This window comes from Nicotiana attenuata, unplaced genomic scaffold (genome assembly GCF_001879085.1).
Source record: "Nicotiana attenuata strain UT unplaced genomic scaffold, NIATTr2, whole genome shotgun sequence".
Lineage (NCBI taxonomy): Eukaryota > Viridiplantae > Streptophyta > Magnoliopsida > Solanales > Solanaceae > Nicotiana > Nicotiana attenuata.
Window position 1 is genome coordinate 290,604 of NW_017670984.1, and position 72,089 is coordinate 362,692.

The 72,089-nt window shown below is 41.6% G+C and overlaps 2 protein-coding genes and 2 pseudogenes across 5 annotated transcripts; 1 reads left to right on the forward strand and 3 right to left on the reverse strand.

Annotated features, from left to right (window-relative positions):
- The first annotated feature begins 19,818 nt into the window (after window positions 1–19,818).
- On the forward strand, window positions 19,819–35,130 carry LOC109245011 (tRNA-splicing endonuclease subunit Sen2-1-like). 4 transcript variants are annotated; one of them, XR_002070770.1, is made up of 6 exons: window positions 19,819–20,304; window positions 24,156–25,070; window positions 26,498–30,232; window positions 30,341–30,449; window positions 30,906–30,958; window positions 34,765–35,130. XR_002070770.1 is itself a non-coding variant. In XM_019412184.1 (3 exons), exons 2-3 carry the CDS (start codon window positions 24,164–24,166, stop codon window positions 26,705–26,707), a joined length of 528 nt encoding a protein of 175 aa, XP_019267729.1. In that variant the 5' UTR covers window positions 19,819–20,304; window positions 24,156–24,163; the 3' UTR covers window positions 26,708–26,819. The 4 variants fall into 4 exon arrangements, 2 of the variants coding, with proteins under 2 accessions (XP_019267729.1, XP_019267728.1); XR_002070769.1 differs by lacking the exon at window positions 34,765–35,130 and having other exon boundaries at window positions 30,906–31,280; XM_019412184.1 differs by lacking the exons at window positions 30,341–30,449; window positions 30,906–30,958; window positions 34,765–35,130 and having other exon boundaries at window positions 24,156–24,481; window positions 26,498–26,819.
- Window positions 27,038–27,843, reverse strand: LOC109245012 (annotated as a pseudogene).
- On the reverse strand, window positions 32,635–34,349 carry LOC109245013 (annotated as a pseudogene).
- Window positions 35,131–35,662: 532 nt separating the features above from the next.
- On the reverse strand, window positions 35,663–36,502 carry LOC109245010. Its single transcript, XM_019412182.1, has 3 exons — window positions 36,358–36,502; window positions 36,212–36,270; window positions 35,663–36,064 (listed from the first exon to the last, which is right to left on the reverse strand). Exons 1-3 carry the CDS (start codon window positions 36,500–36,502, stop codon window positions 35,663–35,665), a joined length of 606 nt encoding a protein of 201 aa, XP_019267727.1.
- Window positions 36,503–72,089: the final 35,587 nt, after the last annotated feature.

Sequence of the window (72,089 nt, forward strand, 5' to 3'; positions counted from 1 at the left end):
GCTTGAACTATTGAAAATTGTTTTTAAAAGGTTATACTAAACTGAGATGTTTTAACGAGTGTTATTGCTTTACTGCATTGTTTTAGACTTATATTGTTATGTTGTAGCATTACGTTGTGGTTTACATGTTTTTTACTGCTCAGCTATCTTTACTTTTATTACTTACTGAGTTGGCATACTCACATTACTCCCTGCACCCTGTATACAGATCCAGGAGTCTTGGGTCATGCTAGCGAGTGCTGATTTGTTATCCAGCAAGCTTTCGGAGTTGACTAGGTAGTTCCTTGGCGTCTGTAGCCCATCGCTTCTCTTTCCTATGTTTATTCCACTTTGTATTAGTTGTTTCACACTATGTTGTCTTTTCATATTTCTAGACGAGATGTAGTTGCTCATGACTGGTGACACCCCGATGTCGGGCTGTGTTTTGTTTCCACATTGTTCTATTCATACCTTACATTTTGGGATTTTTAGCTTATTAATTACTTTAAATGACTTATTATAATTGTTTTGGTTGGTTTGCGGTTTGTGTCGACTGGCCTAGTTTCACGATAGGCGTCATCATAACCGGTTCCATTTTAGGGTCATGACAAGATGTCAGTCAACAAGCATCATAGACAAACAAGTCACAAAAGTCGACTAACAGTACAAACATAGTCAAAAAGTCGACTAGTGAACTTGTTAGCAACCATAGTGAACCACAAAAAGAGTCAACTACTCATCTAGCGAAGGAATGCAAAACTAGGACAACTCTCAAGAAAAAGGCAAATACTGCACTTATCTCTCGAATCGAACCAAAAAAAGTTGATGAAGCCTTAAAATACTCCAGCTCGGTACAAGCTACCCAGGATGAACTCGATCAACTCGACAAGAATCAAGTTTGGGAATTATTACCTAAGCCAGCAAATGCTACTATCGTTGGAACCAAATGGGTGTTCAGAAACAAGTTGAATGAGGATAGACAGGTAGTCAGAAACAAATCCAGATTAGTAGCTCAAGGCTATTCACAGCAGGAAGGAGCCGACTATGATGAAACACTTGCTCCAATAGCACAGTTAGAATCAATACGTATTCGTCTTGCATATGCATCCTTTAAAGGTTTTAAACTTTTTCATGTTGATGTTAAAAGTTCTTTCTTAAATGGATTTATCGATGAGGAGGTATGTGTAAAACAACCTCCTGCTTTTGAAAACTCTCAATTCCCTTACCATGTGTATAAGTTGACTAAATCCCTGTATAGACTAAAACAATCTCCTCGAGCATGTTACGAAAGACTTAGTTCATTCCTAATTGATCATGGATTCGCAAGAGCTAAAGTAGATATTACATTATTTATCAAAAGATCATCTAAAGGTAATCTCATATTCAAGTCTATATGATGATATTATATTTAGAAGTGCTAACTCTCTCTTGTGCAAGCACTTTTCTAATCTCATGCAGAGAGAGTTCAAAATTAGTATGATGGGAGAACTCATGTTTTTCCTTGGACTTCAAATTCAACAATCTGAAGAGGGAACTTTCAACTTTCAGACCAAGTACACAAAGGAATTGATTCAAAAATTAGGCATTGGTAATGCCAAAGCAATTGGTACACCATTGAGTCCATCAACAAGTCTTGACAAAGACAAGAAGGGAAATTCAGTGGATGAAACAAAATATCATGGGATAATTGGCTCCTTACTTTATCTAGCTACTAGTAGACCAGATATCATATTCAGTGAGTATAAATGTGCCAAGTTTCAGTCAGCTCCTACAAAACCGCATCTGACAACCGTGAAGTTCATAATTCGTTATCTTATCGGAACCAGTTCTTATGGACTATGGTATCCACGATCTAACAATTTTAAACTTGAAGGTTTTTCGGATGTTGATCTTGCATGTGGTAAAGAAGACAGCAAAAGCACTAGTGGAACATGACAATTACTGGGAAAGGAATTAATTTCCCGAAACAGCAAGAAACAAGGTTCAGTTGTGTTATCCACAACTGAGGCAGAGTACATTATTATCGGATAGTGTTGTACACAATTACTTTGGATGTCTCATCAACTGGGTCACTATGAATTATATTTTAAACCTATTCAAATATTTTATGACAATTCTAGTGATATATGGCTTTCAAAGAATCATGTACATCATTCTAGAGCTATGCATATAGATATTAAGCATCATTTCATCAGAGATCATGTCATTAAGGGAGATATAGAATTGTTATTTGTTAGCACTGTTGATCAACTAGCAGACATTTTTACAAAGCCCTTGCTTGAGGATAGATTTTGCACTTTGAGAGAATTACTTGGCATTGTTTTTGCTTAATCTGAAAAATTAGGATTTATGTGTTAATTTTAATTCTTATATGGCTAATGTTTTCTTTTTGTGTGTAATAGTTGATTAATTGAGTGCCTCCATTTTCCCTCTCTTTTCCAATTAGTCACAACTCTCTAGAAAAGAAAATCAATCATCATGTCCTTTCACTGATGCCTTTTCCTTTTCTGTACTCAGCCGTCAAACCTCCTCCTTTTAACCCTCTCAATCATTCCTCTTCTTAATCAGTCCTATCGCTCATAAATCTTTCTCCAAAATCCTTCAATGGCAAAACACTCAAAAAAATCCCTCTGCTTCCACTAGAAAAAGTACTCGGTTCAGGGCAAAACCCTCTTCTCAGTGCCTAGAACAAGTAGACTTAGGCTCCTATCACTTTGAAGGGTTTGCTTCCTCTCAGGCAGAGCCGTGTGACCATACTCACTGAATGAACGAGAAAGCCCTTGGAAAGCAACGATGGAAGAACCTCCTGAATCTTTTACCCCTATGAAATCCAAAATAGACCTCACAAGCTCTCTAGAGTCAGACTCAATTTTTGGGATACTCCAAATAGAGACTCCTTCATTATCCTCAAAGAGAAGCATGTTGTCCATGGCAGAATGATCGATCTGAACGACATGGAAGCCCTCAACTGTAAGGTAAAAGAGCTTTTCGAATTTTATGGTTGGTCAAATTTCCTCTCTTTACCGCCTCTTAAAGTCTATAAATCCCTAGTGAGGATGTTTTATGCTAATCTCCGTTCTAACAAGCTTTACAAGTTGGAATCCTTAGTTTTAGGAAAGTGCATTGTTCTAGATTTGTGCCTTATTTGACTAAATTTTTCAGTGTAAGTGTTCTGGTTTTCCTATGCTTTTCAAAAATACCTGGCCTGAAGATTTTGCATTTTCCTTTGATCAAGCAAAGCGTTGCATAATCTAGTCTCCCTCTCATTCCCTTCCTAATCAGCTAGGTTCCAGTGATACTAAATTTGAAACTCTGGTTCTCGCTCCATTATAGAAACAACCTTTCTCCCTGACACTGGTTCATTCTCAACTTTCTCTAAACAAGATATTTTTCTTGTCCACTGTCTTGTGACCAAGCTTAAAATTAATAGTCCTCTTGGGTCATAAACTTTATTGTTGAAAGTGCTGATGACCCCACTAGTCTACCTTATGGTATGGTTATCACTCATCTCCTGGAAGCCCATAACATCTATTTCCAATTACCCTTTCATCTTTGTCACAAAATCTTACAACTCGAGAGCTTTTGCAAATATGGGGTATGTGTGTGTTAAGGGTACTTGAGTGAAGAAGCAGGAGGGAGAAATCAAGAATGTTCAGACTGAATCAAAGGTCAAATCTTTTGGTGCCACTTGTTTGTTAAGTAACTCATGAAGCAGAAAATCTCTCAATTGACTCAATTCCTTTTTTTCTAGGTCTCTTTTTCTCAAGAAGAGACTAAGTCAAATAGGCATAAATCAATGTATGCAACCATTAATTTCACAATTGAAGCATAAAACTAGCTAAATAACAAACACCCATTCATAAACAAGCATAAAATTAATCACCCATAAGGTTAACACACTAGAGTTGGGTCACAACCCTAGTAAAAATTCTAGCTTCTCATAGTGGGTATCGAAGAAAACAAAGAAAAACATAATAAAACTCATATTGAAAGATTAAAACATAAAAACTCTATGTTAAATCACCAAAATAAGCTAAAGTTGCCTAAGAAGTAAAAAGAAACAACTATAGCACTTTTAATATTCAAAACTTGACCTAATTTCGTGAAACTATTCTATTTATACAAAGCTAGAATTTTTGGACAAAAATGCCCTTTCAGAGGTTCTACGACCGCACAATTTCATGTGTGGTCCACACTTCGCTTCAGTTTCACAGGATTGGATCTTTGCGGCTGCACTATTTTGGATTGCGGGCGTATTTCTCAGTTTTTGTGGTCCGTACATTTCTTGGTGCGGCCGCGTAGGGCACTTTTGCGGACCACACATTTCTGAGTACGGCCGTTTAGCTGACTTATGCGACCGCACAATAATTGTGCAGTCTACACTTCTTTCAACCTTTGAAATGAACACTCTCTGAACTTCATCTCTTGGACAACTTCTGCGGCCGCACATTTCATGTGTGGACCGCACTTTGCACTTGGACTCTAATAAACTTTCCTTCACAATCTGCGGCCACAGATGGAAATCTGTGGTCCGCACTTTGAGCTTTTGTGCCTGATTTTGTCCTTGAGTTCAGACCACTCATTCTTGAGTTTGATTTCATCTTAACGGCTCATATTTCAATACTCCTGCAATTAAGCATATTTTATCAATTTTCGGGAATACAATTAAATGCGTTTTGACTAAAATGAAAGCTAAAATGCGCTAATAAGTAGTCAAAATTTCCACTTATCAATGACTTGCTCCAGCTCTTCCACCGTTACTTGGTGGCATCGAAATCATTGGGAGTGATAAAGGATCGAGGAAACCCGAAGTCATTATCTTCGTCAATCCCCTGCTTTTCCAATTGGGTCAAAGCTGGCGATAGTTGCCATTGGCTTCCTGTTTTGCCTTCGAACCTGAGTCCTTCGTCGATGAGAGTGACGATATTGGAATTACTTCATCGATGGCAAACATCTCCTTCACGGCAGGTTGTTCTTGTAAACTATCTTTATCCCCTCTAGTGTTGGAAATTTTAGTACCTGGTGAAAGGTCGAAGGTACGACCCTCATGTTGTGGATCCATGGTCTCCCGAACAGGGACGTTGTATCGAAAATCCCCCTTGATTACATAGAACTTGGTTTTTTGGGTGGTACCAGCAATGTTTACCGGCAACGTTATTTCTCCCTTCATAGTTTCAAAAGCCATGTTAAATCCGTTCAGCACTCGAGCCGCAGGTACGATCTGGTCTTGTAGGTCGAGTTGTTCTACGACCCTCGACCGAATGATGTTGGATGAGCTACCTGGATTAATTAGCACATGTTTAACTTTACTTTTATTTATAAGAACAAAATTACCAGTGCATCATTATGAGGTTGCATGATTCCTTCTGCGTCCTTGTCATTGAAAGATATTGTCCTTTCTGGTAAGTAATCCCGATTCCGTTTTTCTCTTATGATTAACACTTTGGTCTGTTTCATCACTGGACCTTGAGGAACTCAACCCCTCTAATGATCATATGGATGACTTGATGGGTTCGTCTTGTTCATTTTGTTTGTTGGAGTCCCTGATTCTGAAGTGAATCTTAGCTCGGTCACTTAGAAATTCTCGAAGATGACCGTTGTTAAAAAATTGGGCTACTTCTTCCCTCAATCATCGACAGTCCTCCATCCCATGGTCGTGCGTGCCATGGTATTTACATATTTGGTTGGGATCCCTTTGTGTTGGATTAATTTGCAAAGGTCGAGGCCACTTGATTTCTTTGATGCGTGATCGGGTCCAACCTACACCACTACAGATTGGCATGAGCGGTCGATGAAGCTTTTACCCGAGAAGGTCGGGATCGAATCCACAGGGAGCTAACATGCAAAGCAATTGTTTACACTTCTAAGCATGCGTTGATGGTTCAATAATCTAGATTATCACTAATGATGCTGAAATTAAGCTAAGTATGTGATCTTTTTGTGAGGTTTCTTAAGTTATAGTAAGGCACTAGGGAAGTGACTTTCCCCTATGTGAATACTTGACTGGTTCTAAAGCCTAAGGCAAAGTTGTTAGGTTTGGGATTGCGATATAGCCAATGCACGAAATTACTCACTCTATACCTCTCGGTAGCTTGAGTGACTTTGCCCTAATTGGCTTTCTCAAGACCAATTGGGTGTCAAAATTGTGCAAGCAATATAGGCTCAAGTTGGGTATTACTATCTCTAGGTTTAACCCTTTAATTGGGGCTATCAATCTCTTGAATACGCCCCAATACCTTATTGGCCTGATTTTCCTAGACTCAAGATCTCTTGCTCAAGAAGAGCCCAAGTCAAAAGGCACAAATTAGTGTTTGCAACCACTAATTCAACATGGAAAACACAAATCAGGCCAAATATCAACCACCCATAAATATCTAAGCCCTAAAAGAAGAGACTCATCAAATACCCACACTAGGGTTGAGCCACAACCCTAGCTAATGGTCTAGCTACTCATAATAATGGAAGAAATCACATATTGAGATGAAGAATAACCCATAAAATATAATTACAAGCTAAGATTCGAAGATTCAATGTTAAACTAGCTACAAAATTACTCAAAATAGGTTAAAACGGTGTTCACGTGCTCAGCTACATATGAGATGACCTAAAAATATGAAAAAGAAGTTTTTATACAAGGTCGGATTTTCTAGGAAAAAATGCCCCTAAAGGAGGTACAGTGGATTGCGGAAAATGGACTGCGGCCGCGGTGAGGATTTTTGGATTCAAATCTTGTTCTCTGAATCTGGCCACCGCGGTCTGCAATAAATGGACCGAGGCCGCAATGGCTTCACTGCTGCCGCATAAAATCAACCGCGGTCAGCGGTGTCTTGAAAACTTCCAAACTTCAGGCTCTCTGAATCTCTTCTCCGTAGACCGAAACAAATGGACCACAGCTGCAATGAGGCCACCACGGCCGCAATGAAGCTACCACGATCCGCGTTTCTTGAAATTCCAGGATTGCATCTTCTTTGATCTTTTCCACCGCGGACCGCAATAAATGGACCGGGACCGCGGTGGGTCTATTGTAGTCGCAGTGGATTTACTTTTATAGCGGTGCTTTGACTTGTTCTTGGCACTTGTATAGGTTTCACTCTTTTTTGAGCTGGTTTTGACTTCTTTATCACTTTTTGACCAAACACTGCAAACAAGCACAACATGTAATCTTTCGAGATTACTTGTATACATTTTTAATCCAAAACTCAAGCAAAAGACAGTATAAAATAGACTAGAATCCCTAGTTATCAATGCACCCGATAGCCGAAACGATGGCAGCCACATCAACATCAAAGTTATACTCTAATAATCGTGGTGCCTCTTTGGGTCCCATAGATCTATTGAAGCTATTCTTGCTCAAGAGTCCCCGTGAGCTTAAACTTCGATCATTTCTTCTTTCATTTTGTGCAGAATTTTGCCCAGATCTGTTGTTCCTACGATCTCTATTATATGCCTGATATCGATCTATATTCGACCTTGTTTCTCGGTCGATATCCCTATTGATTATATCGACGGGTCTGGTAGGGTAAACGGACCCAGAAGGAGCCCCTAGTTGATCATCCTCGACACTGATCTTCGACTGATATCGATACACATCAGCCCAAGTGACATCTGGTATTCGATCAAATTCGTCTTCAACTGATGTGAAGCCACTGAACTCCGAACGTTAAGACCTAGAGTGAAAGCTCGAAGAACCCAATCGCCAGCGACCGATGGCAAGTCCATCCGTTCTATTTGGGATCCGGACACGAATTCTCTAAGCATCTCGTTGTCCTTCTACCTTACCTTGAAAAGGCTCGACTTCCTGGCTTCGACCTTGATGGCCTCGGTGTGTGCCTTGACGAAAGAATCTGCAAGCATAACAAACGAGTCAACAGAATTATGTAGTAAATTATGATACCATATCATAGCATCCTTTGATAGAGTCTCCCCGAATTTCTTTAGCAAGACGGATTCGATCTCGTCATCTTCCAAGTCATTTTCTTTGATAGCACACGTGTAGGAGGTGACGTATTCATTTGGATCAGTTGTCCCATTGTACTTAGGAATATCAGGCATGTTGAGATTCTTGGATATTGGCTTTAGAGCCGCACTCGGGGGGAAAGGTTATTGTACGACTTTTTGGAATCCAGACCTTTCAATATTGGTAGTTCCCCCGGGATTTGGTCAACCCTAGAGTTATAGGTTTCCACCTTCTTGTCGTTTTCCTCGATCTTCTTTTCCCCCATCTTGATTCGCTCTGTCAGTTCTTCAAGCATATTCATGATAGAAGGATTGGTCTCTGATTCCTTCTCGTTCAATTTTCTTGAAACCGGTTCGACCCTCTGCACGATTTCTTGGGATGGCTCAAGTTTGACCATGCTTGGTGTGTCGTTCTGGTTTTGGAGTTGGGCTATTGCCGACTATTGAGCCTGCAACATTTTGAAGATCACCCGCAGGCTGATCCAGCCATCTTCACCGCCACGTACGCTTTGAGTAACTGATCTGTCATCCCCACGGATGCTGATTTCGGGATCGATGACCAAATTTCCATTTATTGCTACATGTGAACTAACGTCGATTGGATCTACAGCCAGAATTCCATCGAGGCCAACAGGGGGCACATCGTTTGTTGGTGCAATGTTCTCATTTTCGCCGTGGTGGCTGAGATCATTATCAATGTGTTGAGGTGCTGACTGGGAGTTTGATATTTTTTAATCCTATAATCAAAGATACTTCAAAGAACAAGTATAAAATAGTATGCATTGCGAAAGTTTGTACCAGATAGCCACCATTATCCTTAGCCCCACGGTGGGCACCAAACTCTTTACCCTAAAATCGGATAACAATTGAATTTATACGCGGATTTAAGGAGACGTGATATAACTTGGTACAAATTAAGAAGAATAAATTAGTATTGATATTGACAATGAAAGAAATAATGCAAACCACACGAATTGAACAGCTTTGTCCCTCGAGCTCGGTCACCCTTGAACCAAATATGTTTCAACTTGCTTATGAACATAATAACAAGATAATGAAAGCTAGAAAATGACAGTATATTGCTTAGTATTGCGTGAATATGATGCATTTACAAATGATCAGACCCCCTTTATATAATAGGGGGGTCTACTCTAGGTACAATTCTATATGAGGTAAGAAATCTCATGATTGACTAATTAATCGACCTCTTCTTGATACGTGCCGGGATACATGCCGTGATCCTCGTCCGATTACGGATATTTCGACTATTCGTTATTCGGCTCGGTAAGCTTCCCTCGATCTCTATCTTGTTCGGTCTCGATCTGGGCCGATCTCGATCTTGATCGGTCTCAGTGCCACGAGCTTGGCAATCTAACTTTGCATCATGGTTCGATGTGATATGTGGTTGAACCTTGGCTTATCGCGTTCCAGTCTCGATTAGTCATACAAAAAGGGCAAATCCAATTTCGACCGTATACATATTTTATTTTTTTCTTTTAGTTATTCAAAACGCGTGCTTCAAAAACTAAACACTTAACATTCTTATGAAATAAAAATATTATTCAAACTAATATGTGTATAAGATTTTCCTAGTATAAGAGAGCATAAGTGTTTGATTTAAAATATACTCCATGAGATATATCCTTAACTAAGTCATATTACAGGAGTGACAATATAATTTGGTATGTGGAATGAATCAAAATAAATGTTTCCAATAACTTCTAAGTTAAGAATATCCTAGTGCATCAACGCTGGTGCAGGTACATTTTTTCTGTATGACGTGCTAAAATTCAAAAGGCAATATGAGTTTTTACGCTAGCATTGTAACATAGATTAGTTGAAACTTGAAAAAAAAGAGTTTTGAAATTGTGTTTGAAAAATAATTTTGAAAGTTAAAATTGTATTTGAACATGCAGTTACATAAAAAAATATTAAAGTTTTGTGAGTCGAAGATAAATTTTCACCCAAAAACTAGTGGCCCAAACTAGTTTTTGGAACTTGAAAATTTATCTTCAGATTTTTTTCAAAAATTGAACAAATAATTTTTTTCTTATTTTATATGACACATTTTCATTTTTATTATGCATAAGATAGATTTTTTTTATATTTAGAAATACTTTATCTTTAAAGTTTTTGTTTTATTCCTGAGATAAATTATACTAATTACAAATATTTAAAGCTTGTTTTAGACCACAAATTTTAATTTGTTTTTTAAACTTCTAAAACTATTTATGTAGTCAATCTATATCACATAAATTGAGCTAGAGTGAGTACTACTTATCACTCTTTGTTTCACAAAAAGTACTAACTCTTCGAAAAATATTAATTTAGCTTCATATATTTTTTTCAGCTGGATGAAAATATGGTAAGAGACGACCATCCATGAGAATAAATTACCGAGTCAAGATTCATCATGATTAACTCTTTTGAAATCATTCATCTGTCCCATTTTATTTGATCTATTTTTAGTTTATATCTGTCTTAACAAACTTTATTAAATTGAGTGACATGAGTCAAAAACTTTCAAATAATGTAAGGGGTCGTTCGGTATGAGGTATAAAAAGGTATAGTGCTGGTCTAAAAATTAATACCATTTTAATATTTAAGTTTGGTTAGCATACTTGGTATAAGTTATCCCGAGATTAAAATTAATACTGAGATAACTTATACCTTGTAGAGGATGGGGTAATTAATACCGGAATAACTTATACCTTCTTCTTATAAATTATGCAATTGTCATTTTTAATACAACATACCAAACAATAGATAAAAAATAATATCAGGATAACTAGTCTCAGCATAACTAATCCCAGCATAACTTATCCCGGCATAAGCAGTATTCAAATCAAACGACCCCTAAGGGTTCGTTCGGTATGAGATATAAGTAGGTATAGGGGTGGTATAAAAGTTTAATATCACCTTAATACTATGTTTGGTTAGCAAACCAGGTATAAGTTATCCCAGTGATAATTTTAATACCGGGATAACTTATACCTTATAGAGGGTGAGGTAATAAGCACTGGTATAACTTATACCTTCTTCTTAGAAATTATGCAATTGTCATTCTTAATACAACATACCAAACGGTGAATAAACAACGATCCCAGTATAACTTATCCCAACATAACTTCTACTGGCATAACTTATACCGACACAATCTGTATTCCAACCAAACGACCCCTAAGTGAACACCTAATGAAGGTAAACTTTTATCAATTTATAATGCTTTCTAAATGAAAGGCTTATAGGAAATCTTTGCTCATCTAGGCTAGTGTCTCAATACTAATATATTTGAGTAGTTTAATTGATTTTATAAAGAAAACCGTACACTTTTCATACTAATTGTTTACCGTGAAAATGGTAATAACAATTAAATTTGTTGATGGGACTCTGAAAATACGTGATCTATTTTTATGCTAGTTGTTAAGCAGTTGATGTTGTATATGTGCGACTTAGAAACGAAATGACAATTAAGGGTAGAATGATAATCAAACCGATAGGCAAACAATCAGGGCCTCGAGCTTGTCGATTCGGGGGCCTCGAGGTCAATTCTAGAGCTCAGCTGTGAGCTATTCGGGGTAATCGGGGTAGGGCTAACAGTTATGATAAAATTAATGAAGGCTCTTTATAGCCAATGACAAGCAATAAATGATGAACAATAAATGGAAACAATAATATCAAGAGAGTATATTAGAGAGCAGAGAGAATGTTCTTGTATATTTTGTGTGGAGCAGCTGAAGTAACAGAACCTTACAAAATGACAGGGATCCCCCTTTATATAGGAGAGAAATTCTAACATAGTACAAAATGCATTAATGACAAAGATACGGAGATGGGACAGCCAGACGACACCCTGATTCGGGTTTAGAGTAATCCACTAGGCTATGTCAGTCTTAGTCATGTGCCTTGGGAACTACCCATTTCTATCATAGATGTGATCAACATTGTCCCAAGGTTAGGCGTCGACGAACCTCGAGGAAGGAAACTCGACCATGGTCTTGTAGCATCGAGACTTCGAGATGATGTTCTGAGGTGCCTCGATGACGAGGAATTGGACCCTCTGATTTTGCCGTATATAGATAGTCCCCGCGTTTCTTAGAGAGGAGCGACAAGAAACGATTTTGACAACCAACTCTTCGGGCTTCCTCTGATGATGTCATACCGATGATGCAAGCCTCTGTGATAGCCGAAAATGTCCCCTCGTTTCGCTTCTCCAGAATCATTCAAAGTGTTACGATTTATCGTTCATCAAAGCTATAACACCACTGCCGATTCAGCTCCCAAAGACGCATTAACTGTGCCTACCGTTACGTCTTTCGAAGATAATAATGGTGTCGTCGGTTACGCTATCGCCCTTCCTATAAATGGGAGCCTCATCGGATCAACTTTTTATCCAAATGCCTTCCCATATCTATCCATGATTCTCTTCTTACCATCCTTATCCATTATCGTTCGCCATGTTTGAGGCCCATGGCCTCACGATTGTATGGCGGCGCTTCTATCAGCCATGCCAAGGCCTATCTCCTGGACTTTCCTCAGTCGAGCGAGATTACACCATTTCGTTGTTGTTGTTGTTATTGTTATTACTGTCGTTGGATCGGGACGACGAAGTAGAAGGCCGATTTCTCCCGATTCGGGGAAATATTTGGACTCTACACCGCTGCTCAGGGGGGTGTTCAGACTCTACACCGTTGCTCACCTCCCCCAACTATCCGGTGCGGCGCCTCACTCATTTTGCTTTCCATGGAGTCAGGTGGTACTATCTACTAACTATTGTATTCCGCACCGATGTGACGTCTCAAGAAGTGGATTCGCAATAGTAGTGCTGGCGAGATCCATACTAGCCAGATTTTTCACCCAGCCACTTCTTCATTTCTTTCTGCTTCTTCTGCGTCATTTTTCTCTTCTCCACCGCTTTCCTCTTCTTTATCTCCCCTTTTGAAGATGCCATTCCTAAGGGTTGAGATAAGACTTCCGAGGGGATGGCGCTTGGAAGATATTTTCTTTGAGGACGTATGCCCGAGGAGATGATGCCCGAAGATGCTGTTGCCGAGGATGCACCTTTAAGAGTAGGCTAGGCTCTTAGGCTTTTACGATATGTATACCCTTTCGCTTCTTTGTTTCTATGTAAAGACCCCTCGTGGGCTTTTGTAATCATATGTAAGGACCCCTCGTAGGCTGTTGTAACCAAATGTTTATGAATACAAAAGATGTTCCTTCAATTTTGTCTTCGGTGCTTGCTATACTCCTTTTCATTTATGTTTATGGAGACTCCGTATGCATGACTCTGTCGGCTACTGGCTATATCGAACCCGGATGTGAGTATTTTTTCTGACCTTTGGCCTATTAAAATGACTTCTTGTGGAATCCTTTGTCGTTCCTTGGGCCAAGCCTGGATTGGTCCGATAAGGTCGGGTCGTCGGGACCCTTACTTTGAGTTGAATGGAAGTAACGCCTCGAGCCTTGAGACCGTGATTTGTCATTTGGACCTTGCGGTAATCTCTGAGGGGAAATTTGCTTAGAGGTCCAATGATAGGGATTGTTCCCGACTGAGGGTCCGTTCAAATCTGGACCACCTGGGAACCTGCTTTGAACATAGCGTAAGCAGCCCTAAGGCGTATTAGGTAGATCCCCAATAAGGTTTTACCCGAATTTAGATGGCATCCCGTGATCAAGTCTATATGGGTGGAGCTTAAATGCTTATTTCCTTGGAGCCTAACTTTCTTTTGATGGAGGTCCTCGAGGTCGGGTACCACCTCGGGACTGGTGATAATGCTGTTGGATTCTTAGAGCCTAACTTCTTTTGTTGGAGGTCCTCGAGGTCGGGTACCACCTCAAGACTGGCGACGATGCCATTGACCTCTTGAAGCCCAACTTTTTTTTTCTTTTTGAGGGGAGTCCTCGAGGTCGGGTACTACCTCGGGACTGGCGATGATGACGTTGGCTTCTCAAATCCTAACCTTCTTTTTGATAGATTTTCTCGAGGTTGGGTACCATCCTTGAGAGTTGAGACTGGCGACGATGTTGTTGGCCTCTTGGAGCCTAACTCTTTTTTCTTTTTGAGGGGAGTCCTCGAGGTCGGGTACCACCTCGGGACTGGAATTGATGCCTTTGGCTTCTCAGAGCCTAAACTTCTTTTTTATGGAGGGTCTCGAGGTCGGGTACCATCCTCGAGACTGGCGACAAAGTCGTTGGCCTCTTGGAGCCCAACTCTTTTTTTCTTTTTGAGGGGAGTCCTCGAGGTCGGGTACCACCTCGGGACTAGCGATGATGTCGTTGGCTTCTCAGAGCCTAACCTTCTTTTTGATGGAGTTTCTCGAGGTCGGGTACCACCTCGAGACTGGCAACAATGTCGTTGGCCTCTTGGAGCCCAAATATTTTTTCTTTTTTAGAAGACTCCTCGAGGTCGGGTACCACCTGGGGACTGGTGATGATTCTGTTTGCTTCTTATAACCTAACCTTCTTTTTGATGGAGGTTCTCGAGGTCGGGTACCACCTCGCGAATGGCGACAATGCCGTTAGCCTTCTGGGTAGGCGGGTAGTCGTCGTTTTTTTCCATATATAGGGTCGTTTCTGCCCCTTTGAAGATCCCATCATTTTAAGCGGTTACCTTTATTTTTAAGATTTTTGTTACTTCAGTACTAACGTACTTGCACAAATTCCTACTCTAGTTCTTTGATTTTGACACCACCATGACTACTACATCGGGGTCTGTCTGGTAGAGAAGGGAGAGTTCCGCCTCCAATATACAGGGCCAACGAGAGCGTACCTTGAAGATTGCTTCTATGATAGGAGAAGAATACCTTGGGTTAGTGAGAAAAGACTGCAGATGGGGGGAGGCAGTAGTGTTATAGATACTTTCACGATGAAGGCATCACAGATCGCGCTAATGGGTTCCTGAATGTGTACATGTATCCTTTAATAATGGGCCCCCTTGATAGGGTTGTGCTCGACTTCTGTTTAACGTATCGGGTTACCTTGGCGCAGATCCATCCGTCATTTTGGCGAATAGCGTTGAGGATGAGATTTTTTGCAAAGAGAATAGGGCTTGAATTTACGCTAAGTCACCTTATCAAGTTGTACCAGCCCTTTCACTATCGGGGTCTGCTAACCTTGGAATGATGATCGACCACGCCCTTCGTCATCGATGATCAGGAAGACGAAGATCGGGAGCGGATGGGTCGATTCGTCCGAGTTTGGACCGCTGACATTATCCCTATGGAGCTTATGCCATTCCCTGAGGAATGGAACTATACACGTAAGTGGTGCACTCCGTGCCTTCTTAGTTTTGTTTATGGCGAAGGCTAGTTTTGTGATTATGCCTCCTTTTCTTTTTCTGTAGGGGTTTCGTGGGTGTCGGGCGACATTCCTGATTTGTCGGATTGGGTTCAAAAGTTGGTGACTCACTCGACTCGTTATGAGCGCTGGTGGCGAGCTTTTTCCCGGGGCCAATGGGAAGACAAACATCATGGTGCATGTTATGCTATTTTTTCCTTTCCCTTCCTTCACATGGAGAGGCATTTTCCCTTTTTGTGTATTAATCTTGCTATTGTAGGCATCAGAGGGCCTTCTGAGGCTAGGCAACGCTCTTTTGGAGAGGGGGGAAGGGTTGCTAGCTTTCGGGCTAAAGAAAGATAATAATAAGCGGGAGATACCTTCACAGGGCGATGGCGCTCAAAGCAAGGCAAAACTGGATCGGGGCTTCGGAGCGGAAGCATCATTTGAGCCTGCCGCGCCCGTGGTTCCTGGCTCTGGGAAGGTGGTTTCTCCGTTGCCATCGCCTACGTTTTTCGTTGACAGCACTTCGAGGGATACTAGAAGCCCGGGGTCGTATACTTCGAGCGATCGTGTCTTGACTAGAGTCAATTCTTTCAGGGCTGAGGGAACTAGGTTAACAAATGTGCGCTCGGCTTTCGAGGAAGCCCGGCGGCTTCACTTCGTGGTAAGTTTTGGCATAGGCCTTTTGAGTTTCGCATTTTCCCTTCTTTATTGGTTTTTCTTTTAAAGGCCTTCGTCGAGCTTAAGTCCGGGCTGATTCGTATTGAGGCCAGGCTGCGGAAAGATCTGGATGAGGAGAGATCCCTTAAGCTCCTTTGGGATGAAAAGGAAGTGAGTCGGAGCTTGAATTATGAGAGCTACTTAAAGGAGCAGGTAATTTTCTGTCTCGGGTGAGTGTGTGTTCCGTCTTCTCATTTCTAAGGCTGATGTCTCGTTTGTCTCAGTTGTAGAAAAAGACATAGGCCCTAGAGCGCCTTCAGAATGAAGCTGGCCGAGCCAAACGCGAGCATGATGAGCTAAGAGATCAAGCGGAAGTCTAGGCTTTAGAGGGGAAGGGCGCTCTGGCCAAAGTTCCTGCCTTTGAGGCTCAACTCTGATTAGCTCGTGATAATGCTTTGGTTCAAATGGAAATGATTACAAAGCTCGAGTCCGAGCTCTCGAAGGTCAGGGCTGAGATCGTTGATGCCCGGGCTGAAGCCGTAATGAACCGAACCAAGGCTGGCCAGGATGTGGCGATCTATTTAAAGGACGCTCACGATGCCCAAGCTGAGCTGAGAATGGTCCTCGACCGTGAAGAGAGGACCAAATAATATGCTTGATGCAAGTCTCGAAGAAAGACTCTCGAGGAGATCCGTGCTAGGGGTTTTGTCCTTTCGGAAGAGTTGGCGCGAGCGAGGGCGGATGAGTGTGATGCTCAGAGACTTCTGTCCGATATTGAAGAAAGAGAAGATGAGGCCGGCAGGCCATAGCCCTGTGGGGGGAGGCGTAGATTTTGCCATCTGTATATAGCATTTTCAAAGCATGTTTGTAGATGGAGATCGCATTTTTTTGTATATGTGTATAAAAGAAAACCTTGTGGCCTTATTTCTTCTATATCGAATTTGGCCAGGTGAACTGGAATTTTATTTGGCAGGAATCCTTAGATTCGTGATATGTCCCTAAGGCTCGTTAGGCTGGCCCGTAGGTTTTTGCGCGCTTGGTCGATGTGACCTTTTTCGTTTACTATTTTGGGTTCAGTCTCTGAGTCGGGTTTTTACTCGAGCTCATTCGACCCTCAAGCTTTGCATTTGTGTGGGCTGGCGACAATGACTCTTATGCCTTGGGTTGTAGCGACCTTTAAGTGTAAGATGACGACAATGGCTCTTATTCCATGGGTCGAAGTGACCTTTTAGTGTAAGCTGGCGACAATGGCTCTTATTCCTTGGGTCGAAGAAATCTTTTTAGTGTAAGCTGGCGACACTGGCTCTTACGCCTTAGGCTAATGTGGTCTTTTAGTGTAAGCTGGCTACAATGGCTCTTAAGCTTTGGGTCAAAGCGACCTTTTGGTGTAAGCTGGTGTTTGATCTCTTATGCTTTTGTCCTGGGGCATTTTTAGTTAAATGTTTTGGGTTCAGCCTCTGAATCGGGTTTCGACTCGAGCTTATTCGACCCTCAAGTTTTCGAATTTGTATGGGCTGGCAACAATGGCTCTTACGCCTTGGGCCGATGCGGCCTTTTATGTGGGCTGGTGACAATGATTCTTACGTTTTGGGTCGAAGCGACCTTTTATTGGCTTTATTTTTCCCTCGTTAAGGACTTTTTGATATAATTTTTGCTTGACTCTTCTACAGTTCGGGAAGAACCTCGATTACGAGTCGCTTTGTGGTGATGATCGAGCACCTCGGGAGGTTTGGCTCGGAGGTTGAGTATCTCGAAGCCCGTGATTTGGAGCTGACGTGGTCGAAGCTCTTTTGCCTATGACGAGGGTAGCCTATTTAACCAATTATTTTCAAAGTTGATTCGAAGTATTTGAAGGCCTGTGATTTTGTAGCGACGGTCAGGCATCCCCGAGTCGCTTTAGTTTAGCTAGTACAGCCTTATGACCGTAGTCATTTGTGCTTGTCCGGAGCCATTTTTAATCCCAAATGAAGTAGTTTAGGCGTCTATATCGAGGGGTATGCCTTTTAGGGGTCTTACAAGTTCGATATATAGCCTTAACTTTGGGAACGGGTTTATGCCTTTAGTAAGGTCTTACAAATTTTTCATGCCTTTGAGGTTTTACAGTTTTTAGATACTTGGTACAAGTACGGTTCATGCCTTGCTTGAGGTCTTATAGATACTGTTGCTGCCTTATGTAGGTCTTACGAGACCGAGTCTGCCCGATAGGGGTCTTATAGCCTCGGGTTTTTTAATGAATGGTGATTGGCGACATTCCCCGAATCATCGAGGGTGTTCTGGCTTGGGAGCCGTTACTCACGAACTCTGTATTGCCTCATTGAGGGATTACGATTTCGGAGATTCTGACCGTGAGGTCATGCGATTTTTGAGATTTCGATGCCAGTTCCCGAGTGTTCGGGACACTTCGGCCTTGGAGATGTTTCGTGATTTTCATGTTGCCTTGTTAAGGGCTTATGAGTTTGGAGTCTCAACCCGAAGGTCATTCAGGTGTTGAATTGTAGATGTTAGTCCCCGAGTGTTCGGGTCGTTTTCGACGGAGGAGTCGTTATTGCAAGAATGCTGAGTTGCTAATAGAGCGTGAGATGTTTTGATAAAAGGTGTTCTTCGATTACTTGGCATAAGTATACAGTTTTTCCCCATCGGGGGCCCGGCTATGCGGACACGGTTCGTTCGGCCGTTTGGCCCGATACATCGTTTTCCTATTGGGACCCTATTTGGCGTTTCTTAGTTCTTCCGAGTGGATGACCTTACAGGAGGGGGGATACCCTCCAGTGTTCGGGGTTGATTGCAAAAGAAACCTTGAATAGTTGTTGAGTATTTCTCAGGTAGCATGTGGATGTTGCCTCGTTAAAAACCTTGCCGGTAAAACCCTTTTCGGGATAAAAACTCCGTCGAAGGAAAAGAGTGCAACGGATGCTTTAAAACCTTAAGGTCTTCGGGCTGGGTTAGCGCTCTGACTGCTTTGATCGAGCGCCTGCATAAGGGTTAGTACGAAATATGAAATGAAAAGGGAGATGGTTATACCTTAGCGTGGGATGTGACGATGATGTTTCGAGGTCCGATATGTCCCTATCGTTTGTAATGAGGACGCAGTACGGTCCTCTGCTATGTTTAATTGGGCTTAACCGAAGATGTAGTTTGATTACCCTTTGGCTCTTTTGTGAGTGGAGGTATTGGTGCCGGTGCCACATCGTGCATTGCGAACATTCCCCTCGCCGCATGCTGTTCCTCGTATACGGTTTTAATCTCATCCTTTGTCGGGAATTTCATCATTTGGTGGAGGGTGGATGGTACTGCTCTCCTGCAGTATATCCACGGCCGTCCGAACAAGGTGTTGTACCTCATATCTCCTTCGATGACATGAAATTTTACATTTTGGGTCATATCGGCCACGCTGACTGAGAGGGTGATTTCTCTTTTCGTTGTTTCACTTGCCATGTTGAATCCGTTGAGGACTCGAGTGGCGGGCACTATAAACATGTGATTTTTGACCATCCCCAAGGTTTTTCATATTTTAGCGGAAAATATTTAATTTAGGCCTAATATCGCCATTTCAACTAATTTTGACTCTTTTACTTTATTTTATTACAAGAAAATGAAAATTACAAAACAATAATTTCATTAATGTTTTATAATCACTTTTAGCCTTGAAAAATACCAAAAATAGTTTTGTTTTAACGATCAGTCTTATTTTTAATAATTATTTTGCTTAAGTAGGATTAATTAATAAATGAGATAGTATTTTTAGTCCCGTTTGCGAGAAAAGAATAAAAATTTGGGATCGAACAACCTATTTTTAGGCCTAGTTTTTAGACCTAACTCATAACAACTCAAGCCCAATACCCATTAAACTAACCCTAATACCCTTAAAACTCTAAAAACCGAGTCTTGAAAATAGTATCAGCCGTTTTTATAAAGAAGCTAACGCCTAAGCAGCTAAAGAGACAAAAAACAATATACTAGGGACTTAGCGCAAAAAACCAGAACAAAAAAAGACCTAGAAAAGATAGGCCGCTTCTTCTTAAAAAAAAAGAACAAAAAACGTATGGACCAAGCGAGAAGATCCTGAAGCTGCTGCACAACGCAAAACGACCCCCACCCCCTTGAAACCTCATCTCCTCCACACCACCCCAGCAGCCGGAACACAAACGACCCCCACCCCATCGACTCGCCTACTTCAACAACAACAGCCACCGGACCTCATGACTCACCCCATCGCCGGGAACTCGCATACACCACCTGCATCCATCTCCCTCGACACACACGCACAGAAACGAGAAACAGAGAGAACGAGAGTAGAAGGGAGGCAGCGAGTTTCAGTCAAAAATTGAGTGAACGTTAGCTCCGAGCTTGGGTGTCGAGTTTTTCGGTATCGTTTCGAGGTTCCGTCCGCGTCTTTGTCCGTTATTCAAGCTTCAAAACAGTGTTGTAAAGGTCCGTATCTCCCACTATCTCTCTGTTAAGATATTATTTGTGAATGTATGAATTTTATTTAGCTTCATGAAGGCTGAAACGGTTCCCTCTGTTAAAGGTTGATTTTACTGCCTTCTTCTCTTGCGCTGCCATTGAATAATTCTGGGTTCAAGTCATTGGTTTTCTCCTATATTTTGGATTTTAGCTTTTCTGAAACATCATTAGAACCTAGAGTTACCAACCTTCAAGTATGTGTTGTACTAATCATATATAAGGTTAATCATTTGAAAAATAGATAATGGACAGCATGTAAGAGTCGAGATACTTTTTTTATATCTTTGTGGATAAAACTTAAATTTGTGTATTTAGTTATTTAGTAGTAAGTGACTGAAATGGGATAGAACTTATGGGTGAGTCAAGTTCCAGTTTCAACCCAGACAGAAACATTTGGTAATTTCTTGTTGTGTAGAATTATATTTGGTAATTTAATCTTATCTACTTCTCTTAGCATATAGAATTTTGCTTCAGCCTCATGCTATCTGCTTTGTATGTAATTCTCGGCGTGAATTTTCTATGTTTACTCATTAATATGTTAAAATTATATTTATTACATACATATAGAAAAGTTGTAGTACCAGAATCGACTTCTTCTGAAATTAAAGCTATTTAAGGAGTGTTTGGAAAAGTATTACTAGTATTAATGACGAACATGTTGTAAACCGCGGGTGCATTTCATGTGACGCGATTTGCAGTATGTTCAAAACAAACATATCAAAATCCGGGTGTACATTTCATGTGACCCGATTCTAATTTCCAACGAGGTTAAATAGAACGTGTCGTAAATCGTGGGTACATTTCATATAGCGTGGCTTGCAATGTGTTTTAAATAACCTTGAACTTTTCTAAAATATTAAGAGCGGTCAGAAAGTTAAAAGGGCACGTAGGTTTAAAATGTGTAATTAAATCAGATAATTGGGCCAATGTTAATAGTTGAGCGACCGTGCTAGAACCACGGAACCCGGGAATGCCTAACACCTTCTCCCAGGTTAACAGAATTCCTTACCGGGATTTCTGTGTTCGCGGATTGTAAAACAGAGTCAATCTTTCCTCGATTCGGGATTTGAACCGGCGACTTGGGACACCATAAATTGTCCCAAGTGGCGACTCTGATTTTAATTTAAATAATCCCGTTTCGATTGTCACTTAAATTGGAAAAAACTCCCTTATACCCTTCCGGGGTAGAAAAAGGAGCTGTGACAGGCACAATTTGGTCTAGTAGTTCGAGCTGCTCTATTACCCTCGATCTGATAATGTTGGCCGAGCTACCTGGGTCCACGAGTACACGCTTTATTTGAAATGTATTCACGAAGAAAGAGATTACCAGTGTGCCATTGTGAGGTTGAGACAAGGTCTCGGTGTCCTCTTCGCTGAATGTGAGGGTATCTTTGTCATTAATGCTAACAGTAATGATAAAATTAATGAAGGCTCTTTATGACCAATGATAAGCAATAAATGATGAACAATAATATCAAAAGAGTATATTAGAGAGCAGAGAGAATGTTCTTGTATATTTTGCGTGGAGCAGGTGAAGCAACAGAACCTTACAAAATGACAAGGATCCCCTTTATGTAGGAGGGGAATCCCAACATAGTACAAAATGCATTAATGACAAAGATACGGAGATGGGACAGCCAGATAACACCCTGATTCGTGTTCAGAGTAATCCACTAGGCTCTGTCAGTCTTAGCCATGTGCCTTGAGAACTCTACATTTCTATCATATCCGTGATCAACATTGTCCTAAGGCCAGGTGTCGACGAACCTCGAGGGAGGAAACTCGACCATGGTCTTGTAGCATCGAGACGATGTTCAGAGGTGCCTCGATGACGAGGAATTGGATCCTCTGATTTTGCCGTATACACTAATATTATTTAATGAAATATAGGTGGTATATAAATATTTGACCAGACCTATAAAATAACCGACCCATCTGGATCAACCCAATCCCAAATCCTTCTTCTCCAAAGACAAGCAAGCATATTGAATGTATAAGTAAAATTAGTATAATATAAAATAATCAATCTACCTAAACAAACCATAGAAACTCAATATACATATTTTCCCATCTCTCACGATCTTCTTCTCCACTTTTTATCAAAACAATGGGAGACAACTTTGTTCCACACATTGAGTCTGATTTAGGTTTAAATTAATTAAATTTGCTTTTGCTTTCTTTTTATTCTGAGTTTCGTGTCTGGTTCTGAGAAGTTTGAGGAAGGCATAAAGAGTTCGAAAGCTGACTGTGATTATGTGTCCGAAGCCCCTTTTGTTTGATGCTTCCGTATAAAGGTATTTTATTTTTTAATGACAATAACTTTGTGATTGATGTATGTACTTTGTGCATATTGAGCTGTTGAATGTGTCTGTTGTTGCATGTCTTGCCGCCTGCGAGGTGTTTGATTTTTTGCTCAGTAGAGTGATACTTTTACTATGTTCAGTTTCACTCTTTTATCTCTAGTTTTTTTTTGCGTAATCTTTGCGTTCTTCTTGCGCAAAATTTCTCTACCTTTCCTATGTGTCAAAATGTCAAGCCTTTTACTATTATAAACGAGAAATTCAAATCCGGATGCCAAAGGATCTACATAGTACATGATTGTGTGGCTATTATATAGCTGAAATATTGCTCAGTATTTTGGAGTTGAAGAATTCTGCAAGTTAAAATTTAAGTTAGTGCATATGATAGGGAATGAGGGAATGAAGAAGAAGATATTTGCTTTATTTGACTTTGGATCCGTGGATAAACATGTTTTGATAATGGTTCCAAATTCGGATTCTGCATGATAATCTTCTAGGTGAATATTACTTTGCTGCGATATTTCAAATGGGCGTACAAGTATCAGTTAGAAAATAACCAGAATCTTCTTTTTTCTTACTTGAGAATTTGAATGGCTTAACTGGAAACTTGAAACTATGAAATCATCCGGTAAAAAAAGGGCGACAAATTCTCGTAAAAAGAAAAAAGTCATAATCCATAGAATGGTTGGAGACTTTCTCAACATTTTATTTTACCATAACTTCTTAACATGACTATACCTGTGCTGGTCAGCTACATGCGACATGAATGGTAGGTATCTGTCTAAACCTTATTTTGGGTGGTTTAGTGCTCCAAGTAAGCGTATTATCCTCCTACACTTAGATCTCCTCAGTGTATTAGATCCCCATAATGTATTCTCTCTTTTATGGATTGTTTTCATATTTAACATAAATGAACAGACCTTGAAACCCCTTAAAATTGGGTCAAAATGATTGGTAGCCATAAAAATCTCAGCAGTTTCTCTGCAATGCTCTCACTCTCGGGTGGCTCCCTTTTCCCATATTTTTTAATATACTCCTTGAAAAGCTCCATTTGGGCTTATGGAGGGATGGGTTCTTCTTTAGCTGCTATCATTTTTCTGAATTGAGTGTGCATTGTGTTTGCTTTCTTTCTCTAGGCCATGTTGTGCTTGATGGATTCTTTAATTGGATTATTACGGTTGTTTTACCACTTTGCTACTGCCAATTGTTGTATGACAAAGTGCTTTCACAGCATGACATTGGAACAACCATTTTATAGATTTAAGTTTAAGTAGGTTCGACATAATAAGACACAGCATTTCATGAATTCTATAATGTTGTAGGAAAGGACTTTATAAGCGTAGTCGCAAAATGCAATTTACTTTACACTTTGAAAATTCTCTAATTGGTGTCTATTTTTCTATGAGCATGTGTTGTATGGCTATGTAACTGATTGATTGCATTCTTTGGTCCAATGTAAGTTGTGTAAACAAGTATAAATAGGAATATCGTGAATTTAGACTTTTTTTTTGTTGTCAGCGTGAATAATGGGGCCGAGGTGGAAAGGAAAAGGGGCCGAAGTTAAAGCTCTTGCAGATCCCATTTCAGAAATAGTAATCCAGCTTCAATCTTCTCTGATCTGCTCAAACTCTCGAGGACTGCTTTCTGATACGAATGTGCTTCTTAAAGCAGACACAGAACAAACTGAGCTCCTCAATCGTGCATGTTTTGGTAGGCCCAGGGTAACGACAGAAAAGAATGAGCAATGGTTTCAGCTCTGCATGGAAGAAGCTTTTTACCTTCAGTATTCTCTAAAATGCATTAAGGTTGTTGACCACAATGACACTGAACTGAACAGTGATGAGGTATGGAGGCATATGACATCCAGGAGGGAAAATTTTCCTATCTTATTCAAAGCTTTTTCTCACCTTAGAAGTAAGAACTGGGTGGTTAGATCGGGCTCCCAGTACGGGGTAGACTTTGTTGCTTATCGTCATCATCCTGCTCTAGTACATTCTGAATATGCTGTGCTTGCTTTATCTTCACAAAGTGGTAGTGCAAATGGTCGCTTGAGGGTTTGGTCTGACTTCCATTGCACTCTTCGACTTTGTGGTAGTGTGGCGAAAACGTTACTAATTCTTGACATTGAGCAACAACAAAGTTGTGCAACTAATCCGTCGTGCTTAGATAACTATGTTGTTGAAGAGAGAACAATCACAAGATGGAGTTCGGAGCAAGGCCGCAAAACAAAACCTATGTTTGACCCAAGTAAAAAGTAGATCGTCTGGTTCAAGATTAACTCCTACTTCACATGTTGTACTAGTTTAGCAATTGTAATGTGATTTAGAAGCATTACGATTAATACTATGTATTACTATTAATACTTTGCATACTGTATTTATTCCTACAACTTTGTTGCAGGCATTTTGGCCGACTTTTATGCCCAGCAAAATGGTAAACTATGCCTTCTTATTTCACCATCGATGCTCTTTTAAGTAAAAGTCAAGCTTACATGAATGTTTTTCTCTTATAGCAAGTTGCTACATCCGGATTGAACTAACCTGCCTCCAAAACCAATTCAAAGAGAAACCCAGGCATAAAAGGAATTAATTATATATATAAAAAAAAAGAATAGAACAACTCATACGAGATTTACAGCCAATTCCCTTTGGGGGAGAAAGGGAGCATATGAAAGTATGAAGAAAGCATGTTGCTCTAATAAGATAGAAATGCCAAACATAGGGAACACATTTCAAGGTTTACTGTATTGTCATGGGGAAGCTCTTAGAAGTGTATCCTGCTAGGTTGAGATTTCTCCATCCTGGTTTCTCCAAAAGGCTCATCGTTATCGATCTACTTGTTGTGTTTAAAGGCTGCTATGGCAACAATATACATGATGACTAGAATGATCAATATGACAATGTTGATGACAGATACTTTCCTCCATCTCTTTTTCAAACTTGCCAGAACACCAGCTTTACAAGAATTGCAGTTATAGTAGAGCTGTTGTTGATCATTGTTCCATCTAACACAATCTGGATCTCCTCGTACCAGCCCTCCTCCGAAACTCCACACTGTCTCATTCATGTAAGTATAGCCACATTCTGTAGGGGGCTTGCAGCAACCAGATTACATAAAAAGTTCCAAAACTTTGTCAGAGAAGTTGTCTTAATAGCAGCACTTTAGAGTGGCTACCTGGTGTCATTTCTACTCAGGCTGCATATATGTGATGTCGACAAATGGGGCCCTAATAATTGGAGCTTGCTGGGAGTTAGGCTTCCATCTATTCCATCAAGCTCCCATCAAGCTCCAATTATTAGGGCCCAGTTGTCGACATCACACATATGCAGCTTAAGTAGAAATGACACCAGGTAGCCACTCTAAAGTGCTCCTATTAAGAAATTAGCCAGTGCATTTTGAATTTTCAGTTTTCTAGTTCTATTTTGTGGGATAAAAATATTAAGATTTTTAGTTTAAAATTAGAGGACAAAATAAGTAATGGTTAATTTCTAAATAGCATCCCTGAGAATGGATATCTGTGCACTTGCCCTACAGCTTGAAGAGCAAGAGAGGCTATGTGTTTAAATATCTAACACATTAACTTCGTTTGTGTGATCTTTGCAAATGTAGCTAGTCCTAAACCTGGATAGAAAGAAGAGCGTTGTTGTAGGTTGACTACGGATGTAAAACTAGTCTAACTTGGTGAATCCTCTGACTACTGAATGGGTTGGACTATTCCTTTTTTAAATCTCCAAACTGTTGCCTAAAATATTGATTAAGGAGCATTCATAGGCAAAACTACTCTTGCTTTAACATTAGTCGGTATATAGTACAATGGTAAAGACAACTTCTCTGATAAAGTCTTGGAACTTTTTATGTAGTCTGGTTGCTGCAAGCCCCCTACAGAATGTGGCTATACTTGCATGAATGAGATAGTGAGGAGTTCTGGAGGAGGGCTGGTACGAGGTGATCCGGGTTGTGTTAGATGGAACAATGATCAACAGCAGCTCTACTATAACTGCAATTCTTGTAAAGCTGGTGTTCTGGCAAGTCTATCTTATTACCTATGTTTGGCATTTCTATCTTATTAGAACAACATGCTTTATTCATACTTTCATATGCTCCCTTTCTCCCTCAAAGAGAATTGGCTGTAAATCTCGTATGAGTTGTTCTGTTCTTTTTTTATATAATTAATTTCTTTTATGCCTGGGTTTCTCTTTGAATTGGTTTTGGAGGCAGGTTAGTTCTTTCTGGATGTAGCAACTTGCTATAAGAGATAAAAACATTCATGTAAGCTTGACTTTGACTTAAAAGAGCATCGAGGGTGAAATAAGAAGGCATAGTTTACCATTTTGCTGGGCATAAAAGTCGGCCAAAATGATTGCAACAAAGTTGTAGGAAAAAATACAGTATGCAGAGTATTAATAGTAATACATAGTATTAATCGTAATGCTTCTAAATCACATTACAATTGCTAAACTAGTACAACATGTGAAGTAGGAGTTAATCTTGAACCAGACGATCTACTTTTTACTTGGGTCAAACATAGGTTTTGTTTCGCGGCCTTGCTCCGGACTCCATCTTGTGATTGTTCTCTCTTCAACAACATAGTTATCTAAGCACGACGGAGAAGTTGCACAACTTTGTTGTTGCTCAATATCAAGAATTAGTAACGTTTTCGCCTCACTACCACAAAGTCAAAGAGTGCAATGGAAGTCAGACCAAACCCTCAAGCGACCATTTGCACTACCATTTTGTGAAGATAAAGCAAGCACAACATATTCAGAATGTACTAGAGCAGGATGATGACGATAGGCAACAAAGTCTACCCCGTACTGAGAGCCCGATCTAACCACCCAGTTCTTACTTTTAAGGTGAGAAAAAGCTTTGAATAAGATAGGAAAATCTTCCGTCCTGGATGTCATATGCCTCCATACCTCATCATTGTTGTCAACAACAGCTTCTTCCATGCAGAGCTGAAATCATTGCTCATTCTCTTTTGCCATTACCCTGGGCCTACCAAAACATGCAGGATTGAGGAGCTCAGTTTGTTCTGTGTCTGCTTTAAGAAGCACATTCGTATCAGAAAGTAGTCCTCGAGAGTTTGAGCAGATCAGATAAGATTGAAGCTGGATTACTATTTCTAAAATGGGATCTGCAAGAGCTTTAACTTCGGCCCCTTTTCCTTTCCACCTCGGCCCCATTATTCACGTTGACAACAAAAAAATATTCTAAATTCACGATATTCCTGTTTACACAACTAACATTGCACCAAAGAATGCAACCAATCAGTTACATAACCATACAACATATGCTCATAGAAAAATAGACACCAATTAGAGAATTTTCAAAGTGTAAAGTAAATTGCATTTTGCAACCACGCTTATAAAGTCTTTCCTACAACATTATAGAATTCATGAAATGTTGTGTCTTATTATGTCCAACCTACTTAAACTTAAATGTATGAAATGGTTGTTCCAATGTCATGCTGTGAAAGCACTTTGTCATACAACAATTGGCAGTAGCAAAGTGGTAAAACAACCGTAATAATCCAATTAAAGAATCCATCAAGCACAACATGGCCTAGAGAAAGAAAGCAAACACAATGCACACTCAATTCAGAAATGATAGCAACTAAAGAAGAACTCATCCCTCCATAAGCCCAAATGGAGCTTTTCGAGGAGTATATTAAAAAATATGGGAAAAGGGAGCCACACGAGAGTGAGAGCACTGCTGAGATTTTTATGGCTACCAATCATTTTCACCCAATTTTGAGGGGTTTCAAGGTGTGTTCATTTATGTTAAATATGGAAACAATCCATAAAAGAGAGAATACACTATGGGGATCTAAGTGTAGGAGGATAATACGCTTACTTGGAGCACTGAACCACCCAAAATAAGGTTTAGACAGAATACCTACCATTCATGTCGCATGTAGCTGACCAGCACAAGTATAGTCATGTTAAAAAGTTATGGTAAAATAAAATGTTGGAGAAAGTCTCCAACCATTTTATGGATTATGACTTTTTTCTTTACTAGAATCTGTCGCCCTTTTTTTACCAGATGATTTCATAGTTTCCAGTTATGCCATTCAAATTCCCAAGTAAGAGAAAAGAAGATTTTGGTTGTTTTCTAACTGATACTTGTACGCCCATTTGAAATATCGCAGCAAAGTGATATTCACCTAGAAGATTATCATGCAGAATCTGGATTTGGAACCATTATCAAAACATGTTTATCCACGGACCCAAAGTCAAATAAAGCAAATATCTTCTTCATTCCCTGTCATATGCACTAACTTAAATATCAACTTGCAGAATACTTCAACTCCAAAATAGTAAGCAATATTTCAGCTATATAATAGCCACACAATTACTATGCAGATCCTTTGTCATCCGGGTTTGAATTTCTCGTTTATAATAGTAAAAGGCTTTACATTTTGACACATAGGAAAGGTAGAGAAATTCTGTGCAAGAAGAACGCAAAGAATACGCATAAAAACTGAAGATAAAAGAGTGAAACTTAACATAGTAAAAGCATCACTCTACTGAGCAAAAAATCAAATACCTCGCAGGCGGCAAGACATGCAACAACAGACACATTCAACAGCTCAATATGCATAAAGTACATGCATCAATCACAAAGTTATGGTCATTAAGAAATAAAATACCTTTATACGGAAGCATCAAACACAAAGGGCTTCAGACGCGTAATCACAGTCAGCTTTCGAACTCTTTATGCCTTCCTCAAACTTCTTAGAACAAGACACGAAACTCAGAAGAAAGCAAAAGCAAATTTAATTAATTTAAACCTGAATTAGACTCAATGTGTGGGACAAAGTTGTCTCCCATTGTTTTGATAAAAAGTGGAGAAGAAGATCGTGAGAGATGGGAAAATATGTATATTGAGTTTCTATGGTTTGTTTAGGTAGATTGATTATTTTATATTATACTAATTTTACTTATACATTCAATTTGCTTGCTTGTCTTTGGAGAAGAAGGATTTGGGATTGGGTTGATCCAGATGGGTCGGTATTTTATAGGTCTGGTCAAATATTTATATACCACCTATATTTCATTAAATAATATTAGTGTATACGGCGAAATCAGAGGATCCAATTCCTCGTCATCGAGGCACCTCTGAACATTGTCTCGATGCTACAAGACCATGGTCGAGTTTCCTCCCTCGAGGCTCGTCGACACCTGGCCTTAGGACAATGTTGATCACGGATATGATAGAAATGAGGAGTTCTCAAGGCACATGGCGAAGACTGACAGAGCCTAGTGGATTACTCTAAACACGAATCAGGGTGTTATCTGGCTGTTCCATCTCTGTATCTTTGTCATTAATGCATTTTGTACTATCTTTGGAACTTAATTCATCGACAAGTAAAATCCATACAGCAAGTGTGACAATTGATTGCATAGAACTTGTTGAAGGGGATCAGACCTCATCAAGAATCAAAAGAAAGGTAGGAGTAGTTGACACATTGAATCAAGATATTGTGGTGAAGGAATTTGAAACTGGAAAGCCTAAAGTGAGAATTCTCACAATGAACTTCTCCATGGACTGCAAAGTACCGAGCAGTGCAGAAATCATAACACCAATTTGCCAGTGTAAGTATTTCAAAGATTTTTCTAACCCCAAAGAACTCCTTTGGTTTTTCTAGACTTGGACTTCCACAAATTACAATCTTTTAGAGAATTGCTATTTATTGTTGGCAGCAAGAATACGGAGAAGTGTCTGAAGGAAGGCAATCTTTTGATTATACCCCCACGGAATGCAGTTCCATTTTCTGATGAATGGTTGGCAGCAGTGGAAGCTGCTGGGGAGGTAATTTCTTTCTGGAAAATGAACTGTATGTATGCTGTGATGTGTCTAAAAGAAGCCAAAATGTTTGAAGCATATTTTTATTAGTTCCAGGACATAATCTTCACTTTCCTGAGCAGTTTGTTTCCACACATTTATCCAGAACCTTCACTTTTAGCTGGTGCTGTTAAAGAACAACTGACAAGATATTAGCTGTTCATCATATCCTCTATCTGTATTCATAAAATGAAAGCCTAAATCATCCAGTAATAGGTCCAGAGCAGTCAGCTAGCTTGACCTCCCTAAAAGCTACCTAGTTAAAGATTAGTTCTGAACCTTAGGTTAGGCAGTGAGACAAACTTGTCTTGAGTGTCAAGCTCCACTGCGCTGAATATCTATCGGAAAAATGATTGAGCTTCGTTCAGTGGTGATCAAATATCTGCAGGTTATGTAATCGACTCTTGTACTCTGATTTTACAGGATATCTTAACCTGGAAAGGTGGTGCTTTACAAAATTCACCCCATGGTCTCCGGTATGTCAGATTCTTGTTTTCTTGTTTGAGGTTGCCTATGCCATATCTAACATGTATTCTACTAGCTAGAATGCGAATGCATTCAACTTTATTCTGTCTCATTATAGATAAACATATTTCACTGGGATATGCTACAAATTAGGGTGAGAACAGTTAATCTTAACCTTGTAATTGATAATGGTGCTGAGAATCATTTTACGATAAACCCTATGTGCTTTGGCCATTCCCTGAACTCACGCATACTAGGAGCTTATTGCACCATACTGTCCCACGGAAATGCCTTTTGGTACTTTATGGAAAAAGTTTAATCACTTTAAGTTTTTGTTAGAAAGTTTTTTGATGACTATAGTAGAATGCATCTTAATTCTAATTGTATAATCGTTTGTTCAGTATATTTCTTGTAAGTGATAAAGTAATGTTATTATGAACAATAATGTTATTACTTTAAGTTTTTGTTAGAAAGTTTTTTGATGACTATAGTAGAATGCATCTTAATTCTAAGTGATAGATTGTATAATCGTTTGTTCAGTATATTTCTTGTAAGTGATAAAGTAATGTTATTATGAACAATAATGTTATTATGCTAACACTGTTTTTTCCTTGCAATTTTGATATAACGTCTTAATTTGTAGAGATTTCTATACAATTCAACACATCTTTTGACAGTAAATGCCAGTACCAAAAAAAGGAAAAAAGAAAAAAAGAACTACACTATTTCGGCCTTTAAAATGATTGGCAAAGCTGACATGAAAAAAAATATTAGAAAAATAAATGGGTTTTATGTGCTATAATGTTGTTCAAATTGTTCCCGAACAAATAAAAATGCTGGGGTTTGTCATTAGTGTTAAAGATTTAATTTTAAAAAAGCCGGACGCTGGGAGGACATCAGGAATATCTTGTTTTACTTGTGATCCTGATTGCAACTTTAACAATATTATTTAGGCGGTATATATTCTTTTTAATCTTGTAAAACTGTTAAAACCAAATTAATTATTTCTGGATGTTCCAAGAGTAGAGATTTCGGAAGGTATATGTATACTAGAAACCATCGTTAGAGGCGGATTTAGGGGGCGGAAAGGGTTCCCCTTTGCCAGAAAATTACACTGTACATATAAGTCAAAATACGTTTTGTGCATCTATATATTTTATTTTAAATCTCCTTGACGCGACCCTAAAGTATAGCTCAGTGGTTAATGGGGTTCAAAACCTTTGTGAGGTTGTTGGTACAATTCCTATTTATCGCTTGAAGTTCCACTGGTAAAAGATGGTAGCTTTTAGTAGGACTTTCCCAACTATGTTTATATTTTGATTACTAGGAGTATAAGAGCTTGTTTGGCCAAGCATTTGGGAGGCCAAACGTTTTTTTTTTGTTAGAGATTTGATGTGTTTGGCCAAGATGGAGAAGTGCTTTTGAGCAGCAACAGTAGCATTTTTTCTGCTTTTGGGAAGAAGATACAAATTAACTTCTTTTAAAAAGCAGAAGCACAAGTAGAAAATTAAATTTTTAAGACAAAAGTATCCTTACTATAAATTTATATTTTTCAAATTTATCCTTCAAAATTTTTATTTTTTCTTTTCCTTTTTTGTTTCTACCATCCCTTTCTTTTTATTTATTTTATTTCTATTGCATTTTTATTCTCCTTCTCCTATTCTTCTTTAAAATAATCTCTCCACCATAAATAGATTTCTTTTTTTTATATAGGATTAATGAAGTAGATTCAAAATTACACTGAATGACTATATTTTGAACCTTTTGACTGTACAAAGTCCAACCACAATATGCCTCCGGAGTCCTGATTCCTGTTTGGCTAAACTTGGTCTCATCCAAATTCTTTCATTCACCACTAACATGTTTCCGATTTAGCTTAACACTGCTTAGCAAGAAAAGTTGCTAACTGATACATTTCTCCAAATACACGATTTACACCCTTTATATTTAATTCTTTGTACACAGACTTTAAAAGATTCCCTTTTTTTTTAATTAAAAGATTCCTTTGTTATTTGAAGACAATAAGCTAAGCATGGAAATCTGCCGCAGAGCTTATCCAATCCGTGAAACTCTTGGTAATAAAACCCGAGATGTCCCGGAATATGGAATCCTTCTCCAATACAATTAAAAGCAAGCTGTGGCACTAGCTAGAGGACTGACATTGGAACAATGGCACCATTTTGGCCTTGGAGATGGTGGGATCTCACGAGCCTCAGCCACCGTGACTCCACCAAGGCAGAGATGGTCTCAATGCGCCGAAGAGGTGTAAGGGAAAATTGGGAGCATTTAGCTAGAAAAGGGTAGAGTAATCTGTCAATGAAGCGTATTGATATAGCAGACCATATAAACACAAAGACTGACATAGAACCTGCTGGGATTTTGAAATGGTGTCCCACCTGACGATCCATCTTTAGAGCCTGGACTACTAGCAGGCTTGACTGAATGATCAGAGGAGTGGATAAAGATAATCCGCTACCCCACAAAGGAGCAAGCTTTTCAAATCTTCTACTTGTTGGATTGTACAGAGTCTCCAGGTATTCTCAATGGAGCCATCTGATTTAATGTCTCCCACAGTGATGAAGGCCGCTCGGTTGAGGAACCTATATAAGAGAGCTTCATTAGCAAACTAGTATGAGCAGAGGCGAATCTAAGAGCCAGAGTCAGTTGATTCGGGATGATTGTGATCTTATTATATGTTCGAACCAAAAGTAATAAGTTCAGTTGAATCCACATAACCTGTCCTAGATCCGCCCTTGAGCATGAGTAGTAGCTCAAACACAAGAAAGAGTTAATATAGAGGTTTTACTTGAAGGTAGGAGTAGGGGAAGCTATATTTTTGTGTTTTTCACTTGGATCATGATAGTAATGGTGACTTTGCTAAAACAGGGGGATTTTCCATTTCTGAATGGCTGCGACAACAACACGAGCCATATTGATAAAAGGGCTGCCTTCTTGTTCCTTAACATGGCGATACGAACGTATCCCAGATAGAAAAATGGCTAAGGCGAGGATGTTAAGACCTAAAGAGATGGCAAAACCCCAGGTCCAACTAATATTGTCCTCAATGTAGACAATGGCTGTGGAGCTTACAACAATGGATGTGTATAAGGTGAATGTGTACCAGTTAAAGAAAATTCCTTGGTGTTTTGGCTTGTCAAACTGATATGCTCCAATGGATCCAATAGTAAAACGTGTACCTGCGGCCCCTAGATCAGAGATGCTAGTGCAAGAGCAATATATAAGACAGCATATTGAGTTGATGGTTTTTTATCTTAATTTGTCAGTGGCTGCTGTGAATACTAGAAGCAACATACCCTGCAATTGCAAAGAAATTTGGACTTTTTTTTGTGTGTGTGTGTATAGGTTTAATAAGATTTGGAAGGCAAGAAGATGGAATCTTATAAAAAGGAATTTGAGATAAGGGAAGAAATCCAAATGACAGAAAAACAACCAAGAAAGGAGTCAGCAATGATGGGGAAAATGGTGATGCAGCCATTCGCCACATTATATACATTAGCAGCGGGGATGCTCTTCATGTTGAATTCTTGTATCAGATAAACAATCAGGTTGCTAACCCATCCTCCTGCTGCTAAGCCATTGTTCCTGCTTAATTTTGGGAATTAACACATTCAAAATTGTTAAAATACAAAAATTAGTATCCCATCTTTGTGTAGTTTGAAATTTCTAGCTTTCACTCTTTCTATTCTAATTTTCAATTTCCAGTATTTAAGATATTCAAAGCAAGCCCTATCGTCTGTTTGAAGCACTATAGTTAGTTAAATAAAAAATCCTGTTGCTAATTATGGGTATAACACAGGACCAAAATGCATCTAACAACTAACAGTAAAGTGTCAAGAAACAGACCAATCATAAAGGGGAAGGTTATCCAGCCACCATTTTTGCGGCTGTCTGAAGAGGAGAGTCTTGCTCTTTCATCATCACAACTGGCTGAATTATCCATTGATATTAGCCAATTTAATAGCAGTGATATTTCTTCTTTTTGGATATGGAGTTTCAAGTTTTTATAAGTAAGCAACTTTATGCAAGACTGCTAGACCCCAGGTCACTGATTTTATAGGCCACCATGTTCATTTAGTTGGCTCTTTTGTCTTTCTTACGTTCATGTAAAGTAATTCCGATAACTTTTGTGTTTAAATTAGAAATCGTTACTATTTATTTTTAATGAGATTTAAGTATTTAAAATCGCACATAAATTATGTTTATTTTTATTTTTTATGTTTAGAAAAGAATAAAAAAATATTATTTACAGGAATTTTCAGGGAGTCGAGAATTTTTTCCAGGGAAGAAAAAAAAAAAGAAAAAGAAAAGGATCAAGCTTTATTAGTGTTTCCAACTTTAATTGAATGGTATTTGTCTAAGGAAGATGAAAAGCCTTTCATCTCATTTGATGATAGGTAATTTACCTGTTTCATATAGTATTTCCAGTGTTAAAAATAGCGTGAAGCGAGGAAAAGCGATAAACCTCATTTTACGAAAAGCGAGAAGCGAGGCGCCCACTTTTTTGAAGTGAAGCGGATTTTTTTTTTAAAAAAGGTTAAAATAAATACGGCATAGACAACACTTGTAATTGTAAGCAAATGTCCAATACTTGAATTAAAAACTAAAGAGTAGCATCAATTAAAGCACAAAATGAGCATCCTATTCTTCTACAAGATTGTCAAGAGTAGCATCAATTAAAGCATAAAATGAGCATCCTATTCTTCTACAAGATTGTCAAATTCTTGTATTCCACTATCATTATTATATTGCTCGTCATCTTCTTCATCAATTAGGGACAAAGTAGCTGTCTGTTTTCCCTTACTCTGTGAACTTGAAGTTGAGGTACTCCCCCTCAAATCATAAATTCTCTCCCCAATTCCATGCGCCTCCGCAACATCACCCCAAGTGATATCAGAAGTGTCCTCAAATACTTCTTCATCTGCATGATCTTCCGGGACTCCAGTTAGCCATTCATTAGCATCATCGATGTTGTCCAAACTAATTGGATCAATTACATTGCGAGCGTTGTAACGACGCCTCAATGTTCTATTGTACTTAATGAAGACTAGATCATTGAGACGCTTCAAGGTTAGTTTGTTCCTCTTTTTGGTATGAATCTGCAAATAATAAGTAATTAGTAATTAGGACAATTGAGATATAATTTAATTATCTCAATATACTAAATCTTTCTTATTAGTTCTTACGTGCTCAAACACGCTCCAATTCCTTTCACACCCGGATGAGCTACATGTTAGACTTAGAACCTTGATGGCAAACTTTTGTAAATCTGGAGTGGAATGACCATATTGCTTCCACCATTCAACTGTAGAAGTAGAACAAATTTTCAAAACATAATATTAATAAAGAAATAACTTATTAACTATAAAACAACATATAAGCACTCACTCACCTGGTGACTTCGTCTTTCTTTGTCTAATGGCCATGTTTTTTCCAAAAAGTTGTTCAACATTCCTATAAATACTAAATTGCTGTGTGATTTTATCTTGCACGGATTCTTCAGGTATCAACTCCTCAAATGCATTCATAGTATCCATTCCACAAAGGTTCATCTCCTAGAATCCTCTCTTCATTGTCATAAACAGTTCCGGGTTCAAAACAAGTCCAGCTGCATGCAAAGGGCTATGAAGCTTACTATCCCACCTTTTATCTATGATCTCAAAGACTCTTTTGTATTTTCTTTGATCATTAAAAGAGGCTTGAATAGCCTCCTTTGCCCTATCAATTGCTTCGTACAAGGAGCCCATTGGTGGCCTTTGCTCCCCATCCACCAAACGAAGCACTTTAACTAAAGGACCACCAATCTTCAATGCATGAACCACATTGTTCCAGAATGAAGGAGAAAGTATAATATCTGCAGATTCTCTCCCTCGAGCTTCCCTTCCATAGGCACTGCTAGTGTACTCATCTGAAACAAACAACTTCTTTAAATTGCTTTTTTGCTCATACATCCTATGCAAAGTTAAGAAAGCAGTAGCAAATCTTGTCTTTGCAGGTTTCACCAAGCTTCTTTGTTTAGTGAATCTCTTCATCATGTTCAATAATTGTCACGACCCGGATTTCCCACCCTCGTGGGGTCGTGATGGCGCCTACTAATAGGAGCTAGGCAAACCAACTTAATTAACCATTTTATTAAACACCTGTTCCTTTTTAACAATTAACAACATTAAATAAAGATGACAGAATTATAATCATAAGCGGAAGACTTAAATGTAGATAATTGATCAAAATACCGAAGTTCCAACATATATCTCTACCCCGGGACTGGAGTCACATACTCACGAACATCTAAGGAGTACTACATACAAAGTCTGAAAGAAATCATAATCTGTTTATCTAGGGAACAATGAGATAACAGTCAAAGTAAGGATAAAAGGGAGACGCCGGGCCTGCGCCAAAGTTGTCGGTGTTGACAAACTGAGGCTGTGCGCTACCTCAGTTAGCCTTCAAGACTGATAGCGTGAAGGCGCCACCAGAGAATAGCAAATCATTTTTTTTTCTTTCTTGATGTAACATAGGTTTGAGAGGGAGATTGATAGGAACAAACCTATTGTTGTATATGAAAGTAGACAAAAGAAAGAAAAATCAAAAAAGAGATGAAATATGATTTAAGCGCTTACATCGAGATTCTTGTGATGTAAGCGCTTACCTCAACATTCCTATGATGTAAGCGCTTACATCAGCACTCTTACGATATAAGCGCTTACCTCAGCAGGGCATTCAAATGCCTATAAATAGGGGTCTGCATCTTCATTTGAAAAACATCCCAAAACATCTTCTTTCTCTCTTCAGTTAATAAAGAGCTATTCTTTGTGTGGCAGTGCAGTAGGCAAAAATTGCCGAACCACGTAAATCTTGTCTTGTCTTGTCTTATGCAATTTATTGCTTCTCTCCTAAGTATTCTTTCCATTCTATTTTCTTGACACGCTTCCCAACATATAGGAAAGAATTAAAATGGGTACACCAGGATTCACAAATTTAGCTGGAGCTTTGGCTGGAGCTTCGTAAGAGCATTCGATTCGTGTACATCCAAATTTAGCATACTGAAATTCTCAACTGATGTATTCAGTATCTGTTATTACTGGTGAAAAGCTATCCTATTTCCTTAACTTACGGATAAATAGTACTACTCTCTACTCTCTCAAGACCCAATTTGCTTGGTATAGATTGAGGGGACACAGGTTTAAAAGTAAAAGAAAGAGAAAGAGAAAGAGAGATTAACTTACCTACTCGTCGGAGTGAAGGGATTCCTGAAATTGCAAGTTTGCTGGGCGTAATTACTGTTTAAGTTTACAGAGAAGAGAATGAGAGGAGAGAACAAAGAATCCCGGTTTTAGGCGCTAAATAGTTCCCACCAAGAATATGTAAAAACTATTGAAATTTTTGTAAAATTTTCGTGTCCCAACTTTCCCACCGATTTTGTCAATTTTTTTGTGGGAATTACCATTGATATATTTTGGTGGGAAATATCCATAGGAAATTTGCAGTATTCTAGTAGTGACAGCATTTGGGCTTTTATTGGAAGGTTGCATCACCTTGAACCAATTTTACATAGCCCTGCATTATTTCCGAAAGATGCAGGGGCGGATGACAAATTTGCATTAACGTAATAGATTAACTGTTCAATACGGTTGGAGAAGCAAATCAATGTATGCACCAAACATGCCTGCTAGACTTGAAACTCAGAGGTGCAGAAAATTTAATTAGGTCAAGATATAAATAGAAAATGCATATTTACACGGACCTTGTCAAAATGGTTCTGAACATCTATACTACTCCACCATTCTTTGATGAACTAATTAAACAATTTCTTAATGAGGATGGAAATCTAATCATCTCCTAGTATAATCCTTGTCATACTGAAGTAATGATCTACTTCACTTAGTGTCTAGCAAAATGAAAGTACAAAAGAACAAGCAAAACCCAAATTCAACTACTACTACTACTAGTACTACTACTACTACTCTCATTTTATTTTCAAACACCAAAAGAAGTAAAAAGTGGTTTTATATATTCTTAAATCATAAATAATTTAGGTATGGACTTTCTTCTGTATGTAACATAACAATTATTTTCATTTGATAGTCATAACCCATAACAGAGTTCCGAACTCGTAATAAAATCATAAATTGTAAAGTAACTTCAAGGTCAATAATTTTAATTATTAAGTTTCTTTTCATGTGACCCTTGAATCACTCATCAGAAGGAGAATCACTATGCTCCACGCCCTCCTGATTTCACCGCATACAGATAGTCTTCGAGTTTCCTAGAATGAAGTAATAGGAAACGATTTTGAACCGTTGTCTCGAGTTCATCATTGTCGTCACATCAACCGTCTAAGAGCATTAAATGCTATGCCCCAGAGAAACAGTGCAAGGTCGCCATCAGATGTGGTAATCGAGAAACCCACGAACTGCCATTGGCTCGTCCTTTCTGCTTCCTCAGCAATTCCTATAAATGTCGGTTGATAGACACTTCCCACTTTCACCCCACTTACAAGGCCACGAGTCAGAATTTTTCTATTTGTCACTCTTTCATCTTTTTGTAGAAGGATTTTTACCATTGACATGGCTAGGACCTCTAGGAAGTTTCCCCGATGGAATGATACTGCATCGTCGTCTCGATCACCAAAGGAAGAAACCAGAGCGATCCCCTATTTTGGAACAATGTACCCCACCTGATCTCGACACGTGAGAGGATTTTGATGTCGATACTACTTCATCTACGCCGGGCCGGTGCGAGCACGTATCCCGATACGTTAGCATTGTGACTGATATTAACAAGGCGAGGAAGGACTGCCGATGGAGCGAGATAGTGGAGGTCGAGATTCCGGTCCCAACGATAATATAACTGACTTTAAGGCTGGCTTCCTTCACGTATACACCTACCCATTCACCCTAGGCCCTAATAAATCTATCTCCTCTCCTCTCCTGGAGATCGTGCAATAGAAAAGAAATAAGGGAGGTTTGTGATGATTTTTCAATCTTTTCTACTAGGTAATCTAGTATTGATTTTGTCCGGATCCCACCTTTCTTCCGAGAAAAGGGAAGGAGAAGGATAAGGATCTTCTTCAGTGGATCCCTCTTGTTCCTGTTTAGTCCCCTTCATTTCGGAACAAGTATCCTGAAAATCCTTAGCAAAGACTTCTACAAGACGTTCTATTTTTCCATAGAAATATATTCGTTCAAGAAGGGCCGGTGCTTGCAGGTCTGACTGGTGCCTTCTCTCCAACAGCTGCTTACTCGGTTATCCTCGACTTCTGCGACCGATACCAAGTGACACTTGGTCAGATCTACCCTTCTTTTTGGAGGATAGTGTTGATGCTTCGTCATTTCACCGAACGGGTTGAAGGTGAGGTTTTTACCCTCAATCATCTAATTGGGATGTACAACCCTCGACTGTATCGAGGCTTAATTAGGCTCTACCATCAGTCCAAAAAATCTTTTTTCATGAGCGTCGACGAGGGAAAGGATCGAGGATGGATGAGCAACTTTATCCGAGTAAGGACCTCGAATGTCATCCCGACCCAGAGGATGCCCTTTCTGGAGAGGTGGAATGCCCGATGTAAGCAATTTTCCCCTTAGCCGCTTTCCAACTACTCTTCCTTTTGACATAATAATCTCTTTGTACTTTTTGCAGCCACTGCTTGGCACCCGGGGGTGGTCCCGAATTTGTCGGGATGGATCGGGCGGTTGAGCGAGAAGTTCCCGTATCGCGTTCGGTCTTGGACCGACCTGGATAAGAAGCGTTGGGTGGCCAAGAATCATGGTGGGGTTCCTTTACCGCCTATGGTTAGTAGTTTGTGTTCCTTTTCTGAGCCCTTAGCGAAAGCGTATTACGGTTACTGCACTGGTGCACGTCTTGGCGAGAATATGCAAATGAGGCCACCCCCTGATGGTGAAGCAGGGGCCTTAGAGTCTGATGCGAGCTAGAAGAGAAAAAGCAAGGCAGTCGTTGTCTGTCCTGCAGCAAAGAAAACCAGGTCACTCAAGCATCGAGCGGCTTCTAGGACTACTACTTTGACCTTAGAGTCGAATCCAGATACCGAAGGGGAGGATGATGATGGAAGCCCGCTAAGGAGTAGAACGAGGTCGAGTGTGAGAGACTTGCAGGCGTCTCGGTCGGAGGCTGCTGAGTCCGGAATGGCTGGCTCCGGTCGGGCTCGAGGGCCAGGGGTCCTTGAAGGGGAACCGTTGGTGTTGGTTTTGAAGGGCAGGGCTCGGAGCCTTCCACGAACGTGGGTTTCCACTTGGAGAAATTGGTGACCTAAACGACTATATGTCGAGCTTCCCGGTCTCGTTGGGGGAACTGCGGGATGCCCACGGGATGATCGGCGCCACAACGGGGACTTTTCTCGAAAGGGGAGACTTTTTTGCCAACATCTTTGATGGCGTTAGAGCTGATCTCAATATTCCTGGCGCCGTTATAGTGGCGGAGAGGTCCATGCAGTAGGTGATAGTCATTTCTCGTGCATTTCTTTCGTCCTCGAGCATCATTCTTCGTCTTTCTAACTTTTCCGCTATGCCGCAGTGTAAGGAGATGTACGATCATGCCATCTTCCGGCTTCGCGGGGAGCTTTCTTACCACGAAAAGGAGCGTAAGAAGGTTACTTTGAAGCTGTGGGATTCGGAGGCTCGCTCTGCCCGGGGAGATAAAGAACTGGGGGAACTTCGTGCCGCTTTGGGAATGACGCTCCGGGAGAAGACCAGTCTTACTGCTCAGGTACTTTGCCTTGCTCGTACCCGACCTTTTACCCCGTATTCACATACGTTCTGTATTTGTATATTCATTGGCTTACCCTTATCACGTAGGTCGAGCAGAGTGGCTCTCAGATTAATCAATTTAATGCGTAAATCTCCGGGTTGAGAGAGCGAAACAAAATAGCAGCCGGGGAGTTGGTGCATCGCGAGATCTTCTCAAGGATGCTCGCAAGGAGATTGCTTCTTTCGTTGCGGCTATGTCCGAGGTCGAACAAGATGTTGCTACTTATCAGGAGGATGCGGCCACATCATATATAATAGCTCGTGACATATCCGTAGCAGCTGAGCAGTAGCTAATCCAAGCTATCGAGCATGCTAAGGCGGAGGCTAGGAGAGAGACCCTGGAGGAACTCGGGGCCAGAGGCATCGACCTGTCAGTTGATCTTAAGGAGGCCCGTGCAGTGGAGGAAAGACTGGCGCTTTTGATTGCCCCCGATAAGGGCGTAGATAATAGTGACGAAGAGTAGTCTCCGAGTCGTTTTTGTATACCTTCCCTTTTGCTTTGTATGCCGCCCCCGGGGAATGAACATTGTAAAGACGTTTTTCTTTTTGACAATGTAGAAAATGAGTTTTCACTCTATCAGCCCTTCTCCTTGCCGTTTTGCTTGTGCGTTTTAGCTTTCGCCTCTCGGCGTCGTCCCTTCGGGGCCTGCTCCCAAACCAACCGGGGCCCTGAAACTGGCCATGCCCCAAGGTTAAATTGATAGCTCCTCTCGAACCGATGTTTGTGACATCGGGGGTCTCCCCGAGGTCCCATAGTTTTTATGAGTCACGTGGGAGCCAGAGTGATTCTGCCAGTACGTTCTCCTAGGAGAGGGTGACGTTAACGTGGCCAGAATTAATTGGCCTTCTTGGGTAAGCGGGCAGTTGTTGCTTTGCCCCTATATATTTGCTCATATGTCTCTTAAGTTGCGAATTTGCTGTTCTTGAAAAGGCTATCTCTTTTGCAGAGCCTGGCGCTTTGTGCTAGTCCTTCTACTTCACTATTTTAGAAGATTTTGCTTAGATCCTTACTTTCTTCCCCCTAGTTTTCCATAACCATGGACGCTGCTTTGACATCCGATCATCGGGTGGAGGGGAGTCTCCCATGAGTTCCGTATTCGATCAGTGCCAGCGGCTCGCCTTCGATGTCGGGAGAGTGAGGCTCGTGATTCTTCGCCTCGAGGAGGGTTGTCATGCCGGAGAAACCTCCCAATGTTCTGGGCCATCGAGAGCATGTGTCGAGGATCATTTTATCAGGGAGGGAGGAAAACCTCAAGATGATCAGAAAAGAATACGGATGGAGGAAAGGCGCAATTTTGCAAGTACCTTCCCCCGAGGAGAGTGTCATGACTTATATTGAGGGATTGTTGAGCGTATACACTCATGTTTTTGCACCGGGTTCCCCAGACCTGGTTGTGCTGGATTTCTATCGAAGATATCAAGTAACGTTGGTGCAAATTCATCCCTCTCTTTGGAGAATAGTGCAAGCGATGAGATATTTTGCCGAAAAGGCCAGGATAGAATTTACCCCCAGCCACCTTATGAGGTTATATCGGCCATTGGGCTATCGGGGCCTAATTGCTCTTCAACGTCAATCCACACGAGCTTCTGTAATTGGTAGCGAGGAGGATGAGGATCGTGGATGGATGAATTGGTTCGTTCGGATCCGAACGACCGATGTTATTCCTAGAGAATTTCTGCCATTCCCTGAATGGAACTTCACACGTAAGTGCTTCATATAAACTGTCTTCGTTTCAACCTGAGGCTGTATCTGTAATGATATCTTTCTGTTCATTATTTGCAGCAACCCATTGGTCGCATGACCTGATTTAGCCGAGTGGTCTTGTAAGCTGGTAGCTTGCTCGATTTATGATAGGCACCGGTGGCGAGATTTGTCAAAAGGGAGATGGGAGGAGAAGCACCATGGTAGGTGCCCGGCGCTCTGCATTCTGCCTCCTAAGACATGACGTCTTTTCTCGTCTACTTGTTTGATTTATTTGTTGCAGGCTCCGGGAGTCATTTCGAGGCGAGGCCGTGTCCCACGAGGGAGGAGAGAGGTTGCTGGCCTCGTAATCAAGGAGTGGCGATAGAAGGAAAGATGTTCTGGGGTGCAAAAAGTCTTGTAGCGAGGCGACTTCTTCACAGCGGTTGAGAAGAAGTGACTCGGTCGATCAGAGACCTTCTGGGAGTGGTACTCCACCGGATATTGCTTCGACCTTTGGCGAGGCTCACCGTTTTGGCCTTATGGTGAGTTTGGACTGCTGTAAAAATTTTCTGGCCCGTGCTCTTCTTGTTTTTCCTTATCTGGCTTTCTTTCATCGGCCTTAGACAGACTTAAAGCCGATCTTCTTCGTTTCCAGGCCCAATTGCGGGAGGCTCTGGATAGGGAGAAATCCCTCAAGATTCTTTGTGCGGAAAAGGAAAGCACGCTCGTCTCTTTACGACGTGAGGTGGACCGGAGCCGGGTCCATTAGGCCCTCCTGGAGAAACAGGTACCCTGCATTTCATGTCGGCTTGTATTCCCTTTTTATCTTGGCGTCTTGATGTATTGCTATTTCAGTTGAAGGGCAAGGTGGATGAGCTGAAAAAACTCTGGGGCGAGGTTTTCCAAGTCAAACGCAAATTCACCGAGCTTCAGGCGCATGTGAATGCCCATTTTGTGGCCAAAGAGAGGGCTCAGGATTAAGTTTCTGCTCTTGAGGCGCAAATCCAGACCGTCCGTGCGAATGATTCAGCTTGGACGGAGATGATCGCAAGGCTCTCATCCGAGATTTTGAGGGCAAAAACCGAGGTAGTGAATGTCTAGGCCGAGGTTGTTATGAATAATACCAGGGCAGGGCAGAAAGTGGTGGCCTATTCAATGAGCGATGCTGCTGCTAAAGCTGAGCTGAAGAGGACCCTCGATCATGCAAACAGTAGCAAAGAATATGTGAGGTGCAGATCCCAGAGGGAAATCCTCGAGGAGATTCATGCCAGGAGCTTCGATCTCTCGAGGGAGATCGAGGAAGCCAAAGGAGAGGAGTCTGATGCCAAGTTCCTTCTGTTCGATGCCGAGGATGGTGAGGAGGAGGCCACCGGGCCATAGTTGCCGAGAGGGGGAGTGTCTATTCCCTGTCTTCTTCTTTGTGCATATAGGTTTCCTAATATGTCATAGGTTGAGGTTGTTCTCCACCGCCAATATGTAAAAATAAGACAGGGAACCCCGCATTTTTGTATCTTCTGTACTCTTGTTTGTCAGGATTTCAATCGGGTCGATTCGACCTTTGGATTGATAGAAATCTCCGAACCTGCAATATGGCCCTGATGTCTATTAGGCCGGAGATAGCATTTTTTTTTATTTTTTGCCCCTAGGCTTGCACACTTTAATTGTCTTCGAATTCAGTCTTTGAGTTGGGATCCGACTAAAGCTCAATTTACCCTCAAGTTTTACGTTTGCAAGGGCTGGCGATAGTGGCTCTTACGCCTTGGGTAGGAGCGACCTTTTATATATGTGGCCCTTAGGATTAACAGTTAACTATTTTGGATTCGGTCTCCGAATCGAGTTACGATTCGAGCTCATTTTAATCCTGAATTTTTCAATTTTCAAGCTGGCGACAGTGGCTCTTACGCTGTTTGGTCGATGAGACCTTTTAGTGTGCGGCCCGAAGGCTTGTTTGGCTGGTGACAATGGCTCTTACACTTTTGCCTGTGGGCATTTTGTAGGCTTTGTTTTCCTCTCATTAAGGTCGTTTTGAAATTATTTTGCCTGATCCGTCGTCGGCTCCGGAAGAACCTCGATTTCAAGTTGTTAGCGGTGATGTTTGAGCACCTCGGATGGTTCTTAGCTCGTAGGCTGAGTAGCTCGAAGCCTTGTGTTTTGGAGCTGACATGGTCGAAGCTCGTTTTCCTATTGAGGGAAGCCTGTTTTAACCGGTTCTTTATAAGTATACTGGAAGTAGTGGCCTGCGATTTTGTTAGCTACAGTAGGGCGTCCCCAAGTCGCGTTAATTTGGCTGATGCAGCCCTTTTGACCGTAGTCATATGTGTTTGGCCAGAGCCGTTTTTTATCCCGAGTGATAGTTTAGTCATCTACACCGAGGATATGCCCTTTCGAGATTCTTACAAATGCAACGTATGACCTAAACTTTGGGATTGAGTTTTATGCCTGTAGAAAGGTCTTACAGAATTTTCATGCCTATTGAGGTCTTACAGTTTTGTCATGCCTGTTGAGGTCTTACAATTTGTCATGCCTGTTGAGGTCATACAATTTTTGTTGCTATGTAGAATAGATCTGGTTATACCGAGTCTGCCCGCTCGGGGTCTTACGACCTCAAGTTTTCCAGTATACGGCGATTGGCGACAATCTCCGAGTCATCGAGTTTGCTTAGGCTCAAAGGCCATTATTCGTGAGTTCAAAATTACCTTGTTGGGGCCTTATGAGCCTGGAGTTCCGACCCTGGGGTCTTGCAGGTGCCAAACTATTGACGCTAAGTCTCCGAGTATTTCGGGACGCATTTGGTGGAGAGACCCTTACCGTGATCGTGCTGAAATCCCCTTTTTTGGAGTATGAGATGCTGAAAGATTTTCTTTATTGATTGGCGTAAATACATGATGTTTTGTTCTTGCGAGCATGGCCCACGCGGGCGCGGCTCCTTGGACTGTTTGGTCCGGTACATCATTTCCTATTGGAGCTTCGTTCGTCATTTCCCGGAGCGGGGCTGGTTGCAAAGAAAGTCCCGTAGGCTCACTGAATCCTTCTTGGGAAGTACGTGGGTGTTGTCTCGTTAAAAACCCCTGCCAGTAAAAACCCATTTCGGGATAAAAACTGATCAAAGGAAAATAGTGCAACGGACGCTTTGAAGCCTCAGGGTTATCGAGCCAGAGTGGCGTCCCGATTGCCTTGGTTGTTCGCCTGCGCAAGAGTTATCGTGAAGTAGAAGGTAGAATGAGGGAGGGGTGATTATACCTTGGTGGCGACGGCGCTCTCTAGTTCCGACGCTTATTTGGCTGTTGCTAAGTGGTCTTTTATTTTGAATGCCTCTGGGGCAACCATCAAAAAATTATGTGGACGACATGTTGGGGCTCATCTGCTTTGATCCTTTTAGCTGTTTCTCCTTCTCGGGATAGGCCTTTAGCCGGGTTGCTGAGAAATTCCCAAAGGTGCCCGTTATCGAGCAGTCGGGCCACTTCCTCTCGGAGCTGTCTGCAATCTTCGGTTCAGTGCCCATGCGAGTGGTGAAACTTACAAATCAAATTGTAGTTCCTTTGGGAAGGATCAAAGTGTACCGGTCTGGGCCATCTAGCATCCCTGATTTTGCTAATGGCGAACACGATGTCTGACACATCAACGTTGAAGCTATACTCTGATAGGTGGGGCAACCCTGTTGGCCCTGCATATCCGTCGAATCCACCTCTGTTGAGGGGTCCCCGAGGGTTCTGTCCTTGGTTTACCAATCGGTCGTTACGGGGCGGATTGCGCTTTGGAGCATTTCTCCTATCATTGGGGTATGGCTGGTTCCTCTCTTTATTTGAACTTGACTCCTTTGCCAAGAGCCTGCTCGGGTATACTGAGCCCGAAGGTGCTCCCAGCTGGTCATCCTCGACCTTGATCTTTGACTGGTATCAAGTTGTGGACGTCCGACTAGGTTACGACGGGATACTCGATCAGATTTTCTTTTAGCTGCCTTGATGCCACCGAGCTTCGTTCATTCAGGCCTTGAGTGAAGGCCCGCACTGCCCAATCATCGGAGACCGGGGGTAGATCCATTCGTTCTGTCTAAAAACGAGACACAAATTCTCGCAGCATTTCGTTCTCCCTCAGCTTAATCTTGAATACGTCGGTTTTCCATGTTGCTACCTTGATGGCATTGGCGTGCGCCTTACGAAGGAGTCCGCCAGCATGGCGAAAAAATCTGTGGACTTGGGAGCTAGGTTGTGGTACCACATCATGTCCCCCTTCGAGAGCGTTTCTCCAAATTTCTTCAGTAGGACTGACTAGATCTCATCGTTTTTTATGTCGTTTCCCTTTACCGCGCACGTGTAGGCGGTGATGTGTTCGTTGGGAAACGAGGTCCCCTTTAATTTTGGGAGTTCTGGCCTTCTGAACTTCTTTGGAATGGGTTTCGGAGCCGCTTCCTCTGGGAACTGGCATTGTACGAACTTCCTAGAATCTACACCTTTCAGGACTGGGGGTGCGCCTGGGATTTTGTCAACTCTGAAGTTATAGGTTTTGACCTTGTTATTGTTCGCTGATATCATTTTCTCGCCAGACTCGATCATTTTGGTGAGATCTTCCAGCATTCTCACGATGGTAGGATCGGCTACCGATCTGTTGTTGCTTGACCTCTCCGGTACCTGTTCAGCTGGAGGAGTAGTTTCCGGCGCTACTGTGCGGGAGTCTTCGGATGGGTTTGTAACTAAGCGATAGCCAACTGCTGTGCCTATAGCATTTCAAAAATATTGTGAAGACTAAATTCCTGCGTTTCCCGAGCCGGGGTTTTTTGGGCTTCCTGTCGCTCGCTATGCCGTACGCTCCTATCGGTGTGCGAGGTTTTGTCGACCTGTTGTGCGTCCTATGAATCTGCGTCCGCTGGAATTGGCCCGAGCGCGTTATCGGGATTCTGTGTTGGCAGGCCAACAACCGGAACAACCACGCCGTTTTCCCCATGGTTTTTGAGGTTGTCATTCTCGACTTTATTTACCTCGCTAGACATTTCGACCTGAAATCAATCGATCTTGGACAAGAAAAAGTGTGAAAGATATCTTGCATTTTTGTAATGGAACCAACAAAGAAATAATCACTATTATTTTTAGCCCACAGTGGGCGCCAAACTGTTTACCATAAAAATGGTAACAACAATTAAATTTGTAAATGAGATTCTAAAAATACGTGATCTATTTTTATGCTAGTTGTTAGAGCAGATGATGCTAAGAATATGAAGTTTAATGATAAAATACAAGCTAACATGGGGCAGTAGTCAAACCGAGGGGCTTGCTACCTTGGCTTCGGACAGGTCGATGGAGGACCTCGAGGCCAATATCTGGGCTCGATCTCGCGCTATCGGGGGTAGTCGGGAATGGGATAACAGTTGAAATATTATCAAGCAAAGCTCTTTCTGGCCAATACCAAACAATAAATGAAGAACAAGTATGAAAGCAATAAACGTGGAGAGTGGCCTCGATCTAATAAGAACGAGCAAGTTAGAGAGAAAAGAGAGAGAGAGATATTATTGCTTTGGTGGAGAGTAGTTGGAGCATCATCTCTTTACAAAGTGGCATGGATTCCCTTTATATAGGAGAGGGAATGCAATATAGTACAGAGTGCATTAAATGTAAATATACGGGGATGGGACGGCTAGGCACGGTGCTAGACTCTGCTAATTCTGGCTGCTTGCCTCGAGAATCCCCCATCCTCGGAACCTTTGTTGGGTCGCAGACGAACCTTAGGGGAGGCAGCTCGATCGTAATCCTGCAGCCTCGAGATGCTGATATGACTCCCTGAATGCACCTTAGTGGAGACAAATAGACTCCCATGATTTCACCACATACACAAGTGCTGGAGGCTACGATGATCAGTAAACACCTCATAAGACGCACCATGCAAATAATGCCTGTCACACCTCCTTTTCGCTACCCCTTGAAGGGTATAAGGGAGTTTTTTTCAATTTAAGTAACAATCGGAACGAGATTATTTATTTGAAAAATAGAGTCACCACTTGGGATATTTATGGTGTCCCAAGTCACCGATTTAAAATTCCGAATCGAGGAAGTTTACTCTATTTACGGTCTGCGAACACAAAAATCCAGGTAAGGAATTCTGTTAACCCGAGAGAAAGTGTTAGGCATTCCCAAGTTCCGTGGTTCTAGCACGGTCGCTTTTATCATACTTGGCTTATAAAAAGTGCTCAATTACTCATTTTGGAACATATTTGCGTCCACCCCTTTTACCGCTTTTAATTAAGGAATTATCTTTAAACAAGTCACGGTACGTGCACCCGTTTGTTTGGCGCGTCAAAAAATCATGTCACGCGAACGTGTCCACAATTAATAATGCTTTATTATTATTAAGAACGTTGGGCCAAAGTTGCGTGAACACTTACTCCGGTTTTGTTTTTAGAATCGCAATCATGTCACGCAAACGTGTACACAACTTCGACGCTATATTAGACTTGCCTAGAGCATGCTACGAATATCATTTTTAATATCTAAGTCATAATATTGATACGAGGGCCATGGATGATTAAATTATGGATGCACACCTCGGACTAAAGAACTACACTTAATTTAGCGGCCTACTAGCAACAATTTTATTATTAAGAAAGTTTGTTCGGAGTTGCGCGAACGCATACTCTGAGTTAGATTTTTTAATCGTAATTATGTCACGTGAAGTTGTACTCAATCGCGATAATAGATTAAAAGCGTGTCTAAAAACATACTAACAGATCCAAAAAAAATTATCCAGTTAGAAAAACGTCCTATTTTCACAAAATATGCAATTAAGCTTCTACCTGATTTGGTATAATGTCAAATTGTCTGATTGAAAAAAAAAGTTTGAGGTAATCACAAGTTTCAATTTCACCGTAACACAGTCACAACATTATGATCCCTACTGGACAGCCCATATTGAAGAAAGAAAAAGACCATCCAACAAATATGGAAAATAGGTATTAAACACTACTCTGCACACAAATTACCGAAGAAACAAAACACATAGTCAGCAACATATAATCAGAACAAAACCAAAATGAAAGCAAGTAAATCTTACATTGAATCTTCACACAAAAAAACAAAATTAATCACCAGACCAAAATGGAATCCTCGACTGAACTACGATCCAAATCTCGAAACTTGCCGGAACCAATGACGCTACTACCATAACGATGGCGATACTGGAAACACAGCCAAACGACACACGCGAAGGAATGCCAGAGAACTGATTCTGGCAAAAGTCAGCACAAAACAACGTCACAAAATCCAGAACCTGTTAGATTTACACCCATCCAACATAGAGGCAAAGCACACAGGAATAATGGTGATGAAACAGTCGATTATTTTCTACTCGTTCATCGTCGACGATGCGACTCCGACGATTTAAAGACAGTAGAGGGTGGAGGAAGGGAAATAAATAATGGCGAAGGTGAGCTGGGGTGAGGTCGTTGACAGGGAAGTGGCCTTGGGGTGAAGCAACGGAGTCGTGGTCAAGATGGTCGACGGCGGGTTTACTGGTGAAGAGGATGGGTGTCTTTGGATGTTAGAGATGGAGGGTATCGCGCCCCCTTTTTCTCGCGTAATCGGGTTTATGACATTTGGAGGGACAACTCATTTCTTTTGGGAACTAGGTTTGCAATTGAAGAGTCACCACCTAATGATTGCGGTGCATTAGGACACCAAAAGAGTTCGATTTGGATAACCATAGATAGGGTAAGGGCTTGAAATTATTCTAAGGAGAAGGTGTTAGGCACCCCTCAGAATCCACTAGTATGGTTTCCGGCCAGACAATTATTGTGAATTGAGGTGCAATTAGCATATAGGAAAATAAGGCTCAAATAAGAGGGGGTTTCAACACATAATGGTTTGAAAGTAAGCAAAGTTTGAAAGGACAATTAGAAATGCTAATTTTAAATAAGGAGTTAAAATGCTAAAGAAAAGAAATAAAGAATAAAGGGAGGGGGGTCCTAGGTTTATTAAAAATACGGGGGTCCTAGGTTTATTAAAAATATGGATCACCCCACATAATGTCCGGTAATCACTCCTCAATGAGGGGCTACACGTGACATTATCGCGTAGTCATCATATCTATATCTACCCATCTCACCCCGTTAAGGTATCTAAAGCGCGGATTGGTATCGATTACTTATTCCATGCTATTACCCGCCCCACTCCTATCAGTCCCGGAGGTACTTAAGACTACTAATCCTAAAAAGGGAGGGATATTAGGCTTATTGGAAGTTTCAAAGGTAAAACTCTAAGGCGACATACAAAACACATATTGCATATTTTGAGGAAAGCATATAAACAAACAAGGCTCATATATACCTCCTTAAACAAAGAAAACATATAATTAGCATGACTTGCACATACTGTTTAGGTGTGATTAAAAATACCAAGACGAGGGAAGTTAATGTTGAGCAGCTTAGTTTATTACATAGCTCAGATAAAAAGTCTGAATCAGGCCTGCCTGCTGGTTATAGCAATTAACAAAGCGGGTTTAGTTTTAAAATCATTATCCTAAGGCTTGCCTAAGTGTTTAGACGGAATCTTATAGGCATGATATCTATTGAATTTAGAAGATGATGAGATAGTGAGGCGCGAAATGAATTGTTCAAAAGCCCTATATGCATACTTGTTAAAATTGTTAAGTGAGGGACCTAGATTATCAAAAGAGATACAGAATGTACAAGAATTAAAAATGGTTACAGGTTCTGCAGGTTATAGCATCTTCTATTACTGATTTTATATCTAACATTGACTGTAAATGAAAACGAATCAAAATTGCTCGAGGATCCTTATAGGCATGATTTCTATGCATTACTGATTTTTAGACGTGGTATCTAATTGCAGAAACCTTATAGACATGGTATCTAAATGCAGAATCTTGTGTTAAACCTTATAGACATGGTATCTAAATGCAGAAACTTGTGTTAAACCTTATAGACATGGTATCTAAATGCAGTTTGAATTATGCAGAATTAAAATATTCCTATAGTCATGGCTTCTAGGTGAAGTTTGAATATGCAGAAATTAAAAACACCCTATAGGCATGATTTCTAGGTGAAGTTTGAATATGCAGAAATTAAAAACAACGCCCTATAGGCATGATTTCTATCCTTACAGAGTGAAGGATTTCACACAAAGGGGTTCGGAGATTGGGAACTGCAAAGAGCCTATGTACTTAGGTATTAGTTAATTTTGGGCATGCACATCAATAGGGAGTGCTGTTATGCTTACAAAATCAACCAGAATACACAACATATAATGGTGTTGTGATCCCAGGGGAATCAAGTTTGAGTCATAGACAGCAATACTTAATATTGTCATGCCTCAAACAAACCATTAGTATCAAACACATTGGGGTAGGGGTTTAGGATGCATAATAGATTCAGAACATGCAGAAGGGAATTACAACATGCTTAGAATAAAGTACTAAATTAAACACAAGCAGTAGGCAGACAAGAAAAAGTATTAAGTAAACATATTGTTGTGATGCTGAAATCTTAATAAAGACATACCAGTTCAAAGAAGCAAAAATGCAGTAAAAGCAGGTAGCCGGACTTTGAAGACAGGACACAGTACAAGTAGTAAGAGAGAATCTTTTGAGTATGAGTATGAGCTCAGAAACTAAGAGTATTCGTGTGTTTGTGTTGATGAAAGAGCAGGGTATTTATATTTTAAAAACAAGTGGAAAATAAGGCAAGAGTCATAGTTCAGCAACAATTATGGAACTATGTACCAATTAAAATCAAATCAGTACTAAGGACTTCCTTTAATTAAGGAGGTAAAATCAAACGGTAATGTGCAGAAAATATTTAAGGAAAGAAATTAAGTAGAGCATCATATGCAGAATAGACAATTAGGGGTAAGTACATAGGGGTCCAATTAAGGAAAAAACTATTGCAGAATAAGTGAAACACTCGGCTAACCAAATAAGGTAGGAAACACAATAGATTTGCAATATATGGAGACAATCAGCTCTCAGTAAATCAAGGAGTCAGGGATTTGAAATTATTGATTTGGGAGAGAATAACATGGGTTTCCATGAATAAACAAATCAACCAAACTAAGGACAGGAGAATCGAAAGTCTAAAGGGGAGTTTTCAAATCAATCCAGTAAACAGGGAAATTAGTAAAACAAGGAAAAAATCAATTACACGAGTGCAATCAGAATTACACAAGGAGGTTTGAAATCAGTCCTAAATTGAAGGTCGTTTTAGATGGAAATCTAGCATATAAAAGAGTGCATAAACATTAGGCATGCGAGGCTGAGCTCATGACAAAGAGAAGCATCATGCAATAGCAAACACAAAGTCAGTAACTAATGAACTATCGAAACATGGTAGTCACATAGGTCAATTTCACCAACTCAGTAACAGAGAAAAGAGAGAGTATCTGAAGCATGTAAAAGGTCAAGTAAAAGGACCTTTCTGAAAAATATAGTCCAGTTTCAATGATAGCAGGAATTCAAAATCACATAAAGAAGTAGAGGTTGAAACGAAAAGGGTTTCAAATCTAGTCGAGCAACAGATGAAGCATCTTCAAAAGATCGAATAGGTCCAAAGAAGTTTGGGTTTTGAAATAAATCGAATTTAGAGCGTAAATCACATAGCAAATAGTCTCAGAACTCGAACGAACCCCAAATTTTAGGGTTTTCACCATCAATCGAGTATAGAGATGAAAAATAAGTAAGTTAGGAAAAAATACTAACAAAATAAATTTAGAAATCTCAAAAGGGTTAAGGCCCTTAACATGCAAACTCAAGTAAAAGAACGACATAAGGAAACACAGTAGAACATGTAGAAAAATCAGAGAAAGCTTCGAAATAACTTAACAAAACCCTAAATCGGAAAAAAGAAAAGGGGTTTTGAAGGTAAAGTGTTAGAAGAAACTTTGGGAAAAACGTTTAGAAGTTTAGAGCAAACACGAATCTGAACAATTATAGAAGAAATCAGAAGAACCTCAAAGATTAGGGTTTCAGTAGAAACCCAGATGGTGAGAAAGGCTTGGACAATCGTCGATCTAAGCAGGAGACGTCAAGAATCAGGCTTAAATAGCCATGGCTGGCCGGAGCAAAGTTGAAGATGATCGGAGACAACCATAAAAACTAACATCGACCAAAGTCTGGCCAAGCTTCTTCAAGGTCTGGCCTTGAAACCATAGTACTCGAACACATAGAAGCCAATTAAGGTAGATACACGCCTCTAATGGCTGTAGAAGCCATGAATTTGGAGGATTTTTAGGTGGTATTTGAGGGCGGAGACTAGGGTTTGAGAGGGGACTGAAAGAGAATTGAGAGAGAAGGGAGGTTTGAAGGTGGCTGCATGTGAAAGAAATGATTAGGGATAGGGGTAGGTCGGGATTAATTTAGGAAATGGTTAATGGTGGCCGGTGATCATTTTGATTAACGACCTGGATTGATCGGGTACGTGGAGCGGTTTAACGGGGTTGGGTCAGGGTAATTGGGTTTAAAATTGGGGTTCAAATTGGGCCATAATTGAAACACAATTGGGCTGTATTTTAAATAGCCACATTTCCCTTATTTATGTTATAAAAAATAGTAAAGTAATTTCTGAAAATAAATTAAAGGTACTAAAATAATTAATAATACATAGTTACCACAATAAAAATATTGGGACCTAATTTTATAGACATAAATGTAATTAAATCTAAAAGAGGCTAATTTTGTAATTATATGCAATTTAGCTTAAAAGATACTAAATAAATTTGTAAAATATATGTAAGAATTATCTTAGCTATACTTTAGTATAAATATGAGATTCGAATAAGTGAATCACAAAAATAATAATTTTGGGAATAATTATTGGGTTTTTCTAGATAAAATGAGGCAATAAATTGATTTAAAAATCTTTTAAAAATTAAGAAAAAATAATAAAACGTTTGGACATACTTATATATGCATACATATGCTATTTTGAAAGTATTTTGCATATTAAAATATTTAGGGAAAAATTGGGTATCAACAGCTGCCCCTCTTTACCCGGGAAGGATGAAACAGTTGTCGGGTAAAGATATGATGGCCAATTTTGACCTGGCAAAACAATTTGAAGAGGTTTGGCCTTGCTCTGGCTTCTGAGCTACTTACATATCCCTGGTCTTACAGGAATCAGGCTATATGTAGTTCAGGATCCGTCGGCGGAATATGTCGATGGAGACTTCTCAAGAACGGATGCGATATTCAGGACAGGGTGAATAGTTAAGGTCTGATAGGGCTCTGCGGGAACTGGAGCGGGATCGCTCTTGCCGAGATGGCTGTTGCTCGCTGGTTTACCTGCAAATAAATAATACAAACATATATTGTGCGTAAATTTAAACGTGTTGCAAATTCTCGTCGGACCATGAATGTTGTCGTTGGACGGTTAGGATGACGTCTTCACACCATGCTGTCCTGGGCCATGAAGCGTATAATAATAAAGGATTCGCAGGCCATAAAATGATTCTCTCGGGCTATGGGAATGATGCCTTTGAATAATGATATGCAAAAGATTAAAGGGATCATCAGGCCATGGCATGGTGTTCTCGGGCTATGCAAATGGTGCCTCCGAACAATGACGCCCTTAGATAATTTGGCAATCTTTCAGCCCATGAGATGTAGTATTTGGCAATCTTTCAGCCCATGAGATGTAGTATTTGGCAATCTTTCAGCCCATGAGATGCAATGAAGTGGCGATGTTTCAGTCATGCAAACGTAAATTAGGTGGCGATCTTTTGCCATGCAAGCGTAAATAAGGTTGCGGTCTTTCAGCCATGCAAGTGTAAAGGTGGCGATCTTTCAGCCATGCAAATGTAGATAAGGTGGCGATCTTTCAGCTATGCACATGTAAAGGTGGCGATCTTTCAGCCCATGAGATGCATTATTTGGCGATCGTTCCGCCCATGAGATGCAATAAAATGGCGATCTTTCAGCCATGCAAATATAGATAAAGTGGCGATCTTTCAGCCATGCAAATGTAAATAAGGTGGCGATCTTTCAGTCATGCAGATGCAGACGGAGACAATGTTTAGTCTCAGAAGGCAGAATGGTAGCCATATGCAATATAGAAAAATGCAGATGGAGATAGTGTTTAGTCTCGAAAGGCAGAATAGTAGCTTTATGCAATGCAAAAAATGCAGGTGGAGACAATGTTTAGTCTCAGAAGGCAGAATGGTAGCCTTATGCAATGCAAAAAAATGCAGGTGGAGACAGTGTTTAGTCTCCGAAGGCAGAATGGTAGCCTTATGCAATGTAGAAAAATGCAGATGGAGACAGTGTTAAGTCTCGGAAGGTAGAATGGTAGCCTTATGCAATGCGGAAAAAATTCAGATGGAGATAGCGTTTACTCTCGAAAGGCAGAATAGTAGTCTAATGCAATGTAGAAAAAATGCAGATGGAGACAATATTTAGTCTCGGAATGTAGAATGGTAGCCTTATGCAGTGCAGAAATGAAATAAAATGGCAAATGGTAATAGAGTTTTCTTAGCAGATAGAAAGTTGCGGTATTGTGACTACTGGGGACATTGTGATATGGGGAATATCACCCGCGTGCGTGGACAACAAATGGGGTAAGTGCAACAAGTTTGAGAGTTTTGTTCCTGAACAATGTTTGTCTCGTGAGCGTATAGTATGTCAGATGCTTTCGCAATCCAAGTGTCTACATCCAAAGAAAAATTGTAAGTTTTGTAGAGGGGGAGGTTAGTTCGCATCCCCACTGGCTATGCTTGACCTGCTCGTCTTTGATCTAGTGATACTGTTGGCCCAAGTAAAGGTTAGTTCTGAAGACTGACAAAGGAACTCAGACATGAACCAGGTCCATCCAGTGGTCCATCCCTAAGGTTCACAAAAACGGGCAGATTTGAGCATGTGGGTTGCACGTGATGGAGATAAGCTTAACTTGGTGTATTTAATATCTCCTGATCGAAAAGGTTGCATAATTGATAAGGAGAAGGACTCCTTAATTAAAGAGAACACTATCCAAGATAGGGAAGGAGTTAGAAGTTGAAATCAACTAGAACTCTTCCACCAAGGAAGAGTTGCATCAGAACTCTAGTTATTTCTTCATCTAATAACTCTATAAATTGCAGGATGTTCTCACATTAAAGTGTTGCACAAAAACACAGAAGTTAAACGTGAATTGGGAGCAAAATAGCAAGGCTTTTTGCAAGCAATTCATGTGTGATTCAAGTGTGCAAACCTGAAGCTACAAGAACCAGATTGAAGAACCAGCTCCATAAAGAGTTTTATGTGTCTTTCTTTATTTCTAGTTCAGTTGTAGTAGGTGTTTCATATTGTACCTTTCAGCTTTATCTAGAAGCAATTGTAATAGGTATTTTGAGTATTCAAGTTAGAGTTAACTTGAAGTTATTACAGCAGTTAGAGGCTGGTTGCTACAACGGGATTAGAGTTAATCCTTAGGTTTACAAAGAGTTTTGTAAATGCAGTTTTGGCTCAGTGATTTTAGTGGAAGTTTGGGAAAATCCTATTGAGTAGTAGGTCGTGGTTTTTTCACCTTTTGAGCCAGGTGTTTTCCATGTAAAAATCTTTGTGTTTTTTATTTTATGTACTTTTAGTTCCGCAAACAGCAGTCATTAGTACACCTAGAAGAACCAGGTCCTTCCAGAAGCAGTTTAAGCAAAAATTGGGTACCACACAAATCACCCCCCCCCCCCTCTTGTGTGGCATTGACGTTTAGAACATCAGATACTGTGCGTATTATTGGGGTAGCGTTGCCAAAAGAAGAAATTTTAGCAATAAACATGCATGAATTTGTAAAAATATGCCAGAAGTATATATTTAAGAAACAACTTTTTAGATGAAGCGACGACTCTGACGTGGATACAGACATTGTGACCTCTCTCGCTATGGAATTTTGAGGGTCCTCCTTAAAATTTTGCCCCAGTTTAACGGGTTGACGCTTCTGACGGTTGCTTGCGATGATTAGCCGATATTACTTCGAAATTTTGAGGGTTCTCCTCAAAATTTTGCCCAGTTTCCAATTGTGGGGGGAAATGAAATGTTTATTGAATTGTGACCGAACCCATAGGGCTACCTACGTATCCCTCTTAAACGGGAATCAGGTCAAACGTAGTTCAATTTACATCATATAGGAAAGCATAAGATTACACATAGTAACGCTTGATTGCATCTGAATTGATTGTTTTTGGCCAAACTTCTCCGTCCATTTCTGCAAGTATAAGGGCTCCTCCTGTCAGAACCCGGTGAACCATATATGGACCCTGCCAGTTGGGGAAAACTTCCCTTTGGATTCATCTTGATGCGGGAAAATTTTCTTTAACACCAGCTGCTCTGGCGTGAAATGTCTCGGCTTGACTCTTTTTTTGAAGGCTCTGGACATTCTGTTCTGGTAAAGCTGACCGTGGCAAACTGCATTCATTCTTTTTCCATCTATAAGAGCCAGCTGCTCGTAACGACTCTTTACCCATTTTGCATCGTCGAGCTTAACTTCTTGTATGACTCTTAAGGAAGGAATTTCTACTTTGGCGGGAATGACGGCTTCCGTACCATAAACCAGCATATAGGGGGTTGCCCCAGTTGATGTGCGGAATGTGGTGCGATACTCCAACAGAGCAAATGGTAACTTTTCGTGCCATTGCTTATGCTTCTCTATCATTTTCCTCAATATCTTCTTGATGTTTTTGTTAGCGGCTTCTACAACTCCATTCATTTGAGGCCTGTAGGCCGTAGAATTCTTGTGTCTGATCTTGAAGGTTTCACACATGGTTCTTATCAAGTAGTTGTTGAGGTTGGAATCGTTATCAGTGATGATTGATTCTAGAATCCCGAATCGACAAACAACACGGTCACGGACAAAATCTGTCACGACTTTCTTAGTTACTGCTCTGTAAGACGTTGCTTTGACCCACTTAGTGAAATAGTCGATTGCTACCAGGATAAATCTGTGTCCGTTGGAAGCGGCATGCTCGATTGGTCCAATGACATCCATTCCCCAGGCGGCGAAAGGCCATGGTGAGCTTGTTGCATTAAGCTCATTTAGAGGTACCTTTATCATGTCTGCATGTAGCTGACAGTAGTGGCATTTTCGGACATACTGGATGCAGTCCGTCTCCATAGTCATCAAAAAGTAACCAGCTCGGAGTATCTTCTTGGCTAAGACAAAACCGTTTATATGTGGACCGCAGGTCCCAGCCTGGATTTCTTCTAACAGTTTGGATGCTTCCTTTATGTCGACACACTTCAATAATCACAAATCAGGAGTCCTCCTGTATAGGATTCCTCCGCTATGAAAGAAATTGTTGGATAACCTCCGAAGTGTGCACTTCTGAATAGGGTTTGCAAGCTCTGGGTATTCTCCCTTTGCTAAATATTCCTCGATATCATGAAACCAAGGCTTTCCATCTGCCTCTTCTTCAATATGAGCACAATATGCTGGCTGATCGTGGATCTTTACTGGAATGGGATCAATGAAGTTTTTGTCTGGATGTTGTATCATGGATGACAGGGTAGCCAATGCATCGGCTAATTAATTCTGGATTCTGGGAACATGTGAGAATTCTATATTTGTGAATCTTTTTCTCAATTCCTGTACATGATGCAGATACGGGAGTATCTTGGAGTTCTTGGCTGCCCATCCTTCTCAGACCTGATGTATGAGTAAGTCTAAATCTCCAATTACTAGCAACTCTTGTATGTTCATGTCAATGGCTATCTTGAGCCCCAGGATGCAGGCTTCATATTTGGCCATGTTGTTGGTGCAGGGAAACCTGAGCTTGGCGGACACCGAATAATGTTGACCGGTTTCTGACACTAGGACTGCTCGTATGCCAACTCCTTTGAAATTTTCTGCTCCATCAAAAAACATCCTCCAACCATCATAGGATTCTGCAATGTCTTCTCCTACAAATAACAGCTCCTCGTCAGGAAAATACGTCTTCAGGGGTTCGTATTCTCTGTCTACATGATTTTCCGCAAGGTGATCTCCTAGTGCTTTTTCCTTGATTGCCTTCTGAGCCATGTAGACAATGTCAAATTCACTCAACAAGATTTGCCACTTGGCTAGCTTGACAGTGGGCATGGGCTTCTGAAAGATGTACTTTAGAGGATCCATCCTTGATATGAGGTATGTAGTATAGGCACAGAAGTAGTGCCTCAACTTTTGGGCCACCTAAGTCAGAGCACAACAGGTACGCTCTAACAGAGAACACCGGGCCTCGTACGGAGCGAACTTCTTGCTGAGATAGTAAATGGCCTGCTCTTTCCTCCCCGTTTCATCATGCTGCCCCAAGACGCAACTGAAGGCGCCATCTAATACTGTGTGTAGATGTAAAAGTCTGCCTGGCTCGGGCGGGACTAAGACTGGTGGTGTTGACAGGTATTTCTTGATTCTATCGAAAGCTTTTTGGCAGTTATCAGTCCATTTGGTAGCGGCATCTTTTTTTAGCATCTTAAAGATTGGCTAACAGATAACTGTAGACTATGCTATGAACCGACTGATGTAGTTGAGTCTCCCCAAGAAACACATCACGTCCTTCTTATTCTTTGGCAGTGGAAGTTACTGAATAGCCTTGACCTTTGATGGATCCAATTCTATTCCTCGGCGACTCACGATAAACCCAAGTAATTTTCCAGCAGGAACCCCAAATACATACTTTGCGGGATTCAATTTTAGGTTGTACCTTCGCAATCTATTGAAAAACTTTCTCAAATCTTCCATGTGATCAGTGGCCTTCTTGGACTTGATGATAACGTCATCTACATATACCTCGATCTCCTTGTGTGTCATATCATTAAAAATGGTAGTCATAGCCCTTATGTAGGTGGCCCCTGCATTCTTTAACTCAAACGGCATCATCTTGTAGCAGTACATTCCCCACGGTGTAATGAAAGCTATTTTCTCAACATCTTCTTCATCCATCCAAATCTGATGGTAACCAGCGAAACAATCCACGAATGATTGCAATTCGTTCTTGGCGCAATTATCAATCAGGATGTGTACGTTTGGTAAAGGTAAGTCGTCTTTCGGACTGGCTCGGTTGAGATCCCGGTAGTCGACACAAACTCTAACCTTCCCGTCCTTCTTTGGTACTGGCACGATGTTGGCAAACCATGTCGGGTATTCCACTACCCTGAGGACCTTGGCTTTGACCTGCTTGGTGACTTCTTCCTTGATTTTCAAACTCATATCCGGCTTGAACATTCTGAGCTTCTACTTTACCGGCGGACATATTGGATCAGTTGGCAGTTTATGGGCCACAATAGACGTGCTCAAGCCCGTCATGTCGTCATGCGACCAGGCGAATATGTCCTCATATTCTCTTAGAAATTCTGTGTATTCCTTCTTTTCTGATGGCGATAAGTGGACGCTAATTTGCATTTCTTTGACATTCTTTGCATCTCCCACGTTAAGAATCTCAGTCTCGTCCAGGTTGGACTCAGGTCTGTTTTCAAAGTTCTCAACTTCCTTAACAATCTCTTCTGGTATGTCATCTTCTTCTGAATCTATGTCCGTTTGTTGCGTTGTCTCATTGCATGCCACAGTCATTGGTTCATCAAGATAAGTAATAGTAATGCTGTATAAGTAAAGTAGTGAGAGAAAATAATAAGAGTGTTGATTTATATGGAAAATCGAGATGCTTTGATAAATTCCATAACTGCTTTGAACATTGAAGATCTTGTTGCGGAAATATAAAATGCGAAAGGAAAAATTAACTAGTAAGAATAAAAGATAGTGCATGATGCTTGTTTAGCCTTGCTACCCCGAGGCTCACCGAACTTTGGTGGTTCTGATGGTCCAATTTTTGAGGCATTCTCCTCTACTTACAACCTATATGGAAGGTCCTTCCTACCTTTCCTCCTCGAGAATGACACATAAATCCATATCGTCGTCTTCTAGGAACAAATTCCTCATTACTGCCAGTGCTTCCTCTTATTCTGACCAATAGATAACATCGGCCGGCTGGAAAGCCTGTTCCAAGCATGGTATTGGCTGCTCCAAAGGATAGTAAGGACTGCGCCATGGTGGAGGCCAGTTGTTGAATTCTTTCCAGGTATACTCATATCCCAGACCAAAGGTGGTGCCATGTTTCTTGAATTTTATAGGCTTAACGATTCCTTGGAGGTTCTTGCCAAGCCCCTTACCCGGTTCGTACCCGCTCCAATTCAATATGCTCTCAATTTTGTTGTCCCACCATTTTTCCTTGTCAATGGTGTTGACTCGCTCGATGTGGTGATAGGTCTCCTCACCTATCTTTCTTCTGCCTCCAATTGCCGGGATGGTCTGGCGACTGTATATAGGATTGCTACCGTCGCCGTGAATGATCATCTCTTGGTGATTCCACTCAAACTTCACAGCTTGATGTAGTGTTAACGCTACAGACCCAGCGACATGAATCCATGGTCGTCCCAACAACAGATTGTAAGATGTCGGCACATCTATCACTTGAAAATGAACATCGAACCAAGTAGGCCCCATTTGCAAACACAGACTAATTTCCCCAATGGTAGACCTTTGGGAGCCGTCGAAAGCTTTTACGTGGATGGCCCCGTCCTTGATCTCATACACTCCCTTACCCAACGTCCTGAGTGTTACCAACAGACAAATAATGAGGCTGGACCCTCCATCAATCAGGATTTTGGTGATAAAATAGTCTTCGCATTATACGGTGATGTGCAATGCTTTGTTGTGATTCAACCCTTCCAGTGGCAGCTCATCTTCATGAAAAGTGATCTTGTGACTTTCCAATACCAGTCCTACCATGTCAGCCATCTCTCCGCCGGTGATGTTCCTTGGCACATATGCTTCACTCAGCACCCTTAATAGGGCATTCTTGTGTGCATCAGAATTTTATAGCAAAGCAAGGATAGAAATTTGCGCCGATGTTTTGTTCAGTTGATCAATGACCGAGTATTCCTTGTCCTGTATCTTTCTCTAGAGATCATCTGGTTCGGTCTCGGCGATGGTTGCCGACTAGAGGCCTGCTGTCTCGACTCAACCAGATGTTCCGGGGTATAAACTCTACCAGTTCTCGTCATACCCTGTGCCGTAATAGCCTCTCCGAACACAACCTTGCCTTTCCTTCTTGCCTCGGCTCTATAGTCCCTTGGTATGTCCTTTGTATGGAATAGGGTCATAGCCGACATTGCCACTTGAATTGGTGTGGCTATCTTTACTTCGAACGGAGCATGCCCTTTGGGCGATAAAACTGCAACTTCGAATGGTGTAGGTGCATTCGCTAGAGATACGAATTCGACCTCAATTGGTGCCAGTGTCTTTTTAGAGGACGTCGCTTCAAACACAAGTGGTATGGACATATTTACCTCGGAATACCCAGGGGACTGAATCTGGACTACGATCGGATTAAGGGTGACTATTGGTTTCTTTGGGTTGTCACCTTCTGTGATCAAACCGATCGACCTCTTTGGATCCCAATCATCCTGTATTTCAATCATGTGAATGCCTCCACCCTTGTGGTCATGCAAAGGGTTATTGCGGCCATTTGGAGCAGGCTCCTTTGCCATAATAATCTTGTTATCAATTAATGTCTCGATCTTATCTTTTAGAGAATGACATTCGTCAATGGTATGCCCTTTCATGCCGAAATAGTATGCACAGGATTTATTTGGATTAACCCACTGAGAAGGGTTCTCAGGAGCAGCAGGGATAGGGGTGACGTAACCAACAGCTTTGAGTCTTTCATACAACTGGTCGATAGGTTCAGCAATAGCCGTAAATTGTTTTGGAGGCCTTCGCTCAATGTTTGGTCGAGGTCTAGGAAAGTTTTGGCGTGCAGGAGGGGATTGATAGTGGGATAGTTGAGTATTGTAGGCTTGGCAAATATGTGTGGGTTGGGAATATTTGAGTGAATTAGGCTCATATGTGGAAGGTGATTGATAAGCGGGTGGTGGAGTTTGGTAAGAGGGTGAGGGTGCTTGGTAGTTTGGAGTGTGCTGATATGGGAGTAGAGGCATTGGGAAGGCTTGGTATTTGATGAGGATTTGGTTCTCTGTGCCACCATTACGGCTCCCACGTCCCTTTTCTTGGACACACCACCTGACTGTAAGGCCTTATTTATAGCTTGCAAGGCCTCGAAGTTCGTAACCATATCACTTTTGATGGCCTCTTCGATCCTTTCTCCTAGCTTGATGATATCCAAAATCTGTGGCACTCGATCATTATCACCCTTTCATAATACTGTGGGTCTTGAGCTCGGACAAAGAATTTGTTCATTTGCTCTTCCTCCAAGGCAGGTCTATCCTTAGCAGCTTCGGACCTCCAACGAGTCGCATACTCGCGGAATGTTTCTGTGGGCTTCTTCTTTAGATTTTGAATGTAGAACACATCCAGCGCATTCTCCGTGTTGAATCTGAACCTGTCCATAAAGTCGGACGCCATGCTTACCCAGTTCGACCATTTCTTTGGATCTTGGCTAATGTACCAAGACAAAGTATCTCCTTTCAAGCTTCTCATGAAAAGCTTCATGCGAATTTTCTCGTCTCTTCCTACTCCAACCAACTTGTCACAGTACGTTCTCAAATGGACTCTTGGGTCACGTATGCCATCAAACATCTCGAACTTTAGAGGTTTGTACCCCTCGGGCAAGTTGACATCGGGCTGTATGCAAAGATCCTCGTAGTTCAGCCCCTCAATTCCCTTGCTTCCTTCAATACCTTGAATTCGGCTAGTCAATTTCTTAAGTTCTTCGACCAGGTTTCTGATGAGCAAGTCTTTATCATCAGACTCGGGTGTGCTTGAGATGGGCTGGGTGGAGTATGGCATAGTCTCCACATAGATGGGGGTATTATGTTGGGTGTGGAAGTGGTCATTTCTGGAGTTTTGGAGTTTTGGGATGAGCAGTGGGGTATTGTTGGAAGTATGAGAGGTGTTGCAGTGGTGATGAGGAGCGGGATGGCTCAGTTGCTTTGGGATGTTCTGTGGAGGTAGAGGGTTCTGAGCATTTGAGAAATTGATATCTGGAGTAGTGAGGGGAAATGACAGATTCGCCAGATTCCGAACCTGATCAAGTTCTTCTTGGAATTTCAGCAACTTTTTTTCGAGTTGGGATGCATTTTCTTTGGAAACTTGAGTAACATGACCATGATTGACCTCTACTCCTTGTACGTGGAAAAATTAGAAGGCTTGATTTTTTACTATTGAGACATTTTGGAAGCTTCCCTCGAGACCCCAAGAATGGAAAGCCACGATCGAGTTCTCGGCCTCGGTGCTCGTCAAGGTCCAGCTCGAAGGAAGCAAGATGCGAAGCCAGAATGAAAAAGGAAGCCCCTTATGCACATGGCTACAACTGACGAATCTGGCCTACCTAGAGCCTATCGTGAGGTCTTGCATCAAGTCGTCCCCTCCTTGTACTCTTATAATTAATATACTTGTACTGTATCGAGTCCCCTCGCCTATATAAAAGGGACTCACCCACCTTGTGGGGGACTGATGTTGCTCCACTTCTCCACTAAGCAATAATATCTCTCTCTCTCTCTCTCTCTCTCTCTCTCTTTCTCCTAAGTTATCTGTGTTCTCCGACCTCGCGGTCGCCTTAGCATTTTATTGTTCTGCATTTGTTCTTCATCATTTAGCTCAAGATTGACGGTATAGAGCCTTGCATATTCCTACTTATCTGTTATCCCTTTCCCGACTAACCTCGATAAGGGTATCTTTGATAGGCCCGTGGTAGGCTCCAAGCCAGTATCTACTGGCTTGTTCCAAGCCCCGGGAACGTCCACTAGTGGCTCGGCTATCGCTCGCCTAGGTCGATCTTTTCTATTTTACTCTATGTTTAGCACTAATCACCCTTCCAAACTAGCTCGAGAATAGATCACGTATTTTTAGAGTCCCATTTACAAATTAAATTGTTGTTACCATTTTCACGGTAAACAGTTCGGCGCCCACCGTGGGGCTAACAATAATAGTGATTATTTTCTTGCTAGTTTCGTCACTTAAACGCACGATATCTTTCACACTTTTTCTTGCCCAAGATCTTTCAATTTCAGGTTAATGATCAGCTCGATAAGGGAAATCGAGGACGATAAGCCTGAAAATCGCAAAGAGAACAGTATGGCCATCCTAATGGCTGGCGCGATGCCGCAGGACCCCAATAACGTATCCAAATCGGCCCGAGTGGATATGGATTTGTACGCTGCACAGCGAGGTAACCGACAAGAAACCCGAAGAATCTCGGCCCAGGAAGAACGGGAAGTTAACCTTCGTATTATTTTTGAAATGTTGTAGGAACAGCATTTGGCTATCTATCTTCTCGCTTCGAGCGAGTACCGAGGTATCGGGCGACGACGAACTAAAGACCTATCCTATAACGGTAAGGATGCTGGAGGACATTATCAAAAAGATCGGCTCACGCTCGCGGAGACTCCCACAACAACCGTCTCCCGGAGATACGACCCCGGGACCCATTTCCCGGAAGTCAAAAACAACGAAACTCCCTGGGAATTACGGGACCTCAAGTCCTCACAGGTACATCACCACTCGCGCATGCCCGTTTGGGAGCAAAGACCTCCAAAATGAAGAACTCGGGCCTATCCCGATGAGGAGATTCAAAGAAATTCCCCCGGAAGAGACCGCGACGCGACACCATTGTTCAACATCAGACCTCGGGGACCCACCCATACTGACATGATCCGTGGAAACACACGCCAATGCCATCAAAGCAGTGCCAAAATGGGTCAATGCACCGAAGGTCGAGAGAAGAAGAAGAAATAAAATATCACGGGAAGCCGCGCCCCGCTATCTGACAAGGCAAACGAGACCACTCCTGGTCCCGAATATTAGGGTGGCACGGGTCTTTGACCAAAACCCATACGAAGCATACCTGGCAGCTCTGGAGCAATTCGAGCGAAGCCTGGTCGAATATCCGGTCGAGGTTTGGTCATATACCAGCAACTAATACCGGACCCGAGTCGAAGCTGCGGATAACCCTCGGGAAACCCTCACTGGATCGGCATATCCAGGTAGATCCCCTGTGGAGAACGGAAGAAATGATCCGAGGTACAGTGTATCTCGCAACAACAGGGCAGTAGCCAAAAGATGACACCTCCGAGGAACCTCCAATGGTACCAGATTCAACAATACACAACCGGCAAAGAAACCTCGCCCGATAGAGCTCGACTTCAACGCTGCAGTTCCAAGCATAATGGTCACCATAAGTCAAACCGGGAATGCCGAGTGGCCCGGACCTAGTCAACCAAAATCCCCCCAAGTAAACCGTGGCCCACCATGAGAGTCACAAAATGCTCGGGGTTACGGACCCAAGAGAGAAGCAACTACGCTATCCAACAAAGGCAACCACAAAGCATCGACAAGCAAGAGAACTCGGATTTAGCTCAACGGACAAGGGGAAAAGGATCAAAGTAGAGCCGACAAGCTGCGGCATATCGTCACGACCGGTAAAGGATGTCGGCACACCGCCAAGATCCGAAGAATGTAAAATGCAAGTGCCCGTCGCCAGAAAGGGAGAATCTCGGGGAGTATTCCCCAAGGACACCCTCTTGCCTGAGGAAAAAGGAAGGTGAGACTCCACCTCGGCATCGCCTTAACATATTGGTAATCCTTTCTTTCGATTGGAGCTCATTTTTAAATAAAACATACATTAATGATTACAGGTATATTAGCCAAGTTGTACCAACAATGGCGGGCCAAAGCCAATAGGACAGTCCGGACCAATGTTGCCCTCGTGCCAAACCGCTAATATGTCCTAGGTGGCAATTTCCACAACATCCAAATTGCCCCCCCTGCGCGCACCGCCCGAGCTCGGGCTATTACATCAGGTGACGCAGGGTGCAAATGCTCTAAAAAGACTACGACAAATACGTCGACGCAATTCCAGCCCTGTTCTTCCAAGGGTGTGAAACTCCAGGGCAGATGCGGAGCCAAAGCATCTGGCTACAAGCGAAGGAAGTAGATTCCTCTCCTTACACCCATGACCAATGCTACCCTCAAATAAGGTTAAAGGGTAACAACACTCGTGTTTTCGGCCCGACCTGGCTGGACGAAGAATGCGACTGCCGAAGGGCATACTCCCAGGAACACAACATCCTTTTATCATTTCCCTTTTTCCTTCTCTTGTTGCTAATCTATATGAAGGCAGGAAGCCAAAACATTCAGTAGTTCTGGACCCCGCTTGAGGATCCGCGGTCCCCAAGGGGCCGCCGGGCATTCTCCCTCGATCGGGTTTCTATTAGGAAGAGGGTTCCGCCACCAAAATTTTTAGCAGGACTGCACGTCCATCGGGGAAGGGACCCAACAAGCCCACGATCTCTCCCTATTTTCCAATATGGGACCATACAAGCACATCGGATAATCAGGGCAATCACACCCGCGTAGACCAGGCTCACGTCAACAGAACAACATGTATTTACAACTTAATAGAGAATATTTTCCGATCAGTCAACGCCTCGAAGAAAATTATTTCGGCTTTATCCTCAGCAAAAAACTTCTACATCAAATACGTCCCGAAACGCTCGGAGACTCAATCGATTTGGCACCCTCGCGACCCCAGGGTCGTGGTTTCGGGCTCACAAAGCCCTTGCGATATGGCCCCAAAACTACAAAAGGTGGTATTCAGGCCTAGAATGATTCGATATATTCAGAGACTCACCAAGACTCCGGAAAACAGCTCCGAACTCTCGAGAAGCTATCTTCAAGCAAACTCGAGGACTCGGAGACTATTGCCAATCACCACGCGCTGGAAAATCCGAAATTGTAAGACCCTAACGGGCAGCCTCGGCAAAACCAGACCTATTCTCCATAAACTGTAAGACCTTAACAAGCATGGCAAACTGTAAGACCTCAAAAGGCATGGAAAACTGTAAGACCTCAACAGGCATGGCAAATTGTAAGACCTCAATAGGCATGAAAAATCCCGCAGTTTTAGGCTACACGTCGCATTTGTAAGAATCCCGAAAGGGCATACCTATAGTGTGGACGCCTAAAATTGCTTCTCGGGATCAAAAATGGTCACGGCCAAATGCACATGACTACGATTGAAACGGCTGCAACAACCCAAAAAATGCGACTCGGGGACGCCCGACTATTGCTAAAAAATCCTCCAAATCTACTTCGGAAAGAACCGATTAAACACAGGCTTCCCTCAATAGGCAAAAAATGAGTCCCAACCACGTCGGCTCCAAAATCGCAAAAACGTCGATCTACTCGACCTACGAGCTATGAACCTTCCGAGGTGCTCGAAATACCACCGACTACGACTTGAAATCGAGGTTCATTTAGAATCGACGATGGGTCAGGAAAAATAATCAATAAGACCTTAACGAGAGGAAACAAAGCCTACAAAAAGCCTACAGGCCTCACACATCAAACAACGTAAGTGCCATTGTCACCGGCTAAGAAAAGCCTATAGACCTCACACTGAAAGGTCTCTACGACCATCGGCTTAAGAAATTGACAACTTGAGGATTAAAGTGAGCTTGAATCGTAACCGATTCAGAGACCGGATCCAAATAGTTCAACTAAGCAAAGCCTATGGGCCTCACACATCAAATATCATAAGTGCCATTGTCGCCAGCTAAAGTAAAGCCTTCGGGCCTCATATCGAAAGGTCTCTACGACCAAATAGTGAAGTGCCTCTAGTCGCCGACTAAAGCAAGCCTCCGGGCCTCATATTGAAAGGTTCTAACGACCAAATAGCAGAAAGGCCACCACTAGTGGTCGGACGCTCGAAAGAGACTTGAAGGTCAATTACAGCCCGAGTCGCAACACGACTCTGAGACTGGACCCAAAAATCACAGTAGTCCCAAGGGCACGACATCGATGCCATTATCTCCAACCGGAATCCCCGGGAAAATGAAAAGGTCAAGTACAGCTCGAGTCGCAACACGACTCGAAGACTGGACCCAAAAATCACAATACTCCCAAGGGCACGACATCGATGCCATTATCTCCAACCGGAACCCCTGGGAAGATTGAAAGGTCAATTACAGCTCGATTCGCAACACGACTCGGAGACTGAACCCAAAAAATTGCCAAACGCCCAAGGGCGGGGAAACGAAAAACATTATTGCCAACCGGAGCCCTCGAAAGGATCAAAGGCCAATTACAGCTTGAATGGCGATACGATTTGGAGACTGGACCCGAAAAATTGCCAAACGTATCATTACTGCCAGCCCAAGCAAGCTCAAGGGTAAGCCAAGCTCGAGCCAGATCCCGACTTGGGGACTGAGCCCGAGGACAATTTAATCACCATACGCGTAGAAGCACAGCCGCGACAACGCTATCAACAGTCGCGGCAAAACCCCAGGCCATGCGCCCGCAAAATCGCTTCGGTCCAGGAGCATGTAGGGTCATCACCCGCTGCCCATGATGACGGGAAAAAGCCAAAAGGCCAATCAAAGTTCAAGCCATAGCACAGTTCAGGGACCGATCCCATAAGCCAATCTACACAATCAAGAGCAATAATGGAAAAAAGGTACAGAAGAAATAATGCTTTAAAAATTCTTCTTATATATTACATACAAAAGAAAACATTGTCCACCTGCGGGCACGCCCTGCGCGCGTCGGAAACCTGGTTACATAACGATAGGATCTATATTTTGCGCCAATGAGCTACAGCCCGTCAAGATCGCCTTCTGCAACGTGCACAAAGAGAGACCGAGCGTCACTCTCATCCACCCTTGCTTGAGCCAATTCCTCCGAGAGGATAAAGCCTCTCGCTCCAACCTCCTTGAATACTTCTCTCTGGGATCAGTAGCGAACATATTCCTCAATCCTCTTCTCACGATCAAGGGCTTGCCCCAACTTGAATTGGGCATCAACAGCCTCCTTTATGCAAATTGCCATCTCATGATCTGCCCTAGTTCGGCTCAGCGCTTCTTCCTCCTAGGCCTCGATTATCTCGGCCCTGACTTTCGAAAGATCGGACTCAAGTCTATCGATCATATCTGCCTGAACATTGGCGTTATCACGCGTCAAGTTAAGCTGGACCTCGAAGGCAGGGATCCTAGCGGAGACGCTCATCTACTCCAAAGCTTGAGTCTGCACTTGGACCCTTAATTCCTCTCAGGCTGCCCTGACATGGTTCACCTCACCCTTGAAGTACTCCAAGGCCTCTGCCTTTTTCTACAACTGATATGGCAATAAGAAGTTAGCCTCAAAATTAGAAAGATGCGAGGAGCGCACTACAGGAAGTTACCTGCTCCACCAAATACCTTTCATAGTTTGAGCTCCGATACGCCTCATACTGCCACTGTTGCAGCTCAACTTCTTTCTCCCTTCAAAGAAGCCTAAGGGATTCTCCCTCATCCCGAACACTCTGAAGCTTGGCCTTTTGATGAAGCAACTCAGACTTGAGCCTATCACAGGCCTACACAGGAAAGATTCAATGAGTGAAGGAGGACACGAGGTGTGAAAGAATTATGCATGAACTCACCGCAAAATGAAGATGACAAGATCTCTCCAAGTCAGAACACACTCCTGACAATACCACTCGCAGAGAAATAGGTACCCCGGGGATAGCCGACTCGGGTGATGCCCCGTCCTCAGAAATACAAGCCCGGCCAACGCCACTAGAAGCTCCTTCGCATGGTGGCTCCCAAAACCTCTTATTACTACCATCTCTCGGCTCGGAGGCTGACGACTCCATCTCCTCTTTGGAAGAATGCTGCCTCGCCCCGAGGAACCTCAATTACATATCGACAGAAGAAAAGCAACACACCCATGTACACTGATGATCCGCTCCCCACCTG

Coding starts and splice junctions, on each gene's coding strand:
- LOC109245010 (XM_019412182.1), bottom strand. CDS start 36,502: ATGGATACTATGAATGCATTTGAGGAGTTGATACCTGAAGAATCCGTG. Junction 36,271..36,357: donor AAGAAAGACGAAGTCACCAG/GTGAGTGAGTGC, acceptor CTACTTCTACAG/TTGAATGGTGGAAGCAATAT. Junction 36,065..36,211: donor TACAAAAGTTTGCCATCAAG/GTTCTAAGTCTA, acceptor TATTATTTGCAG/ATTCATACCAAAAAGAGGAA.
- LOC109245011 (XM_019412183.1), top strand. CDS start 24,164: ATGGGGCCGAGGTGGAAAGGAAAAGGGGCCGAAGTTAAAGCTCTTGCA.